General features: G+C 43.3%; 2 protein-coding genes across 2 annotated transcripts; both read left to right on the forward strand.

The window, feature by feature from the left end:
* The first annotated feature begins 270 nt into the window (after positions 1–270).
* On the forward strand, positions 271–15,194 carry SLC6A14 (solute carrier family 6 member 14). Its single transcript, XM_071569331.1, has 14 exons — positions 271–331; positions 944–1,112; positions 2,934–3,065; positions 4,629–4,790; positions 6,113–6,248; positions 6,971–7,103; positions 8,923–9,063; positions 10,021–10,249; positions 10,334–10,459; positions 10,551–10,669; positions 11,880–11,979; positions 12,355–12,464; positions 12,781–12,948; positions 13,548–15,194. Exons 1-14 carry the CDS (start codon positions 284–286, stop codon positions 13,695–13,697), a joined length of 1,923 nt encoding a protein of 640 aa, XP_071425432.1. The 5' UTR covers positions 271–283; the 3' UTR covers positions 13,698–15,194.
* A 12,062-nt stretch (positions 15,195–27,256) lies between these two features.
* Positions 27,257–34,831, forward strand: LOC139678644 (protein FAM162B-like). The gene is made up of 4 exons (XM_071569626.1): positions 27,257–27,551; positions 29,429–29,534; positions 30,942–31,050; positions 31,711–34,831. Exons 1-4 carry the CDS (start codon positions 27,419–27,421, stop codon positions 31,816–31,818), a joined length of 456 nt encoding a protein of 151 aa, XP_071425727.1. The 5' UTR covers positions 27,257–27,418; the 3' UTR covers positions 31,819–34,831.
* The last annotated feature ends 36,428 nt before the right edge of the window (positions 34,832–71,259 follow it).

Here is a 71,259-nt window from a genome sequence, read left to right on the forward strand (position 1 = left end):
GGGCAGGTGGCCGGACAGGGCTAGGCAGGTGAGTGTTGTGAGGAAGTGGGCGCGGGGCCGGGGAAGGGTCAGCGGGCGGGGTGCGGAGGGGAAGCGGGCACGGAGCTGGGTGTGAGGCGGGCGGCAAGGGGCTGCCCCGGGGGCGGGAGGTGGCCCCGCCCGGGCCGCGGGGCAGCCCAGGGGCCGCGGTTCCCGGTAGGGCGGCGAGGGGCGGGCGGGAGCTGGCCCCGATAAAGGGCCGGGCGGCAGCCGGCGCGGGCAGAGAGGAGCGGCAGCGGTGGAGATGGGGATGCTCAGCCTGCCCGGTTTTCTGTCCTGCGGCAAGAAGAAGGTGGGGTAGCTGTTCGGGGGTACCGGGGCAGGTGACTGCAGGCAGGTGTGGGTGCACCTGAACAGGTGGGGTATGGAGGATGCAGTAACGTGGGCAGCTGTGGGAGCGCTGGGCAGGTATGAAGTTGTATGGGCAGGTGAGATCCAGAAAGATGTGGGAATATAGGAGCACAGTGGCAGGTAAGGTGGGATGAGCTAGGCACCTGAGCATGTGTGAAACGCACTAGGGCAGGTGTTTTCTAAAGTGGGCATACAAGTATATGTTGCCGTGAACATCTGAACAGGTATGTGGGCATCTGGCTATGTGCCGGGACCAAGTACTGGAGTTGACTGGAGGTACTGCCCCCATGAGCTGACAACACAGAGAATTAAGGTAGGAGAAGTAGGATAGAACTTGCCAAGGAGGTGTTTGGGCTCTCTCGTGGGACTCGTTCTCATGGGTCTGTGCTGACCTGCCACGAATCAGCTGGATTGGCAGCCTATCTGGCTTTGCCCATCCTGTCTAGCTGCCCTGCCCAGCGATGCCAAGGTGCTGCTCTGGACAGAGAAATGAGGATATGACTGCCCTGCTTGCCTGTTGGGTGATCACAAGCCTTCTCTCTTCTCTTCCAAGGACTTCAGTTTGACAAATGAAAAAGATGCCCACTCCAGCGACAGCGATGAGAACAAGGAACGTGGCAACTGGTCAAGCAAAGGCGACTACCTCCTCTCCATGGTGGGCTATGCTGTGGGCCTGGGCAACGTCTGGCGCTTTCCCTACCTCACCTACCAGAACGGAGGAGGTATCTGTGCTGAATGGCAGTGTCGGGTGGGCACACCTTGCTATCCCCAAGAGAAAGGAGGGCAAGATCCAAGGGCCAGCCCTCAGCCTGGGCATGTTCTGTCAAAGGTGGATGAGAGCATCCCCCTGGGAACTGGGATAGTGCCTGCTTATGGGAAAGGAAAAAGGAGCAAGAAGCATCTATTTGTGTTTTGAGTACTAGCTGAGGAGGGAAATAGTAATTAGTTTTAATTGTTTATTTTCACCTGAGAGTTCCAAAACTCTTTCTGATTTACTCACAGCCAATACACATCTTTTTGTCAATGTACCCATATCCTCTGCTTACCTAAATAGCTATTATCCCTCCCCAGTGCTTACTTCCCTGGTATGTTATAGAGAACAGCTGAATCCTCTCTGCGCCTTTGTTTTGACATGCAGACAACCTAAGCTGGAATAATTATCTAAGCTCAATAATTATTTCAATCAGATACTTAGGAAGTGCGAGGCAGGGAGAGCCTCTACCTGCTTACACAATGAACACAATGAACAATGAATAGCAAAACCAAGTGGGGGCACCGGCTTCTCTGGCTGATATTTGAGAGCTTTATCTACTTGCCAGGCTACCACTGGTAATTAAAGAGAATGTAAATGCCAAGTAACTGCAGAGAACTTACTTGTATGCACCTATTTGGTCTGTCTAAAAGTCATTGAAGTAAAATTCTGGACTGTAAATGCAGCACAGCCTATAATGCTGTACTTATGGAACATCAGGGGTGAGTCTCTGTACAGAAGTTTTACGGGAGTGAGCTTGGCTAGGTTGCATTTCGTTGAAGAAAATTGTGAAAACAAAGTAAGTTGTGACATAAGTCCTTGTAGTAGATCTTTTTTCTTAACTATTGAAGAAGAAACTTTGCATTTAAAGCATATTTGTGCTGCTGCTTGCATCCTTCTCTGTGCTCCTTGCCCATGATTGATAAAGACAACTATTACATCCTTGTTTTGAAACACAGGAGTAATCCAGTTAATTCTGTGGGACAATTTAAGTCCAAAAATTACATCAAGAGTTTGCAGTTCCTTGCAGAACTGGGTCCTTGGCTGCTTTAAGTTCACTGAGAGTGACGAGGACAGATTTTTGCAGGGATACAGGGTTGTGTTTATGAAACTTGTGTTCTCACTTTTCCCGTCTTCTGTGAACACACAAAGAAGTGGCAGTCCCTTTCACAGAACAGGATGCTTACTGATATCGGGTTAACCTACACTTTAAAATGGACTTGAACAAGAGCTACACTGAGAGACTGTTTGACACAGGACTCGGCCAACTGTAGAAAATAATTTTCATGCTTTGATGTGCAGTAGCTGCTTGAACAGAGCAGTTGCAAATCACAGCTAAGTACATAAAAGAATGTTTCTGTTCCTTTTTAAATTAAGCACTGGAAGAGTATAGAGAAAATAGACAAGGCTAATGTTGCTTACAGCTGAGCAGTATTCTATTTGTATAAGAGTGCTATGTCTTCAGTAGTTTTTGTAAAATCCTTTGATTTCTATAAGAGAAACCTTCCTTGGTAAATCAGAAGTTTTGATCATTTGTGTCTTGTCATTGCAGGTACTACTTAGTCTTAAAGAAAATGGGATTTAGAAATAAATCTCTCTATTGTAAAAAAAAAAACCAACCAAAACAAAACAAAACAAAACCACCCCAAAAAACCCCAACCAAAACCCTACAGGGAGATATTTGAGGAGGGAAAAAGGGGTAGTATAAAATGTGATAAAACTGAGGTGAATGCCAAAAAATTGTTTTTTTCTGTGTTTTTGATTGTGGTTTCCCCCACTTCTCTCCCCTCAGGTGCTTTTCTGATCCCCTACGCCTTGATGTTGGCATTAGCTGGCTTGCCTCTATTTTTCATGGAATGTTCCCTTGGGCAGTTTGCCAGTCTAGGGCCAGTTTCTGTCTGGAGAATACTACCATTGTTTCAAGGTTAGTTTTGTTGTGTTTCCTCAGATATTTTTTGTTCTAGTAATAAACTGATGTGAATTAATTATTTCTTCACAAAGTTACTAATTCTGAGATGCCAATTTTTGTGTAGCAACTATTTCCAACATTACAAGGTCAGGGTTATGTTCTCAGGTACATACTTCCTTATTATTCAGTTAATAACCAGTTGTTAATGAAAGATTTCCCTGAAAATGTTGTAATTTATGACAGAGTCTACCAATGATTCTCGTGGTGTCAAGCAGCACACCACCCTCACTGCAGCCAGAAGAAAATTACTCTGCTAGCTGTCTGTGGGAAATCCTCAGTAAAACAACTGCTGCTATGTGCAACAGATGGAAAATAATTTTTAGAAGGTGACTTTATCACTGTTTCTTTATGCTTCATGTCCATTGTAGCTTGCAAGGCAGTTCTGTGTTGGAGGGACTCGTTCTGTATTTGGCTGCCAGTGTTGGCACAGGCACGTGTGCCTGGTCTGTGTGCAATGCTGTGCACACAGTCATCCAGCACTGCCTTGGGAGTCATCTGCTGGTGTGATTAAATAGCCTAGACTCTGGCTTTGTAAGGTGAGGTGCCTCTTGAGATAAGGGAAATCCTTGCAGTCTGTAGTGATAGTTTGCCTGTCTCTGAGAGGGTTTGCATTTCATAGGGAGATTTGTTTGGAAACAACTAGCCATGTGATTTACTCACTCCTGTCAATTCCAGTCCTATACCATGGGTGTAAAGGGCTATGCAATTGATTGTATTTGTCCTCTTTATCTACCAGAGGAATTAATGTAGGAACAAGGAAGTTTCTTTCTGATGCAATAAGAATTTTTCTTGCCACCTTCCATAGAAACTGGTTGCCACAATGTTTATTCTTTTTATCAGTCTGTATTTTGAAGTGCAAGCAAACTTTCACAACAGCAGTGTAAGCAAAAGCTTGTAAACACAGTGAATCTTTTATATGCCTGTAAGATAGAAACTTAGATATATTCTTTAAGATGACTGGGGCAGTTTGTCCCAAACCCACAAAACAAAACTCATTTTAGCAAAGGAGGAGAACAGTAGTATGGGCACAGATTTACTGTTCTGTGTTGCTGCTCATTTATTGCCAAAAGCCTTCATTACAGTGGAATCTTAAAAATGGCTTGGGTAGTCCCAGTACAGTTTCTTTTATTTTCCTCTGAATCGAGAGAGAACAAAATACTGATTTTCTCCTTTAGACTTGGTCTTATCAACTAGTCCCATTTTTCTATGTGCCAGATTCAAATTCTGTGTCAAAACCATTTCTGAGCTGGTCAGTCTGGATCGTATCTGTTTTTTCATGGCTTTACCATTTCAGTTTGTTTGCACTAAAAAATTGTTTAAAAACCAAACAAAACTTAACCTCAACTTCTTCCCACGTAGCCCTTTAAAATTCAAGCAGAAACCATTTATTTTGAGTTTGTTGGGGGTTTTTTTGTTTTGGGGGTTTGGGGGGGCTTTCTTTTTCTTTTTTTTCCCCTTTTTCTTCTTTTTAAACCCAAGTTTGAGGTAGTTAAGACATTGTGTCTTTCTCTTTCTTAGGAGTGGGCATCACTATGATCGTCATCTCAACATTTGTGACCATCTACTACAACGTTATCATTGCTTATGCACTCTACTACTTATTTGCCTCATTTACAAAAGTGCTGCCATGGTCAGAATGCTTTTCCTGGGCAGATGAATTGTGCAGCAAGACACGAATAGGTACCATACTTAACAGATAGAGCTTAATATCACTGTTTTGGGTAATTGTATTGTTTCTGGGAGAAATTACAGAAGCAAACCAGCTACGCGTGGCTTGAAAAGTCCTTGTTGGAGTTTTGCCTCTGAACACACAGGAGTGATGCTTATCTACTTCCCTGCCGCCAGTTCTGGATGCTTGGGAAATTCACAGAGAAGAGGGCTGAGACCACCTTGTTGGAGCCTCTTTTCTTCTTTAAAACCTCAGGATTTTCTAGTGCATACTGCCCCTGGAAATATGGTGTTTCCCTTTCATCAGGCTCCATGGCAAACACCTTCCTTCCATGAAACAAGGTCACTGCTATAGTTGCTGTAGGGTATTTTTTTATTTGCCCTCTGTCTTCTCTGTGGCTATGATAATCCCGGTCATCAGTGAGGCACTGGGTTCACACTTCATTAACTCTTTAGAATATATCTCCACACTATTGTTCTTGATGTTTGGCAGCAGTTGTAGGGCTAAACACTTGTTATCTCACCAGTTTCCATATCAAACCAGTTTAAGGCAAAAGGTGAAGCTGGTGAGGTAATTAGTAGTTAGCAGCTGGAAATGTCTTGACAGGTAACCTCTGAGATTATTAAAATAACAAGGACAGGATCAGGATGGATTACATTGTTTACAGTGTTAATGTAAATGTAACTCAGCCATATATCTGAAAATCTCGTATGAGATTCATAGGTTTCATAATATGAAGTTGAGATGCTTTATATGACAAAAAGTTCATGCTCGATTATGGACAAAACAAAAAATATTTCCGTGCAGGATTTGTAAGTGCTGGAGGAATACAAAACGGAACTGAAGAAGCTGCCATGAAATAGGCTTCAACAAGACTTTTCCAAAAAATCCTGATACATATGCTGATAAAATGTTCTTTACTGTAGGTGCTAGCAAAAAATTCCCTACACCAAATAGTGCCCATTCCTCCCAGACCCTTCCAGGGAAAATGTATAAAGAGCTCTAATAAGCCCTCTGTGGCAATAAGATGAAGTGGCAAGCAGATGATCTGTGCTTAATCTTGGTTTGGGGCAAAGGTTTTCATAGAGGAACCAAGGCTACAATCTTAACTATCCTCAATTCTGATTTTTGCAATACTTTTGAGGATAAGTGAAAGATGGGTGAGCAGACCAGATTCTTGGTGTTTTAATTTACAGTCAAGTGACAATGTCACAGCTGCAAGTGATAGCTCAAGTTTGTTTCTAGATATTTTTACTATGCAAACTGAAGTTTAGAAAACGTATTTGCTGTAATAGTCATCACAGTGTTAATAATTCCTTTTTCTTGCTTTCAGTAAATGACTGCAACACAACCTTTCATGGAGAAATCATTCATGCAAACTACTCATTTGTCACAAGCAATAATCTCACGTGTATAAATGGCACCATAGACTACAAACCAGTGCAATTTCCTAGTGAGCAATACTGGAAGTAAGTAAATATTTTATAGAAATTGCTAAAAATACCTTTATTATGCATTGTGGCTTTGGATGTACCTTTTATGTTTGTCTTATCTTCCTGCCCAGAAAAAAATAATCAAGGGTCGTAGGCATGCAAATCAGTACAGAGGGAACTTAAAATTTAATTGATAAGTCTGGACCTAATAAAAAAAATTACATGTAGAAATAGAAGCAAGTGAGTGAACATGCAGAAAGATAAAAAGTACTCCAGACTAAAGAAGTCCTCTTCTCTGGAGTCCTAGTAGGGACTACTTAGCATCTTTACGTATAGCATATGCTTTTTTCCCCCAGGAGTTACTGTGCAAAATATATTCACCTTATTCTGAATCTGGGCCTGTTGTGAAATTGGCATTTCTTTAGCCCCATCATTTCAATTTGCCTCTTGTTCCCTGGGTTCCTGGGACTGATTCATGTGACCTCTTCTCTTGCTGTGAGAATTTCATGATTAGCACAGAGGGCTGAGATGGGCCTTATGGGTGATGCATGGAGAACTGAGAGGGGGTAGACTTCAAAAAGAGGGGACAAATACAGTTAAATATTCAGGTTTTCAATGTGAATCATGCAATTCTAGCTGCACGCTCCTGAAAGAGGCTGTAGAGTCTTGTAACACCAGCTCATTGTCTTCCAAGGGGTAGCTTGGAGGTGTGTGTGCTGCTATCACCCTCTTCTCATGGGAACACTCTCTGCTTTCAGTAAAGTGGCTCTTCAGCGCTCGAGTGGACTGGACGAGACTGGCAACATTGTGTGGTACCTGGCTCTCTGCCTGCTCCTGTCCTGGATCATTGTTGGAGCTGCATTGTTTAAAGGAATAAAATCTTCTGGAAAGGTACGTTAGGAAGAGCAAGGAGTAGACTTTTTGCCTAATCCTACCCTCCCAATGTCAGTTGGACTCAAGGAAGGTTAGCACAAGGCAGGATACAGTCTTAACCCACCACCCACCACCCTCTGCTGGACTCAGCTCTCCTTCTGCTGCTTGGCTTCATAACTGTGACATGAAATATGAGCAAGGTGCTGATTACACAGCCATTACTTAACACATGAGCCTCAACTCCACCAGGGCTGCCCTGTATTTTGGGATGTTGCTGTCATGCCAGTGATTCCAGCTGAGTTTTGGCAGTCACCTGTGCTGTGTGACGGATGTGTGCATGTGACGGCACACATGGGGACACGCCCTGGGAACACCCGGTGATTATTTTCACCTCCAGTCTAGCTGAGACATTTGGACAATACAGGTCAGGTTCTGCGAACAGATGTGCGTGTGCAGGTTCCTGACAGATTGTGAAATGTTTTTTGTTCTCAAAAACTGAAGCTGTTTTTAGGGACCTGGGTTCATAGATGTTTGTTTTCAGACTCTGGTGCTGCCGAGCTCCCATCCCCATGTGCTGCCTGGAGTCTTCCTTGGGCTAGGTCAACTCCAGGCAGGCTGAATTTCATTCTTCCCTGTCTCAGCCCCTTTTTCTAGTTTATTTCTGTCTTTCCCATACTCCTTTCTCACCTTCATCTTGCATCTCTCATTTACTTCTTCATTCCTAATTGCCTTCATTCTTTTTTTCACCTTTTCTGCATTGACTTTTTTTCCTCTCTGTCATTGTGCCTCTGCCACTGTGCCTCTCCATGGCTCCTTGCTGTCTGCCTTCCTCTCCTCAATCTGATCTTTCCCCCTGTTTTTCTCTATATTTGGAGCTTTCTGCCCTCTGTCTCAGCACTTTGAAATGGAGTATCTGTGCTTTCCCAGCCACAGTTGTTTGGTTGCATGACTCCTCTTAATCTCACATTCCTTGGGTTCCTAGTTGGCTGTTCCTCTTGTAACTTCTCTTCTGGCACAAAAGTAAGCCTCTTTGGGGAGTAAGGTAAGACTCGGAAGAATCTAGTTGGGCAGGAACAAGGTAAAGATGAAAAACAGAAAGAATGTCTATTCTAGGCAAACATGAAGGAGGTATTCAGAAATGGCAGACTCGCCACGTGATGGTGCAATGCTATGGCTTGGTGCAACCAGCAGTACTGGGTCAATTATCTGTCTGAGTAACACTGAAACTAAGACTCAAGAAAAAAAGAGTATTGTTGAATGTAGCCTGTGTGACAAGGGCCCTGCTGCTGGCTTGGATCCCATCACTCTAGACAAACAATAGAATAGATCTGTGCCTGAGAGTCCTTGTTCTCAGTTAAGAAACCTTCCAGAATGTTGATTTTATGGGGTTTTTTTTGAGGGGGAGCGGGGAGGTTGGTGGGGGTAAAGGCAGGAGAGTGGGTTTCAGTCTCATCAGGAGATAATTCTACCCTGGTCACCTAATTGTAACTAGCTTTCAGACTGCTCTTGCTAGAAGCATTACCTAGCAAGAGACCTCTGGGATAGTTGAGTCCAGACCTTGCTACAGCAGTAAATTATATCAGAAAAACACATTTCTGAAACTGGTCAAGCACTATCTGAAAAGTGGATATGTGGCTTGGGCCTTCTGCTTCTGCTGGAATGCAGCTCCAGAACCAGCTAAGCTGGATGGTTTGCTGGTTGGCATGTGTTCACTTCCCTGGTTGCCTGTTTTCCTTTTGTACCAGCAGATCTTAGCCTAAAGCCTGTCCATTCTTCCTCCACAGAGGTCTATGGAACCCCTCATTCCTAATGTGTATCCCTGGCCATCTTTCTGCAGGTTGTCTACTTTACTGCGCTCTTCCCATATGTCATCCTGCTCATCTTGCTGGTGCGAGGTGCCACCCTGGAAGGTTCTATGGATGGCATTGAATATTACATTGGCAGACAATCCAATTTCACCAAGCTGATGGAGGCAGAGGTGAGAGGTAGCCTCAGCTCTAGAAGTGCCACACACTGTGCACTTCTATGGGCTGTGGTTCTGTGGGCTTGCTGCTTACAGAACAACTTATTTTTTATCCAGTCAGGTTCTTCTTCGTGTCCTGCCCTGTATATTTTATCAGCTAAGAAGTCCAGGGCCCTATTCTAGCTACTCTCAATTTAGAAGACAGTCATTCTCTGCCCCCTCCCTGCTGCACCAGACGGTGACAACTGTGCTATTGTCTCTGATCAGCTCTTGCGGGTCATGCTGGAGTTTCATCTTAGCAAGGCCTGCTGGAAAAATTCTTGCTGACAATTTTAAGGGAGTTTATCAGAAGGTTAAAGGGATCCCTGAGTTTGAAATTCAGGCTATGCCTTACCCAGGAAATTAACTTGGGTAGTTAGGTGCACCTGGAAGGGCACCTTGTGCAAAAAAAAGCCTTGACATTTTTTTCTTCTGGCAGGCATTAAGTGTGGTATTTGTGGTAATTATTTGTGGCTTGTCACTAACTAAGGGCTTGCAGCAGAGGCAGAAGTGGTTTCTTTGGGTCATGGTGTGAGAAACACAAGTGGGAGAGTACACAGAAGTTCTCACTCCTGCAGGCCAGTCCTGGTTTTCCTTATTTCTCGGCATTGTGACAAGAATCATATCTCAACAACCCACATATGTGAACAAACTGAATCTCTTCTTCAGGGTTAGCCCATTAAGATTTGAGTATTTGGCAATGTACTTGGGATGTGGCCTTTGGAGACAATAGAGGATATTGTTTGTTGTGCTTGAGACTGCAAGGTCACCAGCATTTTATATCCCACCAATCCTAAAATTCATATGAAATAGAATTAGATATTCAGGCTAAATGAAAAAAAATACCCTTAAGCTTGAACAGAGAGCAGACTTAAATGTTTATGGTGAGTACTGTATGTAATAGAGTAATTCTCCTGTTCTTATTTTTGGTAGGTTTGGAAAGATGCAGCAACACAGATATTTTACTCCCTGTCTGTAGGATGGGGTGGGCTTGTTGCATTGTCTTCATACAATAAATTCCACAACAACTGCTACCAGGATGCTATTTTAGTTTGTGTAATCAACTGCGTCACCAGCATATTTGCAGGGTTTGCCATATTCTCCATCTTGGGACACATGGCATTTGTGTCCGAGAGACCTGTCTCCGAAGTTGTGGATTCAGGTAGGCTGATTGTCACACTGTTGGTATTGGGACTTACACTGACCAAGGCAGGACAATAACATCCTTCCTTCCACTACTTTCCAGGGTTTAATCTTGCATTTGTAGCCTACCCAGAGGCTCTCTCCAAGTTACCAGTATCACCTCTGTGGTCCTTCTTATTTTTCTTCATGCTCCTGCTCTTGGGCCTTGACTCCCAGTTTGCCTCCATAGGTGAGTGGGGTTTTAAGTGACTCATGGCTTTTCATATGACCATTGACTTTTTTAATTGTGCTGCTCAAACTCCCCATTTCTTCCTTTGCAGAAACACTTACAACCACCATTCAAGATATATATCCCAAAATTATGAAAAAATTAAGAATCCCTGTAACCCTGGGTGTGTGCATAGTCCTCTTTCTTCTTGGGCTTATCTGTGTTACTCAGGTAAGACATTAAATTACTATTTGGTAGTGAGTTTAGTTATGCTGTAAGTGATGAACTCAAATCAAAATACCCTTTCCAACTGTTCCTGCCTGTGTGGATCAATCTTAGAGACTCAAATTCTGCGAGTGTGCCTGAACCCGCAAATAAGAAATTCCCAGAAGGAAGCTTGAAGAACCTAAGACTTTCTGTGATTATTGAACTGAGACGTGCTTTTAAATAGAAGGCCTGTACAGAGCCTGTGAACCATCAGCCTGATTTATCGTTCCTCAGTTCAGGAGTTTGTGTAATCACAAGTATATGCACACAGCATGTCCGTAGCACTGTGTGTACTGCTAATAAATGCCAATGGGTTCTTTTTGTTCAGAACTGAATACCAAAGAGGACAGGAATTGAGAAATGGCCTATTCATGTCATAAAGACTCATTAGCTCACAGCCATCTGTAGATTGTATGTTTACTTCTGCGTGTGTATATCTATAAATATACACATAGCAAAGGAATTTTAAGTATACTGTGTAGAAGTTCTTGAGGCAATTTCTTTTAAGGCTACAAAGTTTCATTGTAATTATTCCATCTAGAAATGCAGATTTATGTGTGTAATTAGACTGAGAATGTGAAGAAGATAATTGTGGTGAATAGTCACTTACATGGTCAAGCAAAGTATGTAAGTCATGAGACGCAGTGACAGGGAAGCTTCCAAGGGACTTAGCACCCAAGAGTATGAAATGGCTTAAAGCCTGTTTCCTTTTCCATGATCCTGTTATTGCACACTGGTGTTTAAAACTGTGTTTAACTCACATGGAGAACTTGTGCATGAAGGAGCCCTTCAGAACTGATAACTGGTATAGCTATTGCCGTAGGTAAATATTAAAACTTCAGCACCAGCTTTATTACTGTAAGCTCCAAGCTTAAATCTTCCTTTCAGCTCTTTATGTATACTCTGTATATATATCTATATATACCTATATATATATGTATCTATCTCTTGGGTTTGGCATACAAATATATAGTACTTTGTCAGATGTGATTTTCAACTTTACATAGACATATTCAAACAAAATAATATTCACAAATGTGTATTTAACCTGAAGTACTGGGAATTTAAAATCTCACAGTAGTGATTAGTTAAACTGCCTTGAACAAATGCAATTTATTTTATTTGTGCAAATGTGTTACTACTCAAATTTTAACCTCTAATGTTTGCTCTACAGGCAGGAATTTACTGGGTTAACCTAATAGATCATTTTTGTGCTGGATGGGGAATCCTTATTTCAGCTGTTCTGGAGTTAATAGGCATCGTCTACATTTACGGTAAATTTTTTGTGTTGAAAATCCATAATTTTACTAAGCAATTGCAGGCACAGTGTATATCATAGAATCGCAGCACAGTTTGAGTTGGAAGGGACCTTAAACATCATCTTGTTCCAAACCCTCTGCCAGAGGCAGGGACACCTTCAACTAGACAAGGTTGCTCAAAGCTCCATCCAACCTGGCCATGAACACTGCCAGGTCAATGAATGTTAATTACTGCAATAAAGAATTTATAACTTGCTGGTCAGAAGAGCTTTAAAACTTACCACAGAACTGGAGAAACTGTCCTTGATTGTTGCCTCTCTTCTTTTGAGTAACGACACCTGCATGGGAGACATGTGCTTTACAATGTGCCCTATGGTTGTCTTTCAACAGGAGGAAATAGGTTCATTGAAGACATTGAAATGATGATTGGAAAGAAGCACCGTTCATTCTGGCTGTGGTGGAGAATGTGCTGGTTTTTCATTACTCCTGTGCTGTTAACAGTGAGTGCAAATGACTGAATTTTGTTAGTGTGACAGAACTTAGTAATTTAATATTGAAGAGTGTTTCACATGAAGATTCAGGGCTGAATGCCCAGGCTCTGTGTATAAAGATGGGGCATGGCTGTGTCAGGGAAGCAAATACTGTCTCTGCTTTCTGAGGCAGAAAGGACCCTTTCCTTGGGTCCTCTCTTAGGAGAGGCTGGAGATTTAGATCAGTTGCTAGTGAGCTGGGTCTACACTCCCAAGAGTAACAGTGCAAGTTCAATTTTGCTGGAAATCTGCTTTTCTCTCTTACACTTTTCACCATTTTTTATAGGCTATTTTGGTCTGGTCTTTGGTCACGTTTTCAAATCCCTCTTATGGCTCAGTGCCATATCCAACCTGGGGAACTGCTGTTGGCTGGTGCATGATCATCTTCTGTGTCATCTGGATTCCCATTATTGCTATTGTAAAAATAGTTAAAGCTGAGGGAAACCTTTGGCAGGTAAGGGTGCAAAAAAAAGCTGTCATAGCTTCAAATCTTTGTTTCTTTGGCATTATAAGCACTACATGTGCTTTTTTCCTCTAACACATTTACTACTTTGAATTCATTAATAGGATTTTTAGACCAAAATATAGCTCTGGTAGTTGCATCAGAGGCAAATTTACTCTACTGTGTTTTGATAAGAAGATACAGTCTGGTTCTCTGGGAGTGCACACACACATTCAAGAGTGATTTTCATGGGTTCTGTGTTATTTTAGCTGCTTTAAATTCTCTGAAGAATTTTTATTGCCTTCTATCCCCATACAATTTTCTGGGAGTTTTACATCCCATTCCTCACAGAAACAAGCAAGTCCCAGAACTGAGGTATGCTGTGCTTGCCAAGCTTTGCCAAACAGTCCTGTTGGTCACAACTTTCTCTGTTCTTTGCCTCAATATCCAGAATCCACTGAACCCAAAGATATTTGGAATAATTTTAAACGGCTTTGGTGATTTGCCATTTGTTGAGTTGCAGTGCATATCTGGAGTTACAGCTTTACTGAATTTTAATAGTAGCCTCGACTAAAGCAAGACATGAAATGCCTCTTGGTTTTGTTTTCCAGCGCATTGTGAGCTGCTGCCGGCCTGCAGCAAACTGGGGCCCCTACCTGGAGCGTCACCGAGGAGAACGATACAGCCATATTGTAGATCCCAAAAAGGAAAAGGAACATGAGATTCCTACTGTGTCTGCCTTTGTATACACGCAACAATGAGATGGCTGTTTGGATGGCCATTTTTTAACATATATGTGGGGTTTGTCCATTAATATTAGAAAGGTACAATGCAAAAGCAAAAAAAATAAGCAAAAAAAAAAGCAAATCAACACCCTGCTCTTCAAAATCCAGCCCCCAAATGAAAGTGAGCCATATTATTTATTTTTAAGGCTTCAGTCTTTGGGGAGGAACAGGTAAATTAGGCACTGAGATCTCACCAGATATCTAGGTTGAGAGGGCAGGATAACACATAGCAGGCTCCCCAGGCTGCTGGACTGGGCATGCTTGGCCCCATCCAACTGGTATCCAGCTGGACTGCAGATACGGATGTGGAAGAGAGTAAAGACACATTCAGGTGCTCCTCAGATACAGGAATTTGAGCCCAAAGGTGCTCCGCATACGTGCCCTGATGTGCAGTTACTGCCTTCTGCTGTGCTCTGCCATCCACAGTGGTGTGTGGTCAGCAGAGGTGAACTGGCGTGCTGCTGCCTGGCACCATAACTCAGGGAACACAAACTATTTTTATCTGTCTAAGCCTTGTGCTGTGAGGCTGCTCAGGATTTCATGTTGAGGTACTCTTTGTGTGTGTGTGTTTTTGTGTATTATCTAAACAAATATTGAGTGGCAAAAAGTTGTCTTCACAGGAAATAAGACTTTAGCATGGTGAGAAGCAGGTTACTTTCTATTTCTCATCATTTCCCTTAGGATCCCCAAAGGGCTGTCTTTTGTCATGCCTTGTGCTCAGCATTCATCTGTCTGTAATTTAGAAATCCCACATTTCCATATTCTGTCATTAGAATCTGCAGAATGAAAGAGTAACCATTGAATTCTGGTGCGCCTACTCTCCTACTCTTACCAAGGCTTTACCCATCAGTTTGTTTTCTGCACCTTTCACTCAGATTTGTGATTTCCCTTCTAAAGGAGACTCAAAGTGCTTTTTTAAAGATTTTAACAGTGTTATCAGTGTTGCGGTAGGGCCAAAAGAAGCAGAACTTTACTTAAAGTGAAGGTTACAACTGCCTTGTAGAGCTGTTACTCCAAAATTTGCTGAAATAGTGAGATTAATGAAAAGTTATGAAGTGTGTAAGGTAGTTAGGAACACAGACTTGGGCATCTACCTAGGCAGGAGGGTGTTGGGTTAAGAGAACCTGACCTCACTTGTAATACAAGTGAATTCCTGACAAAGGGAAAAAAATATGGATAGAATTAATACATTTGGTGTGCTGAGAAACGTCTCTTACTGTGATAATGGTTCCTTGGGAACAATGCAGCAGGGTGTGTAGCTGTCCCTTCCTCTCAGGGTTTTGTCACTTTTTCTGGACATGAAGGAGTGTGGATAGTGGCTTGTTGTCCAAGCTGCATACCTTGTTTTACCTATTATACTGCTATATTTTTTGTGATAAATCAACACTTTATGGCAATAAAATGTGATTTCCTGTTTTTAATCATTTTGGAGCTGGCAAATAAAATGTGATTTCTGTTTTTAATGAGCTTGAACCTGGAAAGTTTTAGTGTTTTGTATGGAGTTGGTGGGGAGCCATTGGGAGGGAGGGAGAAAGGGAGGGAGGGAAGTACCACACCACTTTGTGATCCTAAGCCTTTGAGAGCTTCAGCTGGAAAGATCTGACCTCCTGAAAGTCCTTTCTTACAGAAGTGCAATAGTCCTGATTTTGAGTGGGCTAAGAAAATAGTTGAGTGGGAATTTATGAAAAAGACTGGAATTAGAGCCTGTAGAGGACCCTTTTCCTGCACACCAGTGGCTCTAGGATCATGATTTAGTCACAAATCATCAGAAAAGAGTGCTGTCACTAGCCTGGAGAGGCTGGGAGCATGAGGGAGGCTGCAAAGCTGTAGTGCTCATCCTCCGGTCCGCCATCCATTGGTCCTGCTTCAGTGAGCATCAGTTCATACCAGGGAAGGGACAGACTGGGAAGGAGAGGGAAGTTAGTCAAATAATGAGAGCACTGAGGTAGTGGGGAAGCAGACTGGACAAACCATCTTAATAAAGAATTCAGGAAAATTTTTGCAAAAGAGATGCTGAAGGCTAACACCAGCCATTTACTGCCCTGGGAGAAGCCCCTGCTGCTGCACACAGGGCTCCCTTAAGGCTGCGTCTGCTCTGGACTTATCTCATGGGCTTCTAGGAGCTGTTTTCCTAATGCTGCCCTACCAAAGCCTCCCACAAGAGTGACAGGTGACCATTTCTCAAGATCCAGGGGTCCAGTTTGGGTGATTTTTCCTTCCTCTGAGGTAGGAAAGCTCTGAAGGCAAGGTTCACTCTCCTGACAGAGCTGGGATCCTTCTCTGTGTGTGTATATCTGATATCGTCCTGATCTATCCAGCTTCTGTTTCTCTGTGTGAGCTGATTCACTCCCTCTGTTACTGATTGCTGGCATCTGCTAAAGAGTTTTAGTGAGTATTTTGGATATGGCACTCACATTCCTCACCTGTCATGGCTTTGGCCCAGCAGATAATGTTCAGCACCTCTGGATGATTAGACCTGGTGTCCCTTGGTGCTTCTGTGGACCCAGATCTGAGTATTCCTCACTCACCCAGACTGGGTACTCAGCACACCGGTGTTTGTTAGATCAGCAGTTTAAAGCATCAGTAGTGCCAAGTGCCAATCACATTCCTGCTCAGGGAGGGTATTCTATGCTGGGCAGGTGATTGAAATGCCTGGAGTTTGAGGGTTTTTTTACTTTGAGGGGATAAAAGCAAATGGGATCCATCTAAACAAGAGTGAAAGGAAAACTCTTGGAATGAGAAGATTAGAAGTGCAAAAGTTGTACATTTGCTTTGGATTGCCAGGAAAGAGAACACATGTGTTTGCCATTTCAAAAAGCCACATCTATAACATGGAAGTATTTAAAACCAGATATTTCAACTGGCATTTTTATATGCATGTAAAGCGATTAGTTAGCGGCCAAGATTAAGAAAAAAACCTGAAAACCCCAAAGTTGCTCTTATTGCAGAAACTGCTCAAAAGCATGAAGTGAAGCGAAGAAATGTCTTTAATTTCATCTCTCCCCCATCGCTTCCGTGCAGCGGGCGGGTTTCCAGGCGGGGCTGCGCGGCGCGGAGCTGCCCAGCAGAGAGCAGCGTGTGCCCATGGCTGCGGCTCCGCTCCCGCTGCGAGGGGCTGGACCACCCCTGGCCCGCCCGGCTCTCCTGGGGGCGGATCCCTCTCCTCGCTGCTCCGTGGCTGCACTTTAGAGCAGCTGTGTCACTGGTACTCGATCCTGCCCTGCTGGCAGCTGTTGAGCAGTGTGAGCTTTAAGCCTGGCTGGTGTGGGAAGGTCTTTGTTACCCAGTTCCAAATGTGAGATGAAGACAGCTGGAGCATCCCGCAGAAGCTCCAAACCAAGGGTTTAGGTGCAAATAAAGCTGCCTTGTTAAAGCCACTCTGGCCTCTGCAGGCTGGAAGTGACCACAGCTTATCTCAGTTGTCCAGACCTCGACCTGATGGAGAGAGTCCAGAGGAAGGTCACAAAGTGAGTTAAGTCTCAGCTGGACTCTGGGGACTGGAAGTGGAGGTGTAAAAGTTGTCACAAAACTGGGATGTGGGGTTGGAAAAGTCCACTTACTGGAACTCAGAAGCCATGGTGAAAGAGAAGATGCAATGGCAGGTTAAATTTCCACTGAAGGAAATGGAGTGGGTAATGGCAGTTTTACCTGTGCTGACTCTGCTCGGTCAGTCAGGCTGACTGACAGCAGTCACAGCTACTACAAAAGGTTTTGTTCCCTCAATAAAACAGTCTCAAGAAGGCTTGAGATAACTTTCTGGAACTGATTTATCACTGCATGCTAACTCATGAAATAGTAAAACACCTCAGTGAAGCCTGGAGTCAGTGTGGAGGTGAAGTGCATGTGTGCATCTTGAATATGATGTGCAGCAGAGAAAGCACCAAAGACGGCTTGAGTCTTGGAATAGGCTCTGCTCAGCAAGCAAATAAATCAAACAGGAATTTTGCTTTGCAAAAAATCAGGCCTGGAGAGCAGACCCAATAGCCATCCATGGAAATCATGAGAGGAGTGATGTGTGTAACTGCTGCAGCTGTTAATGAGATAAAGGAAAATGCTTAGAGGAAAATCTAGAAATATGTAGATTACTGTGAATTAATAACAGTTGTTTGACAAAGACTAAAATAATGAGAGGAATCTGCCATATTCCACCTGTTCAGATAGAGCTACAGGACTGTGAAATGACAGATCATATTAAGTTGTCAGGCAAAAAGGCTGTAATGAGAGACTTTGATTGCCGAGACATCAACCAGGCTCTGGAATTTGGGACCTGGTTAAAGTTAATGGGAGGGTGAGTTGCTGGAGGGATCCTGGATTCAGGTGGAGGGTCTGAGGTTGGGCATGCTGAGTGCAGAGCTTCTTTTGTGATCTTGGAAAGGATCATTTGGAATTGATGTTTAGATGCAAATCAGTTTGGAAGGATTGTTCTGAAAATTTTTATCTAGGAAACTAGGTGGCAATTAGACATAGAATTAATGTTAGGGGTTATTTACCAGCAAAACCATAAACAATGTTCCAATGTGCATTGCTGTATAGGTAGGTCACAATGTTTCTGGCAAGCTTTGGCCAACCCATCTACCTTAGGTGGGGACACAAGAGCCTGGATACTGCAGTGTGGAGATCATGGCTGGCAACATCCAGCCTTGTTTCCATCACCTGCCTTCCAGGCTGGCCAAAGCTCATGGCTGTGCTATACACTGGCTAGTGCTATACTTCATGTACTATTTTTCCAACTTCAAAGCTTATACTTTTATGAAACATGATGGCATGTTCAACTTCTCTTTCATTTCACCTTCCTGAGGGCCACTGATGGTGCTTAAAATGTGCCTCAGCTCTGTGTGCATGTGTTTATAAGAGAAAGATGGACTTTTACCAGTGTAGATGAAAGAGGCAAACCAGCCATGTTCTCTGTGTTTTCTGCAACAGGGTGGCCTGCAGGCATCATATCCCCAAATCCCTGCCCAGTGTGCCAGTGTGCTGCAGAAGCAGGGGTTGTTCTGCTCTTGCTGAATCCCAGTTTCAACACTCAGTATTCCTGCTCTCCTGGCATTAGAAATTATTATTTTCTTTGTTCAATTTTAGTTTTATAAGGAATCTATGAGCCATTTTCTTCCTTTGTGCCAAGGCACTACCTTCAATATAGAGAATGAGAAATGTCTACATTTAAACTCTGTTGCAGCAACATGGTCATGGAGACTCCAGTCACCACCAGCAGCATCCCTTAATGGCTCCAGTTCAGGCACAGGCTTTGGAGATGGTTGCAACACTAAAGTCACCTTTTCATTCTGGAAGTGATGAATGCTTTAGGCATAGTAGGCAGGAAAATAGAAGCTGACACCAGAAGACAGATGAGGGCAGCATTTCCTTGTAATGTCAGGACATGTGTGTTCCTCTATGAATAGGTTTTCATCTTAGCTGTTAGTGTCTAAGCTCCTTCCAGAGGAGCCTTGCCAAATGTTCTGGTTGATCACATAAAATTCATATAAAACTTGGGAGCCACGTTGCTTGTGACACATGCAGAAAGTACAGAAAAAGTAGAGATAGTCTTCACAACCCTGAGAACTTGTTTATGATCAAGAGCTTTTCTGATATTTACTTTAGCATTGATTTTTGTTTGTTTGTGTTTCGCCTTTTTGTTGTTGGGGTTTCTTTTTAATAATTTTCTACATTGAGTGGGGTATTTCCTGTTTCCCTAATTTTTAAAGGAAGAAATAGCAATGTGGAACTGTGTTGATGAAATGACAGTACTGCAGAAGTGGACAAAGGTCCTGATACTGTGCTTTTACAAGTTGATGCCGTTGCCTCTATCTCTGTTGATATCTTTTTTGTATCATGACCAGGGTGAGAATGATATTTAACTGTCAGGACCACGAAGACTCCAGCTGCTACCATTGGTCCTGAAAGAGCTGACTCTTTGCATATATCCCCAGTGTACACAGATTCCCTATTATCCTTGGGATGTTTCAAGTTCAATTTGCTCGTCTGGGCCAAATAGAAGCCACAGCATTCCCACAGCCAAGGTGACTGAAAGACCAAGCCAACCGTGGTTGAAACCGCTCTCTCCTCTCCCTGCAGTGCTGCAATAGATGAGTTTGTATTTTACTTTTTGGGCTTTCAGCTGACAGTTGGATTCTCTGATCCTGCTTAGCATGCGGCAGCACCGAGCAGGCACTTCTCCCGCTCGTCCGAGTGCGAAGATTCATTAGCCTGCATTTATCAGCTCTTGCCAGAGAAATGGTGAATAATGAGGCCTAGTTCAGGTAATGAAACCATCTCCCTCTCACATCTGATTACATTGCTTCCCTGGAAACTTGTTTTGTAAACATTAATGACTGTGCAGCTATGGCCTGGAGTTAACCCAGCCCAGCAGTGCCGCAGGAGTCTGGAGAGCTGTGTGGCCTGGCTGTTGGTGGTACTACCTGTGCTGTATTAGCTAATAGAAAGGTGGAGACAGCTCCTGCTCCAGTGCTGAAAGGTACCAGAGAAAAAGTGCAGCCCTTGGCATCCTCATGAACAGCTTATACCCTTTGTTCAGGTATTAGTCCTGTGTTTTAGCCTAACTGGCACTGAGTTTCTCAGAGCGGTATCTACCATGATGCTTCTTCATTTTTAATTTGTTAGCTAAGAAAAAGACATATTCCTCTCATTTCTTCATTTATTCCTTTTTTTCTTGATTAACTTCCTTAAACAAACAGAGTACTGCAGGCTATTCCAGATGTTTTATATGAGAATACTAAAATTGTTTTCTCTCGACTGGAGTAACTTTTCTCCTGCATCTTAGAACTGCATCTGCTTTTTTCATGTCAGCATCCATTTGGCAGCATGGAGTCATCTAAGTTAACCAAATGAAGCCAGGAATCCTCATTCTTAGCCTCAAAGAGTTGACCTTGCATTATGTGCTCTTTGTCCCATTTATACAACATAAGCCTTTGAGACCATCCAGTTTTCCTAGGCAGTCTTCCCACTGACCTCCATGTGACCTCGGTGACACCATCCCCACTTTAGTTACTTCCTTTTCCAAATTATCTTTGTTTGAAGAACCTCAGTTCTCCAAGAATGGCATCTGTATTTGTGAGAGATGTTTTACTGAAGGCGAAGTAAATGAGAGCAGCCCATCAGTCAATAACACTCTGGGAACATCTCATATCTATGATAAGCTTTATTCTTGAACAAATTCCTCCTTCAGTAACACAACTCATTACAATGGCTTTGTGTATGTGTTTCCATGACATACATAATCCAGAAAATGCAGGACAGTTTTATGTTACTGTTGAAGAAGTAAAGTCCTGTGTATGTAAGAGGTAATGATTATATATCTTCTCAAGATAAGTCTCTCATTTCCCTCCTCCTCATAATTGCTTCACCATACTACTCCCTTGTACAAATTGCTGCCCAAGCAAGGAGCAGAGAAGTAACTAGCCCAAGTCAATCCCTACATTAGCACATGTGAGCCAGTCCCTGAGAGTGCAGGCCAGTAGGCAGTAGTTTGGACAGGGCAGCAAGACAACACTTCTTCACCAAAGCCCCCAGAGCACGAGATACTTGTCTGACAAATTTTCAGTGTCCTGCCCTCTCCATGCTGTACCTGGAAGGCTGTGCATCTCTTAGGAGATGTTTTCCTGTGGTCCCTTTGGACACATAAATTCTGCTGAAAGTAAATCCCATCCTATGCATTGGTCGTATTTCATCCAGGAATGTTTGAAAGAGTTTTATGGTCTCTTTAGAGACAGTTCATAAAGCTGAGGAGGCACCTGGCTCTGTTATAGGTTACTGTGGTGAGCATTGCTGGGCCAAAATATGCCAGGGTAGTGCCTCCTCCTGTGTTACCCAGGACACAATTGCTCCTGTATTGATTACATTCATATTCAGCCAGTCACTAAAAGTGAAATTTGACCCCACAATACAGGGGGTCCTACTGATATCAGCCAGTTGATTGGTCTGATCAATGGTATATGACTTCCCTTCAGAATCTGAGAAAAATCTAAGTCATCTTCATATTAAAACAACTGTGGGGGAAAGACATTTCCACAAAGAATGGTTCAATCTTTTAAAATTAGGTTTCTTTTTTCCCCTAAACTATTGACTAATGGGCTGAAAAATTTCTAAACGCGTCTTTTTTTGAAGACAATGCCATTTTTCTCAGGAAAGAAAATCATTAAATGACAAGTGAACAACGAGTCTGTCCTTGTCAGTGTGTTTCTCTGGCTCAGCTGGGGAAACAGGTGTGGAAAATGTTTGCATTAAATGGTTCTCCAAACTCTGAGTCAAAATATAAATTGTTAAGATTTTGATAGTTTTGTTTTCTTCAGGATGTCCTACTTTTTTCTCTGCAGCCCAGTTGTGCGTTGTTCCAGAAATCAGTGACCTGATGTAAAGCTTATTAGTGCATTAATTTCCCTGCAATTTCATACCAACACCCCAAACATTTTGGACAATTTCCCATGGGTCCTGGGATTTTTGCTGCTCACATCTGACTGCTCCCCCATTACGAAGCTGCACTTGGGCAGCCTCCCCACGTTTCAGCCCATCTGTGGGCAGGTGCTGCATATGCCAAGTCACCCTGTGCTGGAGGTGACATGCCACCTCATCACCTCCATATGATCATCCCAAACCCTGGGAAAGGTCAAACTGGAGCTTTGCCAGAGCAATGACTAACCTTTGTTTTGCTGCCATGAACTTTGTCCTTTTGACACCAACTGTTATAAACACTGCACTTTGTACCCAGGACGCATCAGACCTACCCCAAGTCCCTTTTTGGTATCTACTTGCAGAGATTAGTGACTCCAGATACAGCTCACAAGCTCCACTGAATTTGGTTGCTATTAAGGCAATTCATAACTGCATTCCTGTGTTCAACAAATACTCTATTGCATCTTATCTAAAAACACAAAACTGGTGGAAGGGAGCAAAGCAAGGGTGATTTATGGATCATCCTGGCTACAGCAGTGACCCCCTTGTTCATAGGCATTCCCATCAGGAGAGGTAGCAGTGGGCTCTCTTGCTGTTTCAGAGATGAACATACTTTAAGCAGCCAAAAATCCAGGCTATTAATTGGGGTTTAAATTTCTTGAGAATAAACGTTCTTAATGGCAGAGAAGATGAATCTTCTTAGATAAGGATAATTTGGTGATCCTGATCTTTGCAACCTTGGGCACTGCTGCTCAGACCTGACACACCCAGGGCCAAATCCTTCTCATTTTTGAATTAGTGGCAGACATAGAGAACAGCTCAGATATTTTTTACCTGAGGGAACTGACTGCTCCTGCTGTAGAAAATACAAGTGTGCTATGTTGAATACCTTTCCCTCTTAAGAGACTGATGCAAAAATGCTCATATGGTCCAAATTAGGCAAAATTTACCAGAGATGGTGGAGATTGCAGGTTTGGTTTTGTTTGGTTGGGTTTGTTTTTTCTTTTAATAGTGTGGCTTAATGTCTTGTTTATGGTTTCTAAGATTTTTCAAATAGTAGTTACACTATCAAATTTGGAAGAATAGGGACAATATTGGCAGAAAATGCAGGATCTTTCAGCAACTGGAGAGAGGAAAATTTAATATTTTTTTAAAAAAGCAAAGCTGAAGTGTAGCACAGGAAGAGACGAAGGACTCCTTCATTGCTTTGTCTTTTTGACAATGCTCAAGATTATAAAAGATATGAATCCTAGTGCTCTGAATGAATGAAAGTCTCATGCTGCTGCTTGTGTTGAGAAGTCTTTACAAACCCCCTAAGTCTGATTTTTATAAGGTACTGTAACTGTACCTTTGATTTTATTTGGTTGTGGTGAGAAATATTAAGGAGCTTTTAGTTTCTTGAGATTTGCATTTGAGTTTCCCTGTGGTAGACTCTTGCTGATATGGGGAGGATGTGACTCACCTTCTGGAGAAAACAAGCCCTGAGAGTGCTGCTTCCTGGGGACCCTGAGGAGGAGGGACAGATTTTGGGCTGGGAGTCTGCAGGTAAGTGAGACGTTTTAAAGAAATTCATTGCATTTGCTGTGTGAAACTGTGCTGCTGGAGAATACACAGGTGCATGGAAAAATATTTCCTGACTCACTTAGAATTTCATGAGCCACAAGCCCATCCAGGATTGCTGTTTATCTTGTCTAGGAACCAAGACAGAGTTCTGCTGCATATTTAATTAGCTGGGGGGAAGGCAAAGAATTTTAAGATAAGATTATCTTATGTTCCTCATCACAGACCTCACGTAAAATGTTTGCATGGGGTGCAAAACAGAGCGTGATGGTAAGACATTTGTTTTTGAGGACACTGAAAACAGCTTTGCAGAATAATACTTTTTTTGGTTGAATACTCCTATGAATTCTTTTCTGTGCATGAGTATAAAAATTTCTTGTGCATTATTATGAAAATGAACCAGGAGTTTTAAAGATATGTGTGGGAATCTGGGGCTTCTGGAAGAATAAACACTTTCATTACTGTGGCTGTTGAAAGCAGAAAAAGAAGTACAAGTGAAGAGAACCTGGGTCTAAGTTTCTCATTGCTGCAATGGGCTGACAATAATCAGAATTTGGGCTCTGGGGATAACATTATAAAGTCAGCCAGAAACCAGAGTAATGGAGTTTTACAACAAACAATTGAGTTTATATTGTGGCTTCTCAGTTCCAGTTCTGGAAAGGTTTTTGAGTACAATTAGGGACCAGTTGCTGGTCCTTGCTGTGGAGTTAGCTGTAAGAGCAGAGTTTGAAGTGGCTGAAGGGGTGTGGAGAGGATGCAGAACAAGGATGGAGTCCTGTGAGGTTTTCTGTTTGTTTCAAATCTTCAATGTTGGCAGCAGTGTGCAACAAGCATTGCAGCTATGTATCACTCAGAGAAAACAGAAATGTCACGAGTCTACACCACCACCACCACAGCTGCAGACCATCCTCTGCTCTGTCTGAGCTAGTCTGCTCTGTTGTAACTCAAAAGCTTTCAGATCTGTGCTCTTCTCTTGCAGCAAGGGTCAGAGCAAGCCTGGGGGACATCAGTACAGCAAGTCGGTGTCATCTGTCCTGTCTAGGACTTGCTGAGGAGCTGAGGTCCTGCTCTCCTCCTGGAAGAAGGATGTGAAGGTGGAGGAGATGGTGCTTTAAACCCAGTTTTACTAATTCTTTACATTTGAACAAGTTGTGCTGCTATTGAATAAACTGTCTATCCATGAGCTTAATGGTTATGAAATACTGATTGCATTCCGCTCATGAATCACTGATGGGTATCAAGAGATAGCTTGGTATGGGGTGTGACTGGATGTGCCTCCTGTAATCTGGCCAGGGGAGATGTGCTGGACTAAGCACAAAACTCTAAAGAGGACTAAGGCCACCAGACTGCACACAAGGCTACCTTGGTCCAAGAGAATTCTGCATATTTGTGCTATTTAGGAAGGGATTCTCTTTTCTCTGGGCCAGAGAGAAATCCACATTGTATATAGGAAAGTTTGAATTCCTAACTCAGAGGTGTCTACAGCATTCATACACTGTAGTCAAACTCATCCTGGCATCAAGCATTCACAGTGCCAGACAAACAAGTAAAATTCAGGAGCAAGTAACTGGCTTTGTGGTTTCATGAGGATCTCTGTGTCTTTGCACTTCCGAATGCTGGCATAATAAATCCTGAAGTGCCTTTTTGCTCACAGCAGACATGATTAATACAGCTGTTAGCTGGTATGTCTGCTAGAGGAAACAATTGGCAACCCCTAGGTGGATAAGCACCAGAGGCCTGAAAACCCCATGGTTTTCTCCACTTTTGAGAAACTAAGACATAAAATAACAATGTTCTTTTTTACCTCTTCAAATCCATAATCAGACATAACGGAAAGACAGTTACTTCTGCAATAAGTATTTTGGAGAGTGCCTGTTAAAGTGAAAATGCTCTAATGTTCTGCACAGCTGGAGCCCTTGTGGGGTCAGGCAAGTACAAGCGCAATGTAAGCATCATGGCAGCAAGTGCCATCCACTGCCCCACAGCCCCTCCTGCCCACTCAGCTTGAGGTCTGAGAGATGTTCAGATGTGCAGTGTCCCTTTGCCACTCAGCAGCTCTTCTACAAGATGAGAAGGGGAACTGTGGGGATGCTCAGGGGTGCTGAGCCCTGTAAACCTCAGGCTATAAATGCATCTTTCCTTCTCCTCACATCCCTTTTCCCCCAGGGAAATCCTGAGCAGGACACAAATATTCTCCATGACTTTACCAGTTTCCCCTTCTGTTTCTTCCAGCATAATCACATTCACTGATTTCTGCTTGTTTGCAGCTTTTGTTTGCAGCTGGAAGCTCAAACCACTATTTATTTTCTGTATGGGTTCCTAATCTGGAAATGGATCTAATTTGCTTTACCAAATTACGAGTGAATTAAGCTAAAAACAGTGTGTTATATCTGAATACATTGTAGAGCTTTCATGAAAGAGGAAAACCCATATTTGTCATTGCTGTGAGTTTCTTCTTCCCTCAGTATCAATAACTTTGTGTTCTCAAAAAATATAAAATGTCTCTATAAATGGTAGAGTTTTTCCTTGGGGCCAGGAGCTGGGGAGCTGGAACTGCATCTGTTTCACATCTTTCATCCTCTCAGCCCTTAAAGAATATCCTTGCCAACATCCCGATAGTTCCTTCCCTGGCTTTTAGACACAGTTTGATTATCTGCAATATTGCATTAGATAGTATTACTAAATAGTTCTTAAAAATTTACCTTTCAGCAACTGCTTCTTCCCCTTCAAATGCAATTTTTTCCCCTACCTGCAAATCAACTTTAGAGCATTGTATATCTGAGGAGAGTAAATCCCCGTTGCTCCAAATGAGACAAGTATTTTGCATTTCCATTTCCTGACCCATCGGCTAGAATTTTGTGCAAAATGCAGGAGAAATGTCAAAGTGATAAAGTAACTTTGGTTTTGGTTCATTCTCTGGTTACAACAGCTGATGTTAAGGAAAACCTCCAGTGCTATCCAGACTTTGTGGAGGGCAAATACCTTATAGATGCCGCTACATTTCAGTGACAATTTTACTGACTGACAAATACTACAACACCTGAGGTTTTAGTTACAATTTCTTAGTTTACTGTTTTAAACCTGAAATATATCTGAAATAGGAAAGTTTGCAGTCTGGATACAAGATGGGCTCCCCATAATGCATTTGCAGATGCAAACATCAGCTTTAATTTCCTGCCACCAAACCATTCTGAGATGGGATAAACACTGTTCCTCTTCAGAAAGTCAGTTTAAAGTAGCTGATTTGCAAGATTATTTTTTAGCTGAGAACAATTAAGAACTCTAACAGCTTAACCAGCTGTGATAATTAACAGTCACTAAGCCTATCTTTGGGGATATACAGCATGCTGTCCTATTTTAGTCCTTCCATAGTAAGGATTGAGAAAATAATGCAAATAGCCATTGCTGTCCTGAGCAGCTTCTTGTGATGGAGAGCCTGGGGCAGAGTCTGGACTGGGCGTGAGCTGCCACAGTGGTGATTTCTGCACGCCTGTCTCCGAAGGTGTGTCGTTTTAATAAACACAGGTGATAAATTTAACTTGTCACCATGACATAAGCACAATCTCTTGTCTGTCGGGGTGGAAGTGCATGCTACTTCCTTCTTACAAAAAGGGTGTAGTTTTACATTAATAACTCCTAGAGGCAGCCTCCTGAGCTCCTGCCGGGCCCCCCGCACGCCCAGGCTGTTGGGGCGGAGGTGCCCAGTGCTGCCCAGTGCTGCCCCGGGCAGGATGCTGGGGAGGCTGCTGGGGCACAGCCCTGCGCTGTGGCAGTCGGTGGCTCGGCCGGTCCTGCGCCCCACCAGAGCTGTCAGCAACAAAGCAAGGGACGCTCAGGGCGCGGCTTTGCAGACGGCTACTGCAGGTGGGTAAAAAGCCTTCGGTCACTGTTTCATGCTGCAGCGTGGAGGGAAAGGGTGTTTGCAGGAAAGGATGAGAAAACGACCCTCGTTCTCATCGGTGGCTGTAACTGCAGTGCTGCATCTCCTGGGGTTGCAAACACTGCCTGGGGCGTGGAGCATGCTCAGAGCTCTGACCAGCGCAGTGCAAAGGGATAAAGTTTTTTGCATTAAATCGTCCTTTTGCTATGGCAGCCAATACAAACTGACATTACATGTCAGTTAATTAAATGTTAATTAAAACAGATAAACAAACATTCCTCCTCCCACCCAGTTGCCAGGTTTCCAGAGTAGGACTAGTGCATGTCCCTGCTTGTGCAGGGCTGGTGCAAGTGGCAAACTTGCACTCCTCAGATCCCCTCAGTGCTCCTTTGCTAGGCTGCAGCCACAGCTGTGTGTGGTTGTGCCAGGCAGGGCTCTGGATTACACGGCAGGGAGAAGACATTGGCTGCTCCCAGGTGGACAAGCTTCCTGGTATAGAGGTAGTTACTCATTTTAATATGTAGCACCACTTTCTTGGCTGTACCTTTGCAGACCCCTCACCGTAGCAAGTCTGGGCTGTATGGGGCTGTCTGTGTTCCCGTGGGATGGCTGAGGGTCTCCAGCATGGGGCTTGCCCTTGCCTTCCTTTAGGGTGAAGCCTGTCCTTTTAGCAATCTGACACACTGCTTGCTGCAGATCTGATTCTGGCACTTCCTGAGGTACCTCTCCTGGTCTCACTGGCACTCTGTAAGACAAATAGGAGAAGCAGGAGATTAAATTTACCTGGAGGTCTGGGTGCCAAGATTTACAACTGTCAAGATTTGCAAGTCCTGGCATGCATGAGCAGGTCTGGGGCCAAGGCACTTAATGTAATTTCATCATCTCAACACAGACAGGAAGAGGTGCTCCCCATGCCCTGTTCTGTAGTGGTAGTGATTTCCTTTCAGCCAAGAACCAGCAATCCAGCAACAGGCAGGGACTGCAAGACACTGAAACTGGGGATATCTTCATGTCCATCCCTTCCTACATGTCCTGGTCAAGCACTGGGCATTTCTCAACCCAAGTCCCCACATTTGCAAGCACAGGGCACTATAGCATAGCATCTTGGGTGCACCTACCTGGGTGTTGGTACTGGGTGAGCGCTGTCGTCTACCTTGCAAAGTCCACCTGTGCAGGTGTGCAATACAAAAACCAGGATTTGAGACAGCCATTGCTATTTTTGCAGGGTCTCCCTGCTGCTGTGCTTGTCATGGCCTGTCACTGGGCCTGTTTCCATCAAGAGGAGCCAGAGTCCTTTTCTCATTGTGCTGCAGGTGACAGCATGCTAATGGCATCGCCGTGGTAGCCTGATGGGGTGTAATGTATCATCATTAGAGTACAACAATGTGGTACCCAGCTTGCATGAGAACTACTGCCAGCCTCCCACCAGCATGCATTTAAGCAGACCTCATCTCTCCATCGGTGATTTTAGAGGAGAAGCTGGTGAGGAGTTACTTGTGCTGCTGGCAGTTGTCTTAACTCACTAGTTGAACCATTTAAAAACAAGATGCTGTGGTCTTGGGGGACTTCAGCCCTGCATCCTTTACCCCCTTAATCAGAAAGTTTAAAAGAGATTTTTAGTTTAAGACCTACCAAAACTAAAGGGGAAAAAAGAACCCTCAAATGAAATAAGCTGCAAATGTAACACAGCCTCTCACTCCAGCTGCTGAGTCTTTTTGACAATAGAAAACACATTTGGTTCTCAGAGAATAGAAAAGTGTAATTTTGAACTTTCAGTGCTTTTCCCACTGTAATAATAGCCTTTTTCCTCTTCCCTTCTTGAAGCTTGGCTCATTGTTTTCTCTTACAAAATATTTTACAGGTAAAGAAGCTTTCAGAAATGATAGAAGACCTACAAATTTTGATAAAAAAGTGTTAATATGGGCAGGACGCTTTAAAAAGGAGGAGGACATTCCCAAGTACATATCGTAAGTGGACTTGTCCGAATGATACTTTTGGCTGTGAACATACAGATTGAGACCCCAGATTGCATTACCCAGAATTGTGCTCACATGTTAAGGGCTAGTACTCCCCCATGCTGATGGGACTTGCTGCTACTGGTGTCCAGAAATAATTGTAATTCTTGGCAATGTAAACTTTTTGTCATACCCCTTGAAGTAAACTGGATTCACTTGTTTTAGATATCATAAATTTCAAACTAAGTTGTAGTGTCTTTTGCAAGACAAGTAGCTTTGTAACTCAGAAGTCACCATGGTAAAATATAAGCTACTTCGTATTTTTGCATGCTTTGCTAGGTTTTATTGATTAGCAATAATACTGCATAAATTTTAATAAGAAAAGTTGGGGCTGTACACATCTTTGGTGACAGACATCTGCAATGAGTTCCTCATGTCTGGTGTACAGTTTCACCTTGTTTTTGAGATATTTAATTAAAGGATTGTCACTCAGTTTTAGAGTCCTAAGCTTCTGACTTGTGACATCCTGGGAGCTCCTCCAGCCATCCTTCCCCTTGCAGGCATAAGTAAATCCATGGCTGGATATGCTTTCATGAGTGACTCACTGCGACGCTGCAGTCTCTTGCAAACATGAATTGTTGGATACATGCCAGGAGTCACTCATGGAAGATGGTGGAAATTTTCCAGCAATGGCTGTGGCTGTTTAGCAATTTGGGAAGACAACTGCTCATGGATGGTGCGATTGTCTGCTTCAACTCAGCTCAGCCTCCCACTGCAGACAGATGCTTGGAGGGCTGGTGTCAACTGCTTGGCAGAGGCTGTGCTGTGGTGGGAAAGGGCTGCAAAGCAGTGTATGCAGCTTGGATGGGCATGTGGGGATGTGCATATGGATCCAATCACCACTATATTGTCCCTCAGCACTGTGTGAAAACTCTGCGTTACTCTTAGCCAAAATGTCATGCATGTGTTTTTAATTCACTGAGGGTGGCATTGCCTGCACCTGGTGGCACAGCCCCAATGTCTCTTTTTGCTGTGTAGCACCCCACGCCCTGCAGCACCCAAAGGTGGGCCCTTCATAATTCCATGATCACACTGGAAAGACTTTCCTGTCCCTGTCATTTTTCAGGTGTTCACTCTCATATGTAATAAAAGAAGACAGAAGAGCAGGCTTTGTTATTCCTTTTCTTACTGGTGGCTATTTGAAGTAGCAATACCCCACTTGCGTGGGAGGAAGGCAAAATCTTTTCCCCATAGTCTAATTTTTTCAGTTGTCCTCTAAGGAGCTGTGGAAAGAGAAGGCTGAAACCCGTTGCACCTTGACAGGCAGTTGCTGTAGGACTTGAGGATTTATTACCCAGCTCCCCATGATCTCATTTCACACATGCTGCTGCAGGATGGAAACTGCTCTGTACTCTGCAGGTCTGATGTCCTCGATGCAGCAAGGAACATTGTCAGGATAAAGGTTTGCTACCTCATGATCGCGCTGACTGTGCTGGGCTGTTTGGCCATGGTCATCACAGGCAAAGAAGTGAGTATTGTTTGTGGGTGAAGTGAACTGATTCACTTAAAGTATGGTCTATGTATGCTTTTGGTAAATAAGCACCTGGGTGACAGATATGTTTGAGTATAGGTGCATACAAGCAATATTTGCACAGGGTTTGTGTCTCCCTTCTCCAGAGGAGAGATTGGCATAGAGAAGCACAACTTGCTGATTAACATGTTCCTTCTAACTCACTTTGCCATAAACCTGTTTAGTGCAATGCTCTGTATTACAATATCTCAACAAGAGGCCAGTCCAAAGGTGATGGAGTAGCTCAGACAGTGTCAATGGTACCTGATCCTGCCCTACATCCATTGACCATGAGGCTCCTGTGTTTCTGCTTGCCTTGTCTACAAGCCACCATGGCCCCCAAGAGCTGTGACACTTCTCCCCATCCCACTGCTGGGCAAGCATGGTCTCCAGTATGACTTGGATATCCCAGTGTACCTGTAAACAACTTACAGTGTAATTCTCCTGCTAATCGAAGCTGCAAATACTGAAAATGTGGTATAATAGGGAAACACATTATCTTTTGCACTGTGAAATATCAAAAAGGACAGTGGGTTATCAAGGGAAATGGTGCAAATGTGGGGAAATGTAGTGGTGGCAAACATGTGCATGCAATGATTTTCCCTAATTCTTTTCAAGGCTGCAAAAAAGGATCAGACATTGCTGAGGGCGAACACAGAAAAGAAGGCCAAATGGAGGGCTGAAGTGGAGAAAGATCAGGAGGCAGCTGCTGGGACACCAGAATGATTTGGAACAGATTTATTTTAACAGTAGAAGATAAGTGATTTGCATATGCAGCATATGGACCTGCCTTCATTAACTCTTTAGAGTTTTTTCACTGAAACTCTCTCAAGGCAAAGACTTTCCTTCTTAAAAACTTCTCCATGTGAACTAGGAAACCCCTACAGAAACTCCAACTGCTTTCTGTGGCCTCTGGTCCTTGGCACAAGGTTCAGCTGAAATACAAAAATCTCTTCTAAACTGGAAATTGTGGGAAGGACAAATGCAGGACTCCTCAGCTCAGGATCAGCTTTTCTTGGTGCTGCTCGTGCTCAGCATGGCCATGGGACCATCTCCTTGCAGTCAGGAAGGATGTGGCCCTACATCAGGGAGCATCCCATTCCATGCAATGCCTCTAGGGCAAACAGACTTGGCCAAAGTGAACCAGGGCCTGGGGGAAAGCAATCTGAAATATGTTTTGCAACCACAAAGAGGTCAATTATCTCTGTCTTTCAATTATCTTTAAGCCTGCTGCTATCACTGTCCCCTCTCCTTTCCCCCAGCCTCTTGTGCAATGCTGTGGTCAGGGAAGAGGGGAAACATGGGCATGAAGAGGGCTGGGAAGGTGGAGGAGTGTGAGCAGACCCTTATGACTGACTTGGCCAGAGGAGATGGTGGTGGTGTGGAGTGGTTGCCGTGGGGCAGCCCAAGGAACCTATGCCTGATGCAGGGAACCTGGTCTGGAGGCACCTCTTGTCCTGTAGCACCTCACTGGTTTTCCATCTTCTGCTTCCAGTCATTGTCATGAAAGTTGTCTAGAACTTGCTCTGCTGCGATTTTAGTCCAGAGTAATTGTTAATACATGCTTTGCTAAAATCAGATTCTTTTTAATCATCATAGTTCATTAACTCATAATAAAACAGCTGTCCTATTACATCTAAAGCAAATGCATCTCTTCATAGCTTCATTTAGAGTGTCACCAAACTCTCTAGGATGATGATTAACAGATGGGAAAGATCTTAATGAAATACTGAAAGTTACATTTTCACAAAGTGACTTAACTTCGAGAGGGGCCTCAGTTCACGCCTGTGGGTGCTGCTGTTCTGGGCTCCCATGTGTCATTCATAACCTCTCGAGACCTCTAACACTGGCTGGTAGAGCTGGGTGTGCTGTGTAGGGGCACAGTGTGACAAAACCCAGCCATCTTACCTGGGCTGCCAGAGGATGCACTGTAACCATTGCTCAACCTGTGTGAAATGTCCTGAGCAACACACTGAAGCTTGGCTTTCCCAAGGTTTATTACTTGGAGCAATCACACTTGTGGTCCAGGGGAGTCTGGAAGCTCCTGCTCAGGTCTCTGAGGTTTACTTTGTCAAAAGTCATGTTCACTTATTGCTGGAGTGTCACTGCATGGAACGAGGTGCTGGCAAAGATGGGCTGGGGCACTGATAGGTCAGTAGCTGTTGAACTCTGGAACTCCATCTGCTGTGCCTGTGGTCATGGGGCAGCTTTCCCTCTCTGATGCATCTTAGAAGCACTTATCTGCATCTTGCACACTCATTTAGGGTGAGCGGGATGTTACCTCTGTCACAGCTCCATGTTGCAATCCTTGTTTCCAACTCACAACCCTGTGCATTACAGTTCACCAAGACTGGGTCCCTGTAGTATTTCTCATGAAGCACATCTCAGGGAAGTGAAAATAATGGCCTAGGACGACAAGCACAGAGTGAAAAAGTCTCTGCTGAGAAGGCACTTTTGCTTCACAGGTAATATGGGCTCTTTCATTTTACATGACCTGGTTTTCTTGGTTGGTGCAATAAACCACAAGAATTACCTCAAAGTTAGTGTTCATTTGGGGATAAACTAAAAGAGCTTTGCTCAGTCTCTTAGATAATTTTTTTTAGTTCTTAAATGGCTTTCCTGTGCCTTTTTCAGAAGGCAAGTGTAACACTTAAAGGAAGAAAGAAGATTACCATAGCCATACCTAAAGAACAAAAAAATTAATTGTGGCTTGTTCCACTCACTGCTCTGCACTCCCTTCTGTCTGGGAAAAAAGTCTGCTTCAGGTGTGAGCTATTATCAAATCCTCTTAAACAGCCATGGCCTCTGCCAACAGTGCATAAACCTGCTGCATTACACATGATTATTAAGAAAAAGGAAAAATCAATTCCTCCTCCCTAAGCCACTGGTAATGCACCACTTATGAGCCACCAAATGACCCAGGTGCTTTTGGGCTCTCACAAAGAACTATGACTATTATGTAGGGAAAAATCCTTTATCAGTCCTGACTACATGATTATTCATGTTATTATCATAATATTCCCCAGAAAATCAGTTGGACTGATCACTGGCTTGCACTCAGTCGGTGGTGGGTGGCTGCTGGTGTAGCACAGCCTCACTAGAGTCACCCCCTGTATGAACTGGAGATGCCTCTCCAACACTGGGACTTATCATTGCTTGTTAAAATCTGTTTCCATCTGTGTCTGCAAAGTCCTTTGACTTTTCTCTTGAAAAGCTTCTAATTAACACAGACTCCTGAAGGTATAATTGGATGATCCTCATTACCTTACAGTTGTGAGTTTCTTTATTTCCCCTCCCATCTATATTGCTTCAGTGTCACACCTGATCCCCTAGGCATTTAAAAAGGGGATGGGAGTTGTTATTGGGTAGGAGCTATTCTTCCCTTTTTAATAATGTGCCTTGCATTTTCCCAGCCTGGCCCTGAGGACAGTGTTAGGGGCCGGCTCCTTTCTGAGGCAGGGAATGGAGCTGAGAGTGTGCTGATTTGCTGTGATGTGCAGAAAGATCAAGGGTGAGTCCTTTCAACTCTCATCTCCTTGTTTGCTGCTCTGAACCAAAGGATGCTTCCCCCCTTGCAGGATTTTTGCCTTTTTAATGAACTCTTGTATGGCCATGGTTAACAATGTGCTGGTGGTTGGTGCCATAGAGATTTGCATTACGATAGCAATTACTGGGGAAGTTTTTTCCTAGTAGCTGGAGCTGATCTAAATCTGCTTCCATTAAAATCATCTCTGCAATTCTTCCTGGCTGTGTGTTAAGGTTATTATCCACCATTTTTGAAGTTTCAGTGATTTCCAGAGACTCAGCTTCCCCAGGGAGCCAGGCTGCTGCAGGGCAGAGCAGGGTGCACTGAGCTTTCTTCCTCCAGTGTGGTGAGATCAAGCTTGTATGGGAGGCTCTAGATCACGAGCATCCCAGTGTGCCAGAGAAAAGGTGTGAGATGGGGAAGTTTGAGCTCAGAAGATCCCCTTCCCTTCCTTATTCATTTTCCCCCTCTTGACCTGCCCAGGAGGTTACTAGTGACACTTTGTTTCTTTCCATCTGTCTGCGATGTGCAGCTCTTCGCCTGGGATGCAGCAAGACTGAGGTGTTGCTGCACTTGTGAAGGATTTTTTCCCTGGACACAGATAAAATCTTGCCATTCATACAGACCTAATTTTAAAGGCTGTTCTGTTCTTTCAGTGTTAATCTCCCACCAACCTGAGAAACTGCTACTTTTTTTAAGTCTGAATGTAGCCAGCTTCAGCTTCCAGGCATTGAACATTGTCTTCAATATGGAATATAAAATGTTCCATCTCAACTCTTTCCTGTCTGTAACTAGCCACCCCTCAGCTGCTGTTTTCAGTTGGATTGCTGCTATATTCAAAACACCTGTAGTTTCTAACCTTTGCTTGGTTGATATCCCTGGCTTACTGGCCAGTTTACAGTGCATTTATTCCTGTATCGAGTGATTTACTACATTAGTAGCCTCTTCTTGAACAATCTAAATAGATTTGTTTGTTTGTTTTAGCATAGAATTGATAACCTAGTACTCTTGCAGAAATAAAGGATGTAAAATCTTTCCAGACTTTACTGGCTGCCCTGGAAAATTATAAAGCACAATGGCTGTGCATAAGAACCTGTTTTTCCTCTATCTATGCCCAAGGCACCAGCACCTGCAGGAGCAGCATGGCCTGCTAGTGCCTGCAAATCTGCTTTTGCTCCTTGGACTGCCAAAGGTCAGTTCAAAGGAGTTTCAAAGCTGAAGGTCTCCTCTAGGTGAGATGCAACAATGGTTTGGATCTGTAAATGGACCTGCTTCCTCTTACCTCAAAGCTCCTTCGATTTTGGAGTAGCCTCATGCTTTCTTCCTTGCTCAGCATCATTGCGGCAAGTTTAGTGCTGGCTGCTGCTGGTCCATGGGGACTGGGGTCTTCACGACCATCATGATTTCAGTAGTGGATTAAATACCATTATCCTGTTTAGATTTGGCATGAAGTCATTCTAGCCTAGCAGGAAAGCAAGTCTAATGTTCAATGAATTAAATTAATTAATGGATCATTCATTAATGCATTGAGGTAACATTAGGGAAGTTTTCCATGGTTAAGTAGTTTGATGGTCATTAGTGCTGTATGATGTATTGCAAAACCTCTGTGACAGTTTTATGATGAGTAGGTAGCTCCTGAAATGCTCTGAAAGGACCTGACCATTTAATTTCACTGCTCTATAAAGGATCTGGACACAAGTTTCAACACTGCATGTCTTGCTGATGCCACATCTTCTCTCTGCTTGTGACAACTTTCTGCATGAAAATCTAGACTTGGCACCTGACTCCTCTTCTGCAGCATTGTGTTCCTCAGTGAAGGGACCCAAACCTTGAACTACAAGGACTGCTGTTTGCTGGGAGTGACAGTGGTTACCATAAGGAAGAGATCAGTGTGGAACAGGGTTTCATAGGAAAGAGTTGTGCTCGCTCATGGCTTATTTATGTTCTGCAGTATGAGTAGAGTTATCAGAAACTGCTGGTGAAACTGGACCAGAAAATTGAGTGATTTTCATGCTGCTTTGTAATACACACCTCACAGATGACATATTTTCCTGAGACTTGTCTAAATTAAATGGGTACCTAAATAGCCCAATGAATTACAATTATTCTTAATGGCTCATTTTTCTCTTGGCGCAGAATGTGTGAATGCAAACACAGCTCACATGGAGGACTATGAATTGCACCCCCCTGTACACTGAACTCCTCGTAAGCGATTTTATCATTGTCTAAGCATTGTCCTGCAACAAATTTCTACCAGCAAGGCTATAATCTGTACCAAGGACATCCATTAGGGCTGTAAAGACGTCGTTAAAGCAATGCTGCTCCAGGGGGAATGGAACAATCTCCAGAATGGTTTCAGATTGTACTAAAGGGCTGGAGAAAACCTTGAAAGGCAGGCAGTTAAATATCCCAGCATCTCAGTGCTCTAAGCCCCAGGAGAGGGCAATTTTACTTGACAAGCAAACATTAATGCAAAGCAAAAGTACAACTATTGCCTGTTGCTCTCTCCCACTCATTTCTTTTTTCTTCTCCCGAGAGCCTTTGTGCAGGTGGCACAGAGGTTGCTGTGAGCTGAGGACTGCTGGGCACCCACTGCTCTGGCATGAGCCCATGCACAGGCAGTGGAATACTGTGGGGCTGCCAAGCGTACAGTGAAACTCCGCAGAAGTGGGCAAGGAGCTGCCTGTGCAGCTGCAGTACCCAATGTGCCAGCTTCCACAAACCCATGTTTAGAGTCTGAGGACTTTTTAATCTACTTGCCTCTTGTTACCTTTGCTGAACAAACCAGGGGTGTTTTTGAACTTATTTCAGGTGAAGTCCAGGTGTCTGTTGCCTTCTGTGGGTGACAGCTGGATGTGGGAGTGTCTCCTGCTGCTGAGAGGACACAGGTGTCTGCCAAGATGGGCTCTGGAGCCACAGAGGAAGCCGCAGAGGGTGAGGAGGAGAGGCAGCTGCTGCTCAGATGGCACTTTGCATACAGCTCCCCAAAAGCAGCTGATTCACTTCCAGTGTCCTTTGCTCCAGGCCAAGCTCTGACCTGACTCCTGGGTGCTCTGTGGCAGATGGTGCCATCCTCCCAAAAGCCGGTCTGTGAGAGTCCAGCTGCTCTGGGGGTCCCAGGGCAGCATCAGCTCAGCCTGTACAGGTGAGAGCTGCAGTCCCATGATCTGGGGCTTTCACCTGCCATGGAGTGATAGGGCTGGGAGAGTGCCCAGCTGTGGGGACAGAAGAGTGGTACATCTACTCTGCTGTCACATCCTTCCTCTTTTCAACCCACCAACACAGGCAGTCATTGTGGTTCATCACCCTCCAGTCTTCCCACAGCACATGGACTCTGCAATGTTCATCAGGTGGGACACTGGCCTTCTTAGAAGAAGTTTTTATTGTACAGTAACTACCTCAGGACTGCTATTCCTTGAGAAGAACTAGGACAGAGTGTTCAGTAAAGCAACTGGAGACCAAATATCTTGTTTTGCTTCAATTAGCCAGAGAGAAATAATAACAATTAAAAACAAAACAGAAAAAATCCTGGCAAAAGTGTGGCTGCACATGAGCCTGAGTCACCCATCTCCAGATCCACTTTATGTGCACAAAGTTGTGCACCAGCCTGGAAAATGATTTGCAATATCCCTCAGGGTTTTTTTTCCTTTACACATATATTTACATAAAGGAAAGTAAAATCTCTGCAGCCTACCTTTATCTCAAAAGTAGGTTTCCCATGAGATACAGTGAAATAGTGTGGCTCTCTCATCCGAAGGGGGAATGATGCAAATTTTGCTTTCAGCCCTGTGGAAAGAGGCTGTAAGTTTTGCACTGGGAAGAGGCAGCACAGACTACTTTCTTATTGCTGCTGGGGGATCTAACCCCTGCCTTCCTCAGCAGCTCCCAAAGCACACCACAAAGCAGTCAGTGCCACTCCATACCTTTTAGAGGCGGGGAAATCTGCACCCCTGGGAACAGGGCTGCCCTGAGAGGGGGCAAGGGCTGTGATAGACATCACCACTTTACATACTCTTAAAAGAGCTGGGGACTTAGAATTAATGAGGTTTAAGGGCTGAGGTTTGGGATGCTGGGAAGGGGTTGCCCATCACCCAGGCACCTGGAGATGCTGCTGAACTTTGCTGCAGTGGCCAGCCCCGTAGGGCTCCTCTGCAAGTGCACCATAAAGGGTATCACTAGGGAGTGGTGATATTTACTGTAGAAAGCAGCTGAGTGCAGAAATATCCATGAACCTGGAAAGGAGGTGGGAGAAACCGCCCAACTGTGGCACAGAGAAGGTAGGGCTTCGCCCCCTCTTCATCTGACTCTCTCTTCTCTGTTAAGAATGACTTCTTCAACAAGGAAATATGTTTTCACTTGCTTTTACACATCAGCCAGGGATCTGAGATTTCGGACAGCCTCCCATATATATTTATCAGCGCTCTCATGGAGGCTTGGTTGGAGTCTGGATGCTCCACACAGCAGCTGGTGCAAGCTCAGTGCTTCCCTGCTAATGTGCTCCCTTGCTGCTCAGAATGCAGCCTTACTTCTATGAAAAGCAATAAAACCATGTACTTAACCAATGAAACAGGCATAGGACCTCTGACACCCAGACATGAGAGCTGAGATAACAGCTATCTTGGAATTAAACCCTCTGTGCTGGCTGAGCCATTATGATTTCTAACTCCATAGCTATTATCTTCCTTTATCCCACCCACCATCTCACTGCTCTCCGTGGTGTATGCTGTGTCATACAGCATCTTCCAGGCCGTGATTAGAGTCCCCAAGTCCCCAGCACCAGTCCCTCTGCATGCTGCATGGCTGGGGCAATGTGGTTGCCCACCAGCTCGTGGTGTTTGGCTGAACAGTGCTGCTCTTCACTCAGGTTTTGCTGAGTACAGGATGAGCTGTGTTTGCAGCCAGGCAAACCCTGTTCCTGCAGGAAATGGCTGGGCACCACGTGCACTGCTCATCACGCATGTTCTGCATCCTGACTAACAACATACTTACGCATGTTACCGACTGACTTGCGTTACTGGCTGGGAAGGCTGCTGGGGAAACCTGTCTGCCTGCTGTAAAGTGACGTGTTTAGATCAGCTGCGTGCTGATTATCTTGCTCCACAAACCCAGGCGCAGTTTTACAGCACTAGTTTTACAGAAATGCAAGATTTGCTCTGGAGGAGTGGAAGAGCAGGTACGAGATAAGGGAACTGGAAATACAAGTTCATGTAAATTGCCCTGCTAAGAAGTGCAAACTTCTGCAGTTTTAAACTATGACTGATGTTTAATTTTTGACAAAGTGCCTTAAAAAAGAGTAGGATTTTGTGGTACATGGGATATGGAGAAGGCTGAGGTACTCAAAGATTTTTTTCCTCAATCTTCACTAGCAAGTGCTCCAGCCACATCACCCAAGTCACAGAAGGCAAAGGCAAGGACTGGGAGAAGGAAGAAACACCTGCTGTAGGAGATCAGATTCAAATCATCTAAGGAACCTGAAGGTGCACAAGTCCATGGGACCTGATGAGGTGCATAAGGGTTCTGGGGGAACTGGCAGATGAAATGGTTAAGTGACTACCATCCAATTTGAGAAGTCATGGCAGTCCAGTGAAGTTCCATTGAATGGAAAAGGGGAAACATAACCCCCATTTTCAGAAAGGAAAATAAAGGAAAACACAGAGAACTACAGGTCAGTCTGTCTCATGTCTGTGCCTAGAAAGATCATGGAGCACATCCTCCTGGAAACTATGCTAGGGCACGTGGAAAATAAGGAGGTGATTGGTTACTGCCAACATGGCTTCACGAAGGGCCAATTGTGTATGAAAAATTTGGACAACCTCATCTGGTGGAAGATGTCCCTGCCCATAGCAGGGAGGAAGGGACTAGATGGTCTATAGGGTCCCTTCCAATCCAAACCATTCTGTGATTCTGTGATCGTTTAGTGGGTTTGTTTTTTTAAAAAATACAGACAGGGAGTGAAGCTTTTGGAGACCATTGGGCTGGGCAGGCTGGTCCTGTTTTGGAGAATTCTGTTCCTAAGGCTCTGCCTGGTGCTGGAGGGCAGGACACAGCAGTGCTGGGTGTGCTCATGTGTGTGTTTAGTGCTACCAAACCCTTTCCAAATTTGCTGTTGTAAAAAACAGTGAGTGACCTTTCCCTGTGCTCCCGGTCAGGGTGGCATCATCAGTGCTTGTGGGGATGACAAACGGCATTGCTCTGTGGGTTGTGCCAAGGCTGAGCTGAGTGTAGTGTAGCCTGATTCAGGGCTGGCAGCACCTCTTAACCTCTCCTGAGGCTGAGAGTGTGAAAAAACCATGACAGCCTCTGGACAGAGGGTTACTGAATGTTTTGTGGCTGAAGCACTCCTGCTTTACTGGAGGTGCCAGCTGTGCCTGAGGTCTAGTTTTGGCTACTGCTCTGAGCTAGCGCCCTGCCACAAACCCAGGAATCATGTCTCAGAGTCGTGTCTGATGACAACTCTGACACGCCTCAGTCTGCCCATGTCAAGGTACCAAATGCTCTGCTCTTAGCCACATGGCACTCACGCAGACCATCAGTCTTTATTCTGGATGAGATTTTCTGGTGGACCTTCCTGGGGTGCTCTGGGTAAGCTCACTCCTCTGGTCCCCTGAACTCGGTGTGTGTGTCCCAGATCTCTTGTGAGAAAAGAATGGCGTTCCTAGCTACATTTTAAAATGCAAAATCACAGTCTGACATCTATGGAAAGTTAAGTTTGGTGCTATAACCACTTTAGAGAGTTATTTTAATTGACTGGAGAATAGCTTTTAACCTAGGTTGAATCTAAAGGCAGATTTACATAACAATTGATCTAAAAGCTCCAATAGCTCCCACAAAGGGAGCAAAGAAACAAGTTTCTGCTCGATTATATGTTTTAAGTGCTTCTAACAATGCAGCAATTCAGTGTTTCAGTACAATTTGCAGGTTCTACAACAGGTTGCCCAGATAAAACTCCCTCCTGGCATTTTCTCATGTCTCAAGTTCTGCTGATAGGCTTGAGTGCATCTTAGTGAAACTTTCTCCTCTCTTTGGTTTTCCATATTCAGTTGTTTGTTTAAGACTTAGCTAGTTCACAAATATACTGTTCTAATTCTTTTCTTCTGGTGGCAGGAAAAAAACCCCATTAAGCTCAGATTCAAATTCATGCACATGAGCAAAATAACTTTTATTAATGCCTTTAGCTGTGATGAGTGAGAACTCCAAGCTGTCAGCTCTAACTGCAGGAAGAGTCACAATGCTGTACTCAGGTTTTATATTCAAAAAAGATAAGAAGCCACATGTCAATATGTCAAGTAAAAGCCCATGAAAGTAAGAACATGCAATATATTGTTTATTAATGTTGTGGTTCCGTCAAAATGTGCAAACTGCCAAAAGTGCAGGAGAAAGTGGCACTTGAATTTCTATCCAGTCAGGCTTTACAGTCACTGTTTGACCATTTTTCTTCCCCATCTTTCACCTTTCCTATTGGAAGCTCAGGGTCCAGTCAAACAGCTGTTTATCTACCTCTGTGCACCAGCAGATATCAATGCCTCTCCTAGCTCAGACTGCCTCTACCACTGAGCAAATCTCTGCAGGCTCCTCTGTGATTAATTGGGAACCTTCTCCACCAGGTCACAAAATCCAGTTTCTGGGTGTGGAAAGGGAGTTGCTGAGAAGGACAGCCTGTGCAAAGAAAGGCAGGTCTCCTTTTTTTCCTACCCAGACACTTCAACTCAGCAGAGCCTGTGGTGTGACAGTGTGGGTTATTGCTGTCAGGGATAGTGTTGAGTGTAATGCTGGGCTGGAAACACACAGCCTGGACCAGGCACGTCCCCTCCTTGGTACTGTATCTCTGCCTGTCACCAGCCACAGCACCTTGGTCCCACTGGGCAGCAGGGACAAAACCTCTCCTGCAGAGTAGGGCTGGAAGAGGGAAATGGCAGTTACTGGGTTATCCATCCTTAGTGGGGGCAAACGTGATAAGGAAGAGTTCTTCCTTCAGTGATTCACCTTGCGGTGGTTGCTGTTGGCCAGCTGGGATTCCTGAGCCACATATGCACAGGTGTTTCCTCTCCTACTTCATCCTGCAGCCTTATCAATAATGAAATTGCACTATGCAGCTGGACAGAGACTGAATCTGGCCCAGATTTTATGAGAGATACAGGAAGACTCACACCTTGCAGAAGCTGCTATATCTTCTGCCAGAAAAGCAGCAGTTCTTTATTTTTAAAGTAAATCTCTGGTTGCCATAGTTTCAGGGAAGCCCAGGTCTCATATTGCTGCTGTGTGGCTCGAGTAACACCAGAAGAGCAGAGGCTCCCCAGCTCTGTCATGGGGCCAATTTGACCACTGGTTTCCAGGCCAACATTGCCCCCTGGGCCACCTTCATCTGCAGGTGCAGGGAGCAGGGTCCTCTGGCCTGGATCTCACAGGACTAGCTTGGCTATAGAGATCTTTCAAAAATCACACCCACCCCAGTGGCTACAACACATGGGTGTAGACCAGGTCATTTACACCTTCAGAGAAATACAATAATTTGATTTTAGAAAGCCTTCCTGTGCCAACACTCTGCCCACAAGTTTCAGCAGGATGTGTAAAATCTGTCCTCAGAGCCCAAACATTTTCTCACTGCTGTGGGTTTAGTGTTATAATCTCTTTTTTTCAGCCTGTTTACCATCCAGGCTGTCAATCAATACATCTTGTCTCAAATAAAGGAGTTTGACCTTGGTTTATTTTACACCTGCAGATGAAATCTTGTAGCTTTTAGAGGCAGTTCTTTTACAAAACCAAGGAACAGGCAGATATTATAAGAAACACTATCACCTTTGGGTATCTGTGAGGATTGTGAGAAGCAGCAGTGCATCTAGGTGGGTTTCAGAGGAGGCTGTCAGAAAATGCCCTCAGAATTGCTCTTGCCTCAGCTGCTGGACAGCAATGTGCTGATTAATCACTTTTGAAGTTCAGTGAATCCATAATCTTGCTGGAAATTGTTGAGAAAACAACTTTGCTCTGAAGAGAAGGCAGTGAATGGCCTCTGAGGATAGGACTTGCTCCATTTTAAATAGGTGTTTCCTGGTGCAAAACTGAGGTCATGTAAGATTTAATAAGTGCCTCTATTCTTCCTTCCCTTGGCCTTTTTCCCTTTGAGGGAAGAAAATTGCTTCAGTTTCTCACTGCTCTTACCTTTCAGTGAGAGTTTTGGAAATGAGGGATGGTTTCCTTCTGTTTCCCCCAGGGACATGCATAAGGTAAAGGCAGAAGACCTTAGGAGGACAGGAGGGTCCTGCTCCTCCTCTCCTGCCTGCCCTCCCTATTCCATACTGGTCACAGGCATCAGCTTTACAAGAGACCACCTGCCCTTCAACTGGTATGATAGTTTGAGTGCAGGAGTGACACAAACCAGAGCTGTAGTTGTGATGAACAACCGATAAAAAAGGGAAGAATTTGCACCTTTGCAATTTTTTCTATAAGTAAATGGCAACACTCCAGACCCAGCACAGGTAAACTATTCAGGAAAAATGGGAGCTCATAGAAAAAAGTCAATTCCTACTTCTGTGAGGACTGAAGTCACCAAAATGACTCTACAGCATCAGCTCCTCCATCACCAGCAGAGTGAGCCAAAGAGGAAAAAAATAGTCAGGGAGGAAAAAAAAATCCACCTCTATTTTTCTTTCTTACCAAATTAAATGGCCTGCACTGGGGAGTTTCTAACACTTCTAAATGGTTGACTGAAGCTCCAATTTATTTCCTGTCAGACTCTCACATGTGATGAGGACTGCCCTGTGAGTGCTGAGCAGCCTCTCCTTGCTCAGAGCCCGTGTCCCTGGTGCACCACACGTGCTCTGCCCACATGAGCTGCTCTGGACCACAAGTCCCTTACCTGCATTCAAAACTCCTGCTCACCAAATATGCTGTTTGCCCTCACTCTGTGGGACATTTGTGCAGCTTTTAAGCTTTCAACTGCTCAGGCAGTGGGTGCAGTCTTTGGTTTGCTTTTCGGCTCTTGTTTTTAAATGACTGCTGTGTTTACATAGGAAAAATTGAACATGGACAGAGGTGTCTTTCACGGCCTCAGGGTGAGGCTCCTTGCAGCTTGCACTGTAGCTCTGGCCAAAGGGAAGGCAGCCAGAATGCAGCTGCACTACTGAGAAAAGCCATTTCTGAAGCACTTAGTGATTTTAATCGCTTTCAGTTAATGTGAGCAGATGAGGCTAACCCAGGAAGAGCAGCCCAAAATGTGAAGCTTCAGAAAGCAGCCTAGTGCCAGGCTCCTGGGGACAACTGAGGTGCTGCAAACCAGCCATGCTCTGCCAAATGCAGTGCTGAAGGACCATGCTGGTGGAGACAGGTGTTAAGGGCAAAACCAGCAAATGTGTGTGAAGAGATAATCAACTCCCAGTGTGTCTCAGCCACACAGACCTGTTGCTGCTCCTTGGCTGATTCAGATGGGCCAGGACATGACTGTCGCACGGTCTGGCAGGATGTCTTTGCTCACACACCCTCCCTCCCATGTTCCACAGAGGTTTGTGGGTGTTTAAAATGCTCCATGGTGTGGCTGAATAATCTAAATTGTCCTAGATCTCCCATACAAAGTCTGGATAAAGCTTGTAGAAAAGATAGGTCTGAATAGACCTTGTTCCTGCAGCGTCCATCCAAACTTCCATACTTCATGGCAGGAGCAAGAAAACAAGCCTGAACATCTCCATCAGCTTTTCAAATGTGTCTGAGCCCTGAAATCTGAAATTTTGCCAATACAGGACTCTCCAAAGAGCTGTGTAGAAGCTAAAGAGCACATATTGGTGAAAACAGCATCCCTCTCCTTCACTGCACAGGGCTGCAATGCTGAGAGTGGAACAGCATTTCGTGGCATGCATAAAATTAGTGACATTGTGTTTTTGTTTCCTCCTTTGATTAGCAAAGCTTGTTGCAAGTGGTGTGTTTAAACAGATATTATGCAGGATGGCGATAACCAGTTTTAAGTCATTATACAAGCAGTTTAATTTGATGTTGCTCTATAAATAATCTAAGTCTATTTGCATGCATATTTTGTTGACAGGAAGATAAAACCCATAATTCCTACAAACAACATAACAATGTTATATCCGTGGCAAAAATAGAGGAAAAATCTGCCTTTCAAAATGCAGTGGTTGAACCATTAAAAAGTAGAACTTCATCACATTCAGTCATATTAAAGAAAGGAAAAAAGGTATAGCTCCATCTATAACCTCCATGGAAGCAAAGACAAGACTCAGACACAAAAGTTGGAGACGGTATGTTTTGCTTCATAGATGAAAATACTGGCTGGATCCCATCATTGAATTGCTATAGAGGGTGGTATGTCCCAGTGCATCCATTAGATATACAAAGTAAATTTTATAGGTTTTGACTACTCTTTTTAAGACTATTACATATTTACAAAAGAAGAAAAGAAACAATTTTGTAGTTCAGACAAGTGATTCTTTAAAAATACGTCCCTCTGTTGTGAGTCCAAATGTTGTGCCTCGTGAAGCTCAGGGGTCACGTTGCCCCAGCACATCTGCCAACACTGGCAAAGATCTACTGCCAGAGCATGCCCTGCTAGTGCAGAAGGTTGTCAAAGCTCATAGGGAGTGAAAATAAGAGCCTAGCTTTTACAGATGACAAAGAAAATATTTTATTTGGAAGTTTTTCAATACCTGGTTTGAAATATCTACATCATACAGCCTCTAAAAATTTCATCCCTCTTGCTGCTGTTCTGTGAGCAAAGCTTGGCAGACATAAACTTGTGCCAAATAGGATGAAATTAAACTCTACTGGGAGTCCTTTAAGTGTTAAAAGCTGACAAATATGCAGATCTTTGATATTGTTGCCTTGTGGCTTTGTACAAGAGGCATCTTGTGCAAGATGCACCAAAGATTCAACCAAACAAGAAAAAGGAAATACTTTTCCTGAAAATTTTCACTACGTTTCACATAATTGGCTGCTCTGGATGTTCATTCCCCTAGCAACTGCAATGGGACCTGGGCACCTTCTCACATCTCTCCCAGTGCATAAAGATGAATTTTTCAAGCTCACACAGTGTTTGGTGCCTTGATGTGAAGTTTTCATGTTAAATTCCCCCACTGAAGCCTTCCACTTGCTGCTGAGTGCAGGATCCCCAGGACAGAACATCCTGGCCTTGAGGAGTGGCTTGAAACACTCACTTAACCATGTTTTGTGTCAAGGTGTTTTCAGGCATGGAAGAAAAGCTGGGATGAGGTTTAGCTGTGCCCAGCTGTGCTCACCTCAGAGCCACCTAACCGGGCCAGCACTGCAGTGATGATTTCTGTAGAAAACAGCAAATTCATCCTGCAGATCTGCCTGCCAGTACTCAAAAGCTTCATAAAGAAATGACAGTAAATAGGGTTATTATTTGTCATCAATGATGAGGCAGAGCCAGTGTCAGCAATCTTTTAACGTGTTTCCAACTTTTACTTACTAAGTGTTGTTTGAAAAGAAGGAAGAATGTAGCCTTCTTTTATATTTTTGCTAACTCAGTTTCTTCTGAATGAAATGAAGTTTGCAGCTGGTGCTAACAGTTTGGAAGAAGGACTTTGTTTTTAGTGTTGGTCCGTTAGGTTTGTTTGTTCATTCACTATTTATTACTCCTTAAGACTTTGCTTTAATTTAACATACAATTTCATCTGTCTGCAGTAAATAAATAAAATATTTCTTTTCCAAAGCCACATTTGCCAAGTCAGGGACATATTACCATTTTGTTGAGGCACAGCACTGGTAAAGAAAGTAATTGTATCTTTGGAGAACACACTTCATTCATTTCACAGTAGGTGGTTCTTGATTACCAAGTTGAGTTTCTTAATATAAGATGTCAGTTATTGGAAATAAACTGTAGTTTTGGAAATAATCTTAGTGCATAAATTAATAACGTGACCCTTTTAGAGGCAGCACTTTTTAAACTTTAGATGTTTGTTTTAAGGCAATGAGGAAGTGAGGGGTATCTCATCAGCTCCTGAAAGACAGAAGTTATCTTTTTGACTTGATTTCACGTCATCTTGAACAAGTGAAGGTTTTTCTAGTATCACATAACTTCAGCTCTTTGTTGTTTTTAAAATAAGAACTATCAAAACAGGAGTTTCCTTATAAATAACAAAAGGAATTGAGAATGGACAGCATAGAGGCTCAATGCAGCTTCAGATTGTTGCCCAAGCAAGGGAGCCAGCAGGAACACCAGGAGGTGAATTTTTAGCTTGCTTGTAACTTTTGCAAGGAAAGGAACAATCTTAGAAATGTGAAATCCATCTGAGAGCTTGCATTCCAATCAACTCATGGCTAGTTTTCTATAAGGAAAAAACCAGCTGCCCATCTTAATTGGTAGCTGGTCTCTCTGTGCAGTGCTCAGTGCAAGGCAGCAGGTGAGACTGGCTGGCAGCACTGTGGCCCATGTTGGTGACTCTGCCTGACATTTATTAAACTGGATTTTTCCAAAGAAAAGCACACACAGAGTTGGCAGTGGATGTGGGTAGGCTTTCTGTCTTCCTGGATCAAGGACATTCTCCCAGACTGGCAAGCCATGACATTCTCTCTGTGCTCTGCTGAACACACCTGGGTGTAGAGCTGTTAAGCAAAGGCCCTTTGATTAGGGATAGGGAATGGTGAGTGGTTCTCTCTGGGTTTACCAAACAGCATGCTATGTTAGACCAGTAATAATTCATCAGCAGACAGCATGCATTTATTGCACATCAGGATTTCAACTTAATTGGTCACAAATCTAAAATAAAATATGAAAAGCAAAGAGATGAGAATGAAAACAGTTCTAGTATGAGGCTCCTCCTCCCACAGGCACAAAGATGGGAGATGTGAAGAACTATCCATTGCTGCTCCCATGCACTTGGGAATGTTTCACTGATCCAGAGAGCCCAGGAGGTGTCTAATTGACTCTACTTTTTTAGCAAATGCATAATTGATGGGTTGTTCATAAATGACATTCTCATGGTTGGTTGGAGGCACTGCAGGGCTCTGGTCCCTTCATAGAGGATCTGTGGTAGATAGAGCAGAAATGCACATGGTTTCCTTGGGGGTGCCTGGGCAGACATGTCATGAGGGATGGCTTCTTGGGCCAATTTCAGTGTTCTGGCAAGAACAGATTGTTCACAGCCAGAATAGAAACCTGCTGAGCCCAGACTAGCCAGCTCTTCTGTGCTGTCCTGCCTTCCCTGTGGCATCCCCTGGTTGGCTCTGTTGCACTCTCTCACTTCCATCAATGGCATTTTTCACTTTCTTTCCTGCTTTTCCAGCTGCTTATAATTTGTCCTTTTTTTCAGGGCATTGCTTTGTTATTGCTATTTTTTTTCTGCAGTGCACAAAATTCCCCCATATTGTTTGTGTTTGCCTTCCTGTCTGCAGCATTATTGTGCTTGAAAGGATTGTTGTGAAATCCAGCAGTTTTCATGAATTAAATGAAGCAATGGGAAAGCAGATAGATCTCTGAGCAGTTGCCTGGCTTACAGCATTGCCTGAGCTTTTCAGTTCTTTCTATGCTAGACATTGAAAAAGTCAAGCTCCATAGAAGATGGTGCTGAATTTGGGGATTTAATGTCCTTTCAGAAGATTCCTTGAGTGTCTTCCAACAGGCACTTTGAACCTCTCTCCCTTCCAGTCTCCAGCTTGGCTGCTGAACTGGATGGTTCCTTCCTGGTGCTTTCTGTCAGCCAAGGAGCTCATAGGCACAGCGAATGGGAATCAATTTGGCTGAGGAACGGGTGCCAAAGAGACTTTCTGAAGGAAACAGGAATGCGTGTGCAGACACAAATTTCCTAGTCCAGGCCTCCAGCAAGCAGGACTGTGTCACATAGAGAACATGCAGGGTTGTCTTCACCAGCAGCTCTGAAAGGCCTCATTTGCCAAAAATGTACAGATGTCTGTGCCATGTTGATTAGCAACATTGCTGTCTAAGTTCTGTAACTCATCTATCAAACTCACTTATACGAATCACTTGATTTTACTATAGAAATGTTTGTCTTCCTTCTTCCAGACATGTTTCTATGTAACAGAACCCAGTGTTCCTTTTAAGAACAACAAAAGTAAATGGTGAAATATTCTGAGAGTGTTATGGCACTTCATTGACAATAGAAAAAATACATCCTCCAATTCAAATATCTGCTGACCCTTTTTTCTGGGCAACATTCATACCCTTCATGCCTACCACATGCATTCTGAATTGCAGGTCCATGCAGGAGCAGCTCTCATTGCAGAGGCCCATCCACAGATGTCAAAAGCAATGTGAATGTAGCTTTGTGCAAGGGGTGGTGCAAAGAGGGCCACTGTCCCACCAGCTGTTGCTTGGACCTGACTTCCTCCATCCCCACAACTCAGGACCTCTCTACTACTTCCCAGATCCCTTTGCGTATCTCCAGTGGGAACAAACTCCACCTGTGGCACAGTGGAATTAAAGACAGCAAAAACCAGGCCCCACCATTATTTTTGGGGAACTGTAGGATAAATTAAGCGTGGAAGGCTGTAAGGTTTGGATGTCAAGAACTCAGGAAGCGGCCAAAACGTACAAAGGCAAAGGGAGAAATAAAATACAGGTAGCTGAGGTAACGTAGAGTGTCTCTGCACAAGTACAGAGTGGGAAGGATTTGTCCCACCTTTGAATATGAAAAAGTATGAAATGTGGGGCCATTGCCTCTGTACAGAACTCTTCACCTGAAATTAGGGTCCAGAGAGACTTGTATGTGCTTTACTCCCTCTCCAGCATTTCTGGTGATTCTAAGAGCTAGTCCACATGGTAACTTCCTGAAAACATCAGATTATTAGTGCAAATCAAGTTGGCTTCAGTTATTCATGTCAGATGTAGAATTTTTTGATCAGAAAGAAGTGTAGTTTCAAATCTGGAATGCTGTCTGCTTTCCTGCATCCATACACCTCATATTGGGACTGAAGACCTGTTTCTCTGCCATGGTTATGGATACCAGAAATGTTCCCTGTGTTGTAATTTTTGATGTTTGGTGCCCTTACCAGATGGATTTTAGCAAACAGAACAGAACAGTAAGTGTTTCCTAGGACAGAGCAGCCTGGGTGCTGAGCAGGCCTGGAAATCAGGGGAAGCTCAGCCTTGCAGAATGCTCAGCTCTGCCTCGTAGTTATGGAGATAAAAATCTGAAGTCACAGGCAAGAAAGAATTATTATTTTTAAGTGTGTTGATTTGAAGAGAGAGGACAGATTAGTTGTATTTTTTATATAACTTTCAGTTAGAAAAAGATGAGTTTGTGATCAGCCTGATTGCCACCATGGGGGATTTGTGACAGGCTCCTTGAATTCTTGACTCTGAGATATTTTGTTCTTGGCTCTGCTGTACAAACAGCAGTGACTAAACTTTAAGAGCACTTGCAAATGGGTTTTAGCTCTCTTGACTTAGCCAAGGGAAGCCAACAAGGACTCAGCCTGCATTTTAATTAGTATTTTATGGAAAGTGTGGAGCAGCAACTGGGTGGTTTCACAGGGGATGAGGCTGATGTTCAACAGGAGTCCACGGCTCATTCCTTGCTGACATGTTCAGAGCAGCTCTCCTCTTTCATGCTGAGGGCATCAGCTGTACCCTCACTTCATCACTGGTTTAACTAATTATCTAGAAGCACTTTGTTAGCTGTTGTTTAGAGATGTAACTAAATATGGATTCAGACTCTCTTCTTCATGAGGTAACTATAATAGTATCCTTTAAAGTGGAATTTCACATTGCAAAAGCTCCTTGTCTCGTGAAGTCCTTGTCCTCTGTAGCAGCTCAGAGCATCATTTGGGTTTTCCCCTATTATGATTGTGAACCCTGGTTCAGGTGCCTTCATCATATTATTTACAACACCACTGAGAACTCTGTTCAGTCAGGGTGGTGGTGGTGGTGGTGGTGGTGGTGGTGGTGGTGAAATACAAAAATTTCTTCCAGTCGTAACATAATCTTTGCTCTATTTCGTCTTTTAAAAATTTACCCTACCAGCTGGGATCAAGGCTAGAATATTTCTAATATCTCTTCCTCCTATCAAGCAAAATCAAAGCTGCTGATCTCTGCAGGGCTGTCTGGTGATTGAAGTGCAATCACTGCTCATCACTGTAACCTGCGGGCAACTCACTTGTGATGCTTCTGGAAGCCAATGGCCAAAGCTGACCACAGGGCATGGTGGAACAGCCCCAAGGAGGTGAACACCAGGTGGCTTTGTCCCTCTAGCACAGGCAGATTAGTGGGAAAATACAAGCAGCAGTTGATGAACTAAGGGAACAGCTGTGAGGAATTAATATGAGCCTCAGGCACAGAAAAAAATGATGTTTGATGTTGGTGGGCAAGAGATGGAGCATGTAGGAGGGGACTAGGGGTGGAAAGGTAAGTGTGGAAAAAGGGTGAAAAGAGAGAGGTGTAACAGGATTCTCCTTCGTGGGGAGGTGAAAGGACCCAGCTCTTTGTAAAGTTATTTGCTATGTATGAATCAGCAGTTATTTGAGGTGCTGCTGGGTTTGCTTTATATCTTTATTTTCAGGGTGGGCTTGAAGCACTCTTGTTTTAGGCAGAAGGACCTTTTTTTGTGAGGCAGTACTTGAAGCAGTCCCAAAAGCATGGCCTTTGCCTTTGCTACCTTCTGCCATCAACTCAGGAGGTGGGGGCAAACCTCTGCTGCTGGCCCCCTTCTCTCCAGCTCTGTGCTATGCACAGAATTACTGCGCTTGAACTCCAGAGCCCTTGGATATCAGAGGTGAGCAGGGACCAGAAGCCCCTCTTGGAAAGGCAGTGTCCAGTCTTGTGGCAATGCAGGCAGTGTGTTGAGATAGGTTGGTTTGGTGCAGCTGTGAGGGCTGGCAGGGTGCAAGGACATGCTGCCCAACTGGTGCTGGAGGGCAGCCTCCTCTGGAGGAGAATTAGCTCCTATTAGAACTAAGCTCCAGCTTAATTATTTTAGCTACACTGGGATAATTTCAATTAGCTCTTCACGTCTGATGCTATCTCTCCTGTTCTACTTAGGCAGTATTTGCCCTGAATTTCTTTGCTTGTCCTGGAGTTTGCCATGATTAAACTCTTGCCTGTTCTCTAGGTGTTTTGTATTTATGCTGTGCGTCTCATTGTTTATCAGATTGTTTAGGATATTGAAACAACTTACTGGAAGCAGTTCCATTTTGATTAAATTGTGTCTGTGATGTGGAGGTTGGACTCATTTCTTTGTCTTTCTTATCTCACCAGCATCAACTCTCAGTTAGACACCTCCTCTCAGATTATGAACTTTCCCAGAGTCTTGTTGCCCTATTCCCCTTTGGTACTTCTTTATCAGCTGCATACCTGACACAGCACATATGTGATGGAGCCAATGTGCATTTGGGGGGAAAGTGTGCTTTGAAAAGGAAGACGGTTACATAAAGAAAATTAGTTCTGTGAGCTTTGGTGGAAGGGACTTCTTCCTCTGGGTTAAGACATATTTTAAAACTTCACTCAAAAATGTTTGTTTTGACTCAGGGTTGTCCCATGCAAGTGATGGACAAAGTAGCTTCCCCTTGAGGAGGCTACAGTTCCAGAAGGGCCTTGTGGATGTGTTCTCTATTCAGGAATGGGCCTCCTGACTCTCCATACCCAAGTTTGTACTAAGGTTAAAAGGAAAAAAAAACCAAACTACTGTATTTTGTTACCCTTTTCCAAACCATTTAAAAATCTGGTATGACTGTATCCTCTCTATATTCCATCTTTTCTTCCTTTATTTATTGATTTCAACTTCTAGGGTGATGCATGATGCTCGTCTTTTTCTTTTTTTTTGTTTTTTTTTTTTAGTCATTTTGATATGCATTAGCTTTATAACTACAGGATTTAAGCCACTCTGCCATTTCTGTGCTGTTGCAAGGGCCTTGTTGTTACACAGATGGCTATGACTTCTTTACCCCACAGAAGGGTGCTCTGCAGCAGTGTCTGTTTGAATTTCATTAGGAACAAGAGCTCTGCCTCTGTGGGGCTGGGGACCTCTGTTCACTTGTAGTTATCTTCTGTTGGGTTTAGCCTAACCAATATCCCAAGAGACCAGAAATGTCAGAGAGATGTGATAGTGTGATCTGAAGGATTGTCTCTGTTCAATATCAAAGCAAACTTGTGGTTGTCTTGTAATAATTAAAACCAGCTCAGCTAATCAATATGTCTCAGTTTGTCTAATTCTTGCTCAAGTTAAGTCTTTCTCTTTAATTAAACTTGCTTCAATGACCTTTCATTCCTTTGCTTGCATCAATAATGCCATCCATTTGCATATATTAATGCAATAGGAAGGATGCACTCAAGCCAGCTGTATGGAAATCTAGATTAAACAATTTTTTTAGGAAAAGGCTGATTTGACAGGAAGGTTCATGATGTATTTTCAAGAGAAAGACAGACTCAGCTAGGGGAAACTAGTTCAATTCCTTCACAGGAACTAGAAGGTTGTTGGCAGTGAGTGTCCTGACTTCTGATACTGTGGTTGCTCTGATGAACTTCCATGGCGTACCAGTTGGTTTGCTCTGCAGTCAGATGCTTCTTTGTTATGGAGTCAGCAGGGATCTACATCACTCTAAGTCATGTTCTAGCTATGTAAAATCCAAGGCCTGATTATAGTGGACCAGGTCTGTATCAAAAATCACATAGTAGTTTCAGTACCACATGGAAGGTGATCTATCAAGTCACCAGTCAGCTCTGACATGTCCCTTCTCTTATGTTGCTTCTGGGAACTGCCTAGATTTACAGACTGGGAATTTACCATTTTTTAATTCTTAACCCTGTGTGAAACTGGATCAATCAGGAATCCCTTTGCTCTGATTGTAGCAAACTTACATGTTAAATGTTTCCATAGTAAGAGGCTGAGTATTATGGTTGACATTTGCAGCCTCTGTTGGTACATGTCATCTGAGATCTCTTGGCTTCACACAGAGACATCCATTCGTCTGTCTTATTTTCTCTCCCTAATAAACACAGGTTAATCTTTCTTGAATAGTCAGCTGGAGAATTTCTAACAGAAATAAGTCTGCTTTGTGGAAGCCAGCACAAAAATCCCAGTCCTGCATCATGACCTAGGTCAGTAAATCTTAATAAAGCTGGTGAGGTTTTAGGCAGGGCTTAGAGCCAGCCATCCCAGTGCTGGATTGTGCCCTTATCTGGTAGGCAAGTTCATCATCCTGTGATTCATCCTGAAATGGGGGAAACAGTTGAACTTTCAAACAACAAAAGGGTGGGCAGCTTTAAACTTTTTAAAATCACTGTTGGACAGACAACACATGAAGCAAAGCAAATGTGTTCACTTCATATGTCCCCTGCCAGTCCATTCCCTGGCCTTGTGGTGTTGAAGGTCACTGCATGCTCTGCAAAACATACCCAAGTCTAACTACACTATGTCTTTCCTTCAATCTGCTCTGTTGTTGCAAAGCCTGTTTGAGAGGGGCTGCCTAGGAGCTGGTCATAATTTAGCTGTGCCATCTGTCCCCTTGTGGTGCCGGGAAGCAGCAGAGCTGTGCATGGAGCTCTGTGCTGGCGTGGTGAGGACTGGCTGGCAACAAGGCTCTGCTTTGTGGGCACAGCTGGTGTTTTAAAAGCCAGTTCTGTCCTATGGAACAAACTGAAAGTACACTGACATTTCTGAGAGCCAGGAAGAGGGGCTGGCCAACTCCAGATTGGCCAAAAGGCTGGTGAGTGGGATGTGCACCCAAAATGAGCATCCTCTATTGACTCCTGTAAAGCAGGATGTTTCTGCTTGGTGTGAAGTGAGATGTGGAGGTTCTCTCTTCCTCCCTTTCCTCTACTGTTGGCCATCCTGCATGACAGCAACCACCCAAGGTCAATGGAGAAAGCACTATTCTAGAGACAAAGATGATTTTGTAAAATGTTAATTTTAATATATTTTTGATGAGATGGGAGTGAGACACGGGACATGTTGTCTGCCGTGGACTGTCGTGTTCTGTCTGTCCCTGACTTGCCATCCAGGATGTCCCAGTTACTCTATTTCCAGATGCTCCTGAATGCTCCATTATATGATTTTCTAACTGACCATCTGAACTGGAGAGACTGCACATACTGACTGACAGAGGACAGAATTCATGTCCTATAATGAAACAACTGGTTTTGATACCTGCAAAGATCTGTTCATTAGGTTGCTGGTATGGGGTGTTTTATGTTGTGTTTTTTTCAGAGCATGTTTGCTGTCAGTGTTTCTCCTACTCTTATAAAGTTTGGCCTTAGGTTTTCAGGGCTCAGTCAAGGTGGGGCTGTGCAGTACTGTGAAGTCAGGTACCACTTCTTGCAAGTTTGGATCTGAAGGTAAGTATTTGAGAAGAACATTTTGGATATTTTTTTCTTTTATCTCTTTCTTTCTAAAGTTTTCCCAAGAATTACAGATCGTAGATAATACAGCCAATTTCAGAGTGGTCACATTGTGTTATGCTGTTGAACTACAGAGGCTTAGACTTGGCCAGGAGGAAGGTGAGAGAGGAAAAAGCAAGTATGAATACATGTAAACACTAGAGTCCAAATGCATTTTTCTATTCCCCTGAATTTATCTTTAAATCATGTGAATTATTTTGTGCTATTTTTTTTACTTGGTTTAAGGTCCTCCAGACAAGACCATTTAGAAAACCTGTGCAGTGTTCAAAAAATGAGTCTCTATCAGAAGGCACAGCCACCTCTGTTTCCCTTTTCTGGAGGCTCTTGCTACAAGCTAAGCCAAAGAATTAAGAGTATTTAAAGTTAAGAACAAACTCAAGCTTTCAGAAAAGGTTCTGAGGAGATGATTATTATCTATTTGTTATTAGAAGTCTATGAAACAGTTAATTCATAAGCAATTAGTTAATTACCCCTTATAATCAGCAGGAACTCTAGCACTGAGCAGTGACCCAATAGCATTCCTGTCTTTCCGAGAGCATCCCCACCTCCCAAAACAAAAGCATTTTTCTTTTTGTAGAGTTCAGTAAAATGCTCATCTTGAAGAGCTTAGCAATGTTTCTGTTATATTTGACAGATTATAAAACTTTGCTGTTCCTACCTATAGAAAATAATTTCCACATAATGCTGGCAGGTATAAATAGGACACAGAGCTGTTCCCAAGGGATCTCATGCCACAACTGAATGGTTTTGAGGCCTAAAGAATCTGCATTCAGCTAGAAAGGGCACTGCATGCTCTTGTGGTAGCATCTGTTTCCCCTGAGACAGCACAGACTGTGATCATCCTTATTCCTCACTGAAGCAGACCTTCTTCACACTGCTGTGCCAAGGGTTCACCTCACACCCAGGCTCTGTATCACCAAATAAACCCGTGGGTGCAGGTTTGCTCATCCCCTGCCAGGCTGAGCAGGCACAGGAGTCACCACATCCACCAAGGGTGTGAGCAGAGCTTGGATCAGCCGAGGTTCTGGCCATCTGGGGCTGTGGTGTGACAGCAGCAAGGTCATCCTCTGCTTGCAGCTCTGCACCAACTAATCTCTTGTGCCACTGAGGCAAGATGAAATTCAGGGCTGCTGCGTTCTGCTTTCAGCTTGTTGAAATGAAGCCTGAAGGGTGAAAGCCAATTGAAGCAAAGGCAAACAAAACATTTTGTGTGAATATTTTAGTAAACTCTTAGGGGCTTGGAGCAGCATCTCCCATATCCCTGGATAATGGGGTCCTGAGCCATTACAGCGTAGGCAGAAACTGAAAACTGCACTGGCTTAGCTCAGCTGAAATATAAAACAAGGATAGATGGGTATGGCTACTCTGAAAGAAAAAAAGGAGGCTCAATTTTACAGCAGTTTGGGCTGAGCTGTGATCCCTACTGCTGTTATCTTGCCCTCATAAATATCAACATACAGAAGCTGGTGTTTTGGGGAAAAGCCGTGATCCTTTTCTTGAGCCTCCTTTGTGCTGACAGTAGGGTAGGCAAAAAATATAATCTGCTAGAGCAATTCTGCTTGATCTCATACGTCTCCTGAATGTTAGCCCATGTAGGCCTGTAACTGTAGATGCAGAATACAGAGGATGCCTGTACAGCTTGAAGCAAAAGTCCTTTCACTGCTGAAGGGAGCAGACTGGGGATCACAAGCATTTGGCTGTGTGTGGGAGGAGATGAAATGCAAAAACAATGGCAGGTGGAAAGGCAGGCAAAGGCCCTGTGGAATGAGATGGATATTGACTGATGGAAGAAAATACTGAGCTTCCCATCTGCATGAAATGTCTTCTTTTCTATGTGTGCCAGATGGGGGTTGGTAAAGCCATATTTAGCAAAATTGTATGCTCCTTACCTCAGTCTCTTTTAATTCTCTATCTTCTCTTTTTGACACTAGAATTAAAAGAGTAGGATCTTCTATGCTATTGAATAAAAAAGCTGTAATTAACTAGTCAATCATGATTACTTTTTATACCCGAAATCATTATAGCTGAGGCAAAGTCACTGCTGCTCCTCTGATATGCTGCCATGCTGTTGAGTCTATAGATACATTTTGAACATTTTCCTATGTGAGTGTAAGTTTAACTGAAAGTTCCCACAGCCTTCTAAGCAGGGAGCTTCTGTGCATGCAGATGGATAGATATAGATATATAACCCTAATTATGCAAGTCTAAATCAGTAGTTTGGTATTTAATTATAGAGTTTTTTGATTTTGTTTTGGATCATGACCTGTTCTTTTTACTCTGGATCACCATGAAAATTTCTTTGGTGCAGTATCATTGCTGCTAATGGCAGACTTTAGAAACAAAAAAATCTTCATTTGTGTTACTATAGAGTTAAATGCCCTCTGGTTAGAAGAGAGTCTTGGCATTTCTATTCAGTAAAGGCTGTTTGGATCTATTAAGTCATGCAAAACAAACAAACAAGATTAAATGGAGTAAACAAAAAAAGAACCGAGTCCAAAAAGCCTGGCCACTCCTACAAGAAGCAGAACTCACAGAGTTTCTGGTTTAGAAGATGGCAGTTCTGTGATCTTTATTATGATCCCTGGATCTCTTGCATATTTGTTTTTCTTCTGCTCCCTTAAAAAAATAAATAAAAGAAAGACTCACCTCCCAAAAGCACCAGAGTTTCTCTTTCTGACTCAGGGTTGTTTCACCAGATTTTGGTGTAGCCAGGAACCAGTTGTAGTCATTCCCACTCTCTTCTCCTCCCCTCTTTGTTCGTAGAGACCAGAGGAAAAATATTTAAGGAAATATCTGTCAGCTGGTCAGAAAAAATGTAGTAGAATTCAGTTAGAAAACACCTGTATGGCCTTATGGACAGGGTGGGCTGTTACTGAATAGCAAGCTGACATAACTGTGTTTTCTTTGAGGTTCTGGGTGTGTGAGAGGGGGAGAGGCAGGACAGAACTGTGCAAATACTGGAAGAAGACCAGAAAAATAATCTACTTGCATGAAGCAAGACCTCTTTCAGTCCTTCGGGGCTGATGGCCCTGCGTGGCTGCCCCAGGTCCCACGCTCCAGCCCATGATCGCCTCATTTGAGCAGCAGCAGGGACTGGTTATTCTTGCATGCACCAGATACCGGGCAGTAACACCACTTTATCTGAGACCAAGAACGGTTTGGAGCCTGGATGCAACTTTTATCCTTCTCCCTGCACAAGGTTTTCGTTACACTGGTGTGAGGAAGAACATCTCAAAGGATAAACAAGTTGGGTTTTCTGCAGGGAAGGAGAGGTGGATGCTCCATGTATTTGATGAACTTGAGGATGAAGCAGGTTGGATATCTGCATGTACTTGTAGGGCAACAGAGACAGGATCAGCAAAGGCTCAGCAGTGCACAAAGGTGGGCACCACCAAGGTTCTCAAACGATGGCGTTTGCTGATACAGGCCATCTAATGTTAACTACGTCATAAAAATGTCTGTGGGTTGGCCATAATTAGTCTCCTAATGAGCTGCTATTTTAGTCCCTTCTCCAGTGGTTTCACAAAGTTTGTGTTTATGAACTCATGTTAGGGTTAGCAATAATTTTTTTCTGAGTGATGGCAATGGCCGTTGTCTGTGAAGTGGTTCTTCAGGTTTTTAGGGTTTTTTTTGTTCATTTTCTTGTCATTTGGCATAAAGTGATGGTGTGCAGGATGGCTTAGGTTGCACACAGAAAATTACGGTGCTCCTGTTGGAGCTAGACAGCAGTAGGATAATAGTCAGATCTATTTTCACAGCTCTTACTTGCCTCCATTCCCCTGGACTTATAAATTGTAGCATTTACTTTTGAGCATTTGCAGTTAAATAAAACCCAACACAACAGCTTTCCTGTGCTGTGGAAAGTTGTTCTGAGATTTTTGCAATCCGCCTTACAATTCTAAGGAACCTAAAAACCTGAGTGAAGATGATAGAGACAGTATTTCCTAGGCATAGAGTGGTGTAGGAACATCTATAGAGTCAAAGACAAGGAGCTCCTTATTTAGAGAGGCATTGCACTTAAATAAATGTTTGCTGAAATAGCCTTTTCCTTGGCATTACCTCATCCTGCCTTCCCATAGGGAGTGTTTTGTGGTGGTGTGGGGGACCACGGGTGATGCTGTGTGTCTGTTTGAGCTGCTCACTGGCTCGTCAGAGCTCTCCCATCCCTCCTGGGAAGCTGTGGCCTTGTAGCTGATCTGCCACAGGGGTTTTGCTGTAGCAGAGAGGAACAGCTGCCTGCAGTGCTGGCCCATCTTCTTACTCCCACCTGAACAAACAGATTTTGTGTTGCCAGAAGGGAAGGAGAGGTCAGACTTGCATATGGTGACACCTCTCGTGAGGTTTACTGCAGAGCTGATTATCCCTGGACAGACTGGCTAAACCCCAGTGTGGGGCAGTCTGAATTTGAGCACCTGGGCCCAATTCTGCAATTTGGGAAGGAGCCTAAGAGGTGGAATTGAAACTCCCAAGTTACCTGTTAAGGAAGGAGCTGTGCAACTTTCATGAAGGGCAACTGAGGACAGTGATGTTTCCCTCTTGTATCGCAAAACATTCTGTTGTTGTTTTTGCAAAGTTTTCATGTATACCAAATTTTTTTCCAGAGGTGAGGTAGCATGTGACAGTGGATTTCTTTACTGCTGTTCCTACCTGGGGCAGCATTGCTCTTGAGCAGCGTGAGCCCAAGCTACTGGGTTCCTGTGCATGGCTTGGCTGTTGGTAGCTGTGTTTTTCCACAAGCAGTAAGTGCACAAATAAAGCCAAACTCTCCTCTTTCCTTCCCTCCTGTCTTGCCCCATAGAGGGTACTGTACTTGCTGCTAACTAAAATTATTGGAGCCCGAATTCAAGCCCAGTGAAAGCACTGGGGTTCTTTCTGATGACTGACACCTGCCTGCTTTGAACTGCTCCAGGGAATTCTTGTTTTTTCTACCCTCATTGCACCTTTCCCAGCTTGGTCAGTGACTGCTGTAACTAGACTTCACTGAAACATGAGTTTGACTTAGAAAGAGGACCGTATCCCTCTGCACTGGAGCAAGGATGAGGAAGTCTTGCCATGACTGCCTATGCAGCCTAGCTGAAATAAGGTCCATGTGGAGCACAAAGGACCACCCATCCTACAGGGGAGGGAGAAATAAAAATTAAACTCTTTGGGTCATTGAATTCAGTAGCTTTTGTTCTCATGATTGTCTGGATTTGGAGCATGTGTAGATTCCTGAGGGAAGGTAAATTAAACTCTAAAAAAAAATCCATTTTTCAGAATGGCTCACAAAAATATCTTCTAACAGGATTGCAGTTTCTGCCTTTGTCCTTTGGAGCTAAATGATCAGGCAGATTATGTGCTGTGCTTCGTTACCCAAGAACATTGCAGCAATGAGCTGGAATAATGAGTGCAAAGCTTCATTCAGATGGTAGCTGAAATCCTCAGAGCTTCAAAAGATCAGGTTTATCAATGAGAAATACTGAAACATCCTTATTTAAGAAATCTATATTTTCTCAGTTCTAAAAATTATAGCAAAATCAGCTGAGATGTCAGGCATAAGAGACCGTGTGATTCCCACTAATACCCTCTGAACTGTGTCTGTCTTGGCTGCCCTTCCTGGCAGTCAGCATTTTGCAGCTCTCATTTCCAACCCTTTATATAAACAGCCGGATTTGGCTTTTGGTAGGAGATCTCTCCACTAGCAGTGGGAACAGAAATAACTGACACACTAGCAGCAAAATGTACAGAATGTAATCAACTTTGCAAGCATTAAAATCCTTTCTGGATGGGTGAAATGGTAGTGCCCATCAAGCTATTCTCATCTCTCTTGGCTTCTTAACATTAGTTTTCCAGCACTACGTAATCCACAAGAACAATATCAGTTTACAATGCACGAGGCTGCCAGGCTTGTGAGCTATTGTGTAAGGCAAGATTCAGTTTACCCTTATCCTCTGCATCTTCTCTGAGCCAAAATATTGCCATCAGTTTTCAAAAAACACATTTTATCTTTGCAGAAATTATATGTATCTTTAAATGAATTTTTGGAAGTAGTCTTTCATGATAGACTTCAAAGCCTATCATGAGCTAGCTGACTTTGTTCTCTTTCTATAGACAAACTGACACCAAGAAACTTCAGGCTTCATCCTGAAATATCTTGTGAAACTTGTGCTCTTTCACTGAGCATTGTGAACATAATTTTGTCCCTTTCTGGGATTAGTTTTACTTTACCAAATTGCTCAAAGATTATCACTTGTACCTTGTGTCCAGTATGGCTTCTAATTCCCTGGTCTGTAATTCCCACAAAGTACTTGATTAACTTCTGAGGTATTCTGGATAACGTTGTCCTAAGTCCCCAAAGCAATTTAGCAAGCCTTGCTGCCTTCACAATATTAATGTTCTCTCAATGTTGCATTCTGATGATAAACCTTTTTTTAAATAAATAAGCCCACAACACTGAGTATGCATTTTGATCAGACTAACACTGATCTCCCATGCATTAATATGAATGAGCAGGATTAGCATGGGAAAATTTGCAATTTCTGTAAGTGCTGGAAACCTGAGCCAGACTACAAGTGTTAAAATTTTGTGTTGGCTTGTTCATCCTTAAAGGCTTTTTTTTCTAAGTTATAACAAAGCATATAAACTCAGTCAAAGGCCGAGAGCATGAAACATACTTAAGAAGTCAAAGTTTTAATGATATAATTTGGAGATGTGATAATTTGCAAGCATTTTTTATTCCTAATTTCTGATGTGGTTGGGTTTGGGGTTGTTGCAGGAGGCAGTTTGTTTGTTTAGATTTTTTTGGATTTGTATGGTGGTGGTGGTTTGGTTTTGTTTTTTTAATTGAAACACATATCATGAGCTGGCAGGGGCTGGAGTGTGGGATGCATATGGAGCATTCAGCTTGGAGACAAGGAGATGGAGCAGAAACTAATTTCCACCATTATCCACCTCAAGGTGGGGCATAGGGAAAGAGGAGGAAAGCTCATCTGGAAGATACAAATTGAAGAGCCACAAGGCACCTTCTTACCTCATTTATTCTGTGGCTATATGAATTAAGCAGGTGCCTCTAGATATTCTTTTAACATGACCATCAGGAATGACAAAGGTAGTGGGAAGGAACCAGTGGGAAGGAAGATGTGCTGGGTGTGTTTTTCACAATCAAACTGTGATGGTTACTGGGCATTTGTGGTCTGTGAGTTCATCCATCCCAGCCTGAAGAGAACCTCCTGTAAGAGGCTGGGCTTTCATGGGTGACTTGCTTTCATGGTCTGTGCATCTATTCCGATTACAACCCCTTTTCCTAAAGGAGACATCAGAGTCCTGGAAACTGCAGTGACAAATGGTTTTTTTTTTTTGCTTTTCCTCTTTAAGACATCCTTCTCTATAACTCTGAGCAGCTGCAGTGTCCTTTCCCAAGCAACTTAATTGGAAACTTTCTGATAAGCCAAGCTGTCCTCTTTAGGTCATTGCAATGAGGAAACAGCTTTGTCAGAGCATCATCTCTCATGGATGAATGCAATGGCATTGACAGCTCAGAAACAGAATGGGCTTCACTTGTGCATCTGTATGTGCATCACTGCACTTCCCACTGCCCTGACATTGGTTTATCAGGGGTTTCTCAGGCACTTGGATGATAATGCATATGGAGTTGAAAATGGGAAGATACTACAAACTGTATTTACTCCCAGAATTCTCCTTTGGCTGATTACCGCCTTCTCCCTCTGAGCATACATTAACTTTTATTGTCCAAAATATATCCAAGCACTGTATGTTGTTACCAACCACAAAAATTCTCGATCATTATTAAACAAATGAGATGCAACTGCTAGATGAAGTTAGTATATGCCTGGCTGGAGAGAAAGGCAGGGAGAAGGAATAGAAGTCTCCTGTTTTTGGGCCTTGCTTAGTCTGCTAGGGACACTGGATAATTAGGACATGGATTTTCTTGACAATCTTAGACTGCACTGTCAGAACATGCATATCTCCCTCAGGGTCTGGAGTAGAAGTGGAAGCACAGAGGCAGATGCTGGATCTGCCAGGAGAAGGGCTGACTGTGCAGCAGGCTGGCTCTCTCCTTCCTGCCCAGGTGACTTTGACCTTTTATTTGTTGGTTTTTAAGTCTGCAGGACTGGGGCTGATCCTGTAGCTGAAGATGTGCTGGGGAGCCACAGCAGTTCAGCCTTTCCATGAGGGAGCAGAGAGTGCAAGGCGTTTAAAATTACTTTTAGGAATACTGAATATGTATCTCATATGGAAGCCAGCACCTGTTGCCTCAGCAAGGGCTGCAGATACTTTAAATCAATATGCTATGATTTCACCACAACTGAGTAATTTTGACTTTCTACATGTTTCTGCAGAACCAATTATATGCATATATATGAATAGATTCAACTCCCTAGGCTGTTGCTGGGAGCTTAAGCTACTAGAAAATCCTATTTTCAGAAAGAAACAACATGAGAACAAGAAAATTCAGACACTGTGAGATCTGTTTTGGTGCTTCCAAGGACTGAGAACGTCAGTTCCTCCAGAGACAGTCCCAGCTCCTTTTTGGGAGGCTCTGCGGTGGCACTGCTTATGTGGACCCAGCAAACAAGTGTCTTCCTCACCAATTTTCTCCAGTGCAGAAGGCACTTCAGGCTTCTTTCCTGCTCTTGGAAGCATGAAGGATGGTGGGAATGGCTGCTGTCTCCAAACCCTGCTGCTTGCTCAGCCAGGAAAAGTGAAGCAGGGATGGAGGCACAGAGTCAGCATTACCGCCTCTGCAGTGGGGTCATTCTTCACTGAAAAAGTGGAAATTTTGTCCCACAGGATTTCTGCCACTCTGACTGTCCCCACATTTTCAGGCAAAGGAGACAAAAGGCCAATTTGCAGCTGCTGTAGGGATGAGCCAAGCCCGCAGCAATGCAGATTTACCAGTCAGGGTGGCAGGGTAGGCAGTTCCCAGTCTCTCGGTCTCTTACTTAAGTCTCTCCAAGTCCTCACGAGGATCCATAATCATGAAGAAAAGTTTGCTGGTGGATGCCCAGCTTTACAATGGACTGACATCTCTGTGGGCTATGGGGCTGCAGCTTGTTCCTCCTCTCCCCTCATCAGGACAACTATAACTTTGGTGGGTTGTTAGGAGGAGTGTGTGTGCGACCACACAGTCAGAAAAGGGCAATTTGGGACACTCTTATTCAGGCAGCACAGTGTGAAACCAGGAAATTGGACAATGAGGTGAGAAAGCAAAGCCCTTGCTGAGTGCAAAGCAATGGGGAATATGGCTTAAGGAAAGAGGAAAGCAGGTAATGAGTCTGTTATTTCCTGGCACTGAATTCCTGCTGAAGAAGCAGAGCTGAAAGCATGCAAAGTGGTCATAACCAGGTGAAAAAACTTTCCAGTTCTTGGGTTCTCTGGAAACTACCTAATTTACTGATGACATGAGGGTAGGGAAAAACTCTGCCTTTTCCAAAGCTGAGATGGGTTAAGTTATACTTCACTGTAATTTTCAATTGCTTTAAATATTAGTAGTATTTGGAGGTAAGATGGTAAAATTTTCAGTACAGGTTTCTTTAGACTGCAAACTGTAAAAAAGAACAAATTATTAACTTGGGACTAATATGAATTGACAAACAGATAACTGTGGTGAAAACCTGTCAAACTGAAATTTCTGAGAACTGTGAAAAGATATGCAAGCTGGAAGCACCCTTGACAGTTGAGATTATGCTGCCACCCTCCCCTTCTCAGAAGAGCAGTGGAAGAAGGCAAAGAGCTGTGGGTGCCTGGGTCTTGAAAGCAGTTCAGCAGAGGCAGAAATTGCCATTTTGAAGCTGCATTGACATCTGAGGAAGAAGTGAAACAGGGTGCAGAAGGGCAAGCAAAGCAGGAGAAATGCAGCTGTCTGCAAGTGCTTTGCTGTGTTTGTTCTTTATAGTCAAGGCTGCTGTTGGTTTGTGTCAGGCTGGGATTGAGGGTTTGTCTTGTATGAAAAGGAGAGTGAATTTTCCTGGATTATACCATATAACCTGAGCAGAGGCTGTGCAAGGTCACATAGGGGTATTGCAGCAGAAAAGGGGATGAAATTGGGATCTCCTCAATTCCAGTACAACTCCCAACAGCAAGGAATAGGGGAGGGAAAGAGCACAGAGATTTGCAAGCTGATTGACGTGACATCATCCAGATGCTTATGCATTGGGCTGCATAGCATGAAGGGTTTCTACACCCCCAGTGGAACCAGCGTGAAGCTCAAAGGAGCAGCAGCCTGGGCCATCTCAATTTTTTACTGTGCTTAAGCAGCAATAAAAACCTCACAGTAAGAAAAGGGATTTGCGTGACAAAACCTTAAGCAGCTCCATTTCTTTACCTGCAGTGCTGCACTGGGTTGTAGTGGGATCTAATTTTAAAAATCCAATTTATACTTTAGTTTAATTTTAACTAAAATGTGCTTTTTAGATTTCCACTGATAATTCTCAGATACCTAATATGGATCATGGAACATTGGAAAGGGCACTAATTTTGAACATTTTTGTATTTGTCGGTCATGATGACAAATTCTTCCAAGTTTTTTACTGAATGGGCTCATAAAAGTTGCCACCTACACAAATGTGGGATCTAAATCTCATCTGCTGGAGAGACTGGAAAAGATATTACTGATCTGAATGAGGCAGCACTGGGCAGGTAGTGGGACTGTTGCTCTGGGAAGCACATTGCTCAGTGCTGGCTTACCCATAACGATTTTGCTGCCAGGGCTTTGTGGATTAGGCATACAAAACCAATCAACGTATGTGAAGCTGGCAAGAATTTTAGTCTGAATATGGTCACCTAAAAGTAATTTTGATATTTTTCATTCTGAGGTGTTTCAGAGGAGCATTTTAGAGGTATGAATTTATTGGTCACTGTCTGTATAAACTGCATCTCTGTTGAGAGGCTTTGCTGATAAAGGAAGCCCAGAAAACTGTCTCTGATGCTGGCAGATAGAGGTAGTAAGGATGAGGTAAAGCACAGGAAGCAGCAAAGATGTATTCATTTTCCTCACCACTTATAAATTAATGCTGATGTCCTGTGAGGATTTGACATGATTTCAGTGCATGAGCTCACATGGCATTAATCACTGAGTCTTTTGTCGTGTCACCACTGTGTATCACAGGAAGAATAACACCCCTGTTAATCAGCCATCATTCTGCAGCAACCCAGAGCCTGGCTATTCTAGACAGTGGATTTTTTTTCTGTCTTCAAAACTGCAATTAGACTATTGGAAGACCTGTAGGAGACAGTTGTCCTGTTGATGAAGAGATATTTATGCTCTGAGAAGCTGCCCACAAATACTCTTAAGTAACTAACAAAAATAACCTACCCAGTTACTTTCTCATCACTGCATTTCAGGAGGATTTCAATAACCTCTGATGACAGGCTCTAAACATAACATGATTATAAAGACAGGACAAGTCCTGTTTCAAATAATGTCCATTACACTCCTAAATGTAAAATCTAAAGATGCTGGGAAATAAGGAACATGTGGTGATTATGTAGTAAATCTCTTTGCTACTGGAAAGATTTTGTTGTTAAGTTTGCAGACAGGAAGTGTTTGTTTAGCTCCTTTAATCTGTACATGCTGAGTTGTGTTGGAGTGGGAATAACCATTTCTAGTTGCTTCAAAATTTCAAGAAGCTTTGATCCAGAAAGGTATTCAAGATAAATTCTCTGTGTTTCAAAGGGTATAGAAGTGCTTTGCTTGCAGTAGGAGACACGACTGTTGTTCCCTGAAAGATTAGACAAGGCTATCATAACATCATCAGGGAATTTGAAAACAGGTATTGAAATGTATTTGTTCTGTCACTTATGAGGAATATTTGATGAAGCTTGTTTGATTTGATTGTTTCACTACTGTGTGAGCTCGTTTCTCTAATTACGGTATTGACCACTTTCTCATTGTATTGAATTTTAATAGTCCCCAGATTAATTAGATGTGCATAAAGAGCAGCTGTGAGAGATGTGAACCTTTTGTTCTGGGGTTTTTTTTCTACTGTTTTGAGAAGAAAGAGCTGAGAGATAACTGAGTGCAATCAAAACGCAGTCATGCTCTTGATTAGTAACATAATTAGTTAAAATCTGAAACTTTTGCAGGGAATATCTACACGATGTATAGGGCTCTGAACTGACTAGAGAGAAAGGCCATCCTTGGGTTTTGCTTTATTGTTTAAAAGTATGCTTGAATACTTCATAGCAAAACTTGTCTTTTTTCAATAGTAAAATCAGTAAAAAATAAATAAACAGGCAAACCAGGGAGGTATGTTGGTGTTATTGCTGTTACACTAAATGCAAAAAGAAGTGTTTGGTCCCCACCCACAGCTGTTTTGCAGCTGGCTTTGCTCTAGCTCTCCTAATGATCACCCAGTTCAGTGTTTCATAGAGAAAATCAGAGGGGAAAGGGCTTTTTCTTTTAATTTTTTCTGGGGATTGGGACTTTCTTTTTTGAAATACTTCAATTTAGGTGGACGCTTTTAGTAGGTACCGATAGAAAAGGGATGGTGCAGTGCAGTAGGAGAGTATGGACTTTTGAAAATGAAAAGTAGGTTGATTTTTTTTTGTTCCATACATTTTCGGTGCCTATAAATGCCTATTGTACATGAAATATTACTTTGCAGAAAGAATTAGCGGCATAGACTTCCTCCTTTCAACACTCTTATAGCTTATAAATGTGCAAAAGTAAATTTCAGAATGGAAATTATTATACTTTGACACTTAATATGTATTCTTAATAACATTGTTATTAATAACATTGTTATTAAGAATAAGTATCTATTATTAAGTGTGTTTTCTGAGAGTAATTTTGGATAAAACACCGTCTTCATTGACTGACCTCATGCATTTACAAGCCAGTAAAGAAAGTATCACCATACCTTACACAGTAAGGTTCATGGGAGGACAGGAGTAAGAATTTGGGCTCCTGAAAAGCCACAGCAGTTTGATTCTGCTCTGGTGTTGCTGATATTTTGTTTGAAGCCTTTTCTCTAGCCCAGTGTGGTGAAGCACAACACAGAGGGCTTGTCCTATTCACACTGAATGTCTGATAGTCAGAAATTAACTGTGCTTGCAGATACTTCTTGGTGGACTCATAAAAAATTCCTTTTAATTCTGCACAGCCCTTCAGTGTGCAGAAATTCTCTGGTGCACCATCTACTCAAGTCTTGTGGACATCTGCAAGTTACCTCTCTGTGACGAGGATATCTGTGAGCTGAGTATCTTCAGCACCCGTAACCAGCCGAAACATTTCAAAGCCGACTACTGGTGGGAATGCAAAGGGGATTCTAGCGCAGAATGAATGTGTGCTATGAAATAAATTACAAGAACATACTTGCAACTGTTTACCTTCTGTTAAGCTTGTTGCTACTGAATTAATTTTGGAAACATGGCAATTTCATTCTGCTAAGGCTAATGTACACATGGGATGTGGTTTTGGAGCTTCAAATCATCTGAAAACACTTTTCTTAATTTGTCACCTGCTTTCTAAAAATCTTAATTTGTAGTTTTTCTACTGTGCAATCCAAAACTTATTATTGAAGAGGTTGTCACTCAAAACTTCCTCCTTCCCTCTTGTGATGTGCCTGCTGAAAAATGAGTTCTCTGTCAGATGTACTTGTGCGATTTACTGGGACCAATTCTGTTCCAGACCTGATCCTGCTTTTACAGCTGTAAAGCATGAGAAACTCCCCTGAATATTCATTGTAAATTATCTGATCATCTGTCATCCAGCCTCCTGTTAGCAAAACCAGAATGTAAAGACTGTTGGGTGAATCTACAGGCTGCTAAATAGCTTCTTCCTTAAATCGTTGTGCTCTTAAAGAGTAGAGCCATGTAATGCAGGGGCAGAGCTGAGTCGAGGATGCCCTGACTGCAAGGCACCAAAAGGCCACTCTTATACTTCCCTTTCATCAAGCAGAGAGAACGGATCATTTGAGCTCTGTAATCTGTTGCTGTCGATATCTGACCTAATTTCTGAGTGCAGAAATGGCTTAGTAGCAATCCCATCTCTTTGATAAAGGAAGTGAATAGAAGTGGTGTGTTGTTAAATGGCCTCTGCCAAGAAGGTCAGCAAGTTCTTAAGGGAAAATATTTGATAGATGCTTCTGCCTATTACTTATTGACAGATTCTAAAATGAAATTATATTCTCTCAAGCTTGAAGGTAATTTCTGATACATGTCTTGGCACTAAACTTAGGATCACTTCAAATTAAATGCCAAGAGTGGAAATGAAAAATTAAAAATGTTCATATGCTGCAATTACAAAATCCAAACAATCCAATAAAGGAAGCACATTTAACGAGACTCAAAAATGTCAGAATAAAACTTGAGGACATATCCACATCCATGATTAAGACTTTACTCTGTGCATGCCCATATTGCACAGCTGATAGACAGAAAGGAAAATTGAACCTTACTGACATCCTTTATCTATTTAAAATAATTGCTTCCAATGCATTGCATGGGAAAGCAAAGTGGATGTATAATTAGACATCTCCCTTGGTGGAAAGTTAGTCTATAGGCTTGGATGTCTCTTTATTTTTAACTTCCCCAATGCCATCTGGAGGTTATTCTGGCCCCCCAAAGTAAGACAGCTCTAAACCAGCTTCAACAGGGCTGGGCCCTGAGGTTCAATTATCATGCCTGGTGTCATGTCATAACTCATTAATTTTCAGAAATATAAATTTATAATGTAATACAGCAGGCAAAAATATTTTTGGCATTTGATGGGGGAAGGGATTAGAACACAATCAAAACAGAACTGTACTTGGAGTGGCCTTTCTGGACACATTGATGCGATGCCTGCTCATTAAGGAAGCGGCCAACTGCTGGATGTGGTTGATTGCATTGCCTTGTGTCTCTGGGAGGTATTTTTCTCTGATTCTACAAGCTGTAAAAATAGCCCCCGAGAGTCTGGGTTCAGACTTCATGCCACATTTGCACATTCCATTAGTGAAATAGGAAATTTGCTGTTACAGAAGGTAAAATAGAGTAGCGCATTTTGCTTTAATGCATTAGTACGCACTTCTACAGCACACCCTGCAAAGCTTTCAGTGGCTCTGTGTCTATTCTACTCGTCCCCAAACATCCAGCTATTCTGCTACTGATTACAAGGAAACTAATATGCTAAATTTAATCTTACTGTCACCATGTTGGATTTGGGAAATCCTAAGAGACCTTTGGAGATCCACTGGATCTTGACTCTTTCCCCAATACCTCCACAAAGATGTAGTCTCCTTTTCCTCTGATTATGCAGCTCCATGAAGATGCTCACTGAGCTCAGCAATAATGGCCATGGGACAGATGGCCTGAGGGACAGGGTCAGGTCCGGTCCATGCCACTCAGGGTT

The sequence above is a fragment of the Pithys albifrons genome, chromosome 14, assembly GCF_047495875.1.
Source record: "Pithys albifrons albifrons isolate INPA30051 chromosome 14, PitAlb_v1, whole genome shotgun sequence".
Classification (NCBI taxonomy): Eukaryota; Metazoa; Chordata; class Aves; order Passeriformes; family Thamnophilidae; genus Pithys; species Pithys albifrons.

Excerpts from the sequence above, each read along its gene's own strand:
- SLC6A14 (XM_071569331.1), top strand. The coding sequence starts at position 284 with ATGGGGATGCTCAGCCTGCCCGGTTTTCTGTCCTGCGGCAAGAAGAAG. Across the intron at positions 3,066-4,628 it reads AATACTACCATTGTTTCAAG|GAGTGGGCATCACTATGATC; the intron begins GTTAGTTTTGTT and ends TCTCTTTCTTAG. Across the intron at positions 12,465-12,780 it reads TTACTCCTGTGCTGTTAACA|GCTATTTTGGTCTGGTCTTT; the intron begins GTGAGTGCAAAT and ends CATTTTTTATAG.
- LOC139678644 (XM_071569626.1), top strand. The coding sequence starts at position 27,419 with ATGCTGGGGAGGCTGCTGGGGCACAGCCCTGCGCTGTGGCAGTCGGTG. Across the intron at positions 27,552-29,428 it reads TTTGCAGACGGCTACTGCAG|GTAAAGAAGCTTTCAGAAAT; the intron begins GTGGGTAAAAAG and ends AATATTTTACAG. Across the intron at positions 31,051-31,710 it reads TGGTCATCACAGGCAAAGAA|GCTGCAAAAAAGGATCAGAC; the intron begins GTGAGTATTGTT and ends ATTCTTTTCAAG.